Below are 72,089 nucleotides of genomic sequence, written 5' to 3'. Positions count from 1 at the left end.
TTTGACATCCTTCTAACCTATCATAATGGGACTTATAGAGGTCACTTTGTAGCCAAAAGGACAACCTTAAAGGTACTACATGCTGGCTACTATTGGCCCACTCTCCACCAAGATGAAAAAATATATACCAGCCAATGTGACCGGTGCCAAATAATAGGGAGACCTACTCCCAAGGATGAAATTCCTTTGTAACCTGAAGTGACTTTTTGAGCCATTTGATAAGTGGAGCATGGATTTCATTGGGCCCATTGATCCTCCATCACAAATAAAAGTACATCATTGTGTGCACTAACTACTTAACAAAGCGGGCTGAAACCAAAGCTATCAAGGTAGCCACATAAGAGAAAATGGTTGAGTTCTTGTGTGTTTTACAAGTTTGGATACCCAAGAGAGCTAACCACTGATCAGGGCACCCAATTCACCTAACACATGTTTGATAATATGTTAAGCCAACATAAGATCAAGCACGGGAAGTCCACTCCTTACCACCCTCATGCCAATGGACAAGTATAAGTCACCAACAGAGCATTAGAAAGCATTCTGACAAAAGTGGTGAGTAGCAGCAAGACATATTGGGATGACATATTAGTGGAGGCCACTTGGGCCTACAATACAACTTGGAAGACAACCACTGGCTTCACCCCTTATGATTTTTTCTATGGAAAGAAGTCCCTTCTCTCCATTGAGTTTGATTACAACACTTTAAGGATGGCAGCGCAGTTGGATCTAGATGTTACAAGGGCATATCAGGAGAGGTTTCTCCATCTCAATGGGTTACATGAATTTAGGATGTAGGCCCTCATGCACACAAAGGTGACTCAAGTACAAAGAAAATTCTCGCATGACAAAAATATTAGAGACAAATTGTTTCAAGAAGGTGATTGGGCTCTGCTTTATGAATCTAGGTTGAAGTATTTCAAAGGCAAGTTGATGACAAGATGGTTGGGCCCATATGTGATAGAAAATTGCCATGACAATGGGGTTTTTCAGATAAGAACCATTGATGAAGAAATTATCCCCTTTCTTGTCAATGGGTATAGATTGAAAGTCTACAAAAAGCCTTTATCCAAGGAGTTCATCAGTGGTATCAATAAGGAAGTATTGATGATTGAAGGAGTTTTAGCTTCCACCTCAACAACTTCTTGAAGACTATAGAATTTTTTTTTAGAAAAAAAAAAAAAAAAAAGATAAAAATATGAGATGCAGGTGAAAACCTCCATGAGGCACCTGAGGCCCACTCTTGAGTTGAAAACCTCCTTAAGGCAACCCAAGAGTTAAAAAAAGAAAAAGAAAAAGAGAAAAATAAAAGACCCCTATGTGAAAACCTCCTTTGACGCACCTAGGGAAGGAAACCAGGATGAAAAACGTGTTTGAGGCATCCTGGTTGTCTTTCAAAAAAAAGAAAGAGAAAAGGAAGAAAAAAAACACCAAAAATAATGGCAGGTACCTCAAACCTGCCCACTCATAACAGTTCTTGTTTTTGCAGGTTTTCAAGCAATTAATGAACACAAAGTTTAGAGAAAAACAAGCCATGAAAAATCCCTTTTTTATTCATTCATCTCATCTCCTCCATGAACCCCATGTTTCATTCATCAAGACTCATCTTCATCCATAAAAAAACCATTATTCAGACAATTATGTGACTTCTATAGGATTTCCTGTAGTACTACAAGAAGTGTTGGAAATCTACAAGAAAGGAAGTCGGATTGAAAAATCATGATGCAGGCCTATTTTGGATTGAAAAAGAATGCCATTGACTTCACCACATATCAACCAACACTATTTCATTACTATGTCACCCTCTGTGTCCATCAAGAAATTCACTTAGAATAAGAAAAACATATATGAAAAAATATAGAAAACAAACAAAAAGAAAAGAGAGGAGACAAATAAATATCAAAGGGGCATACCCCTAGCAGCCCACCTCACCTACCACTCCATGGCCACACCTTGCACTCCCTTCAATATATATTCACCCTCCAAGCAAGAGGAAGACCACAAAAATTCAAGATGAAGCAGCAACAGTATCCAGGGTTTCTTGTAGCAGCCTATTTTGAAGCAGCAGCAGTCTCCAGGTTCATCATTCAACACACATGCATTGGAAGAATAGCAGCACACCTGCATGTTATATGGCACCTCTCCAAAACTTAGAAACAACAGAAGAAGCCAACACCTGCACATCACAACAAGAAGATAAGCTATTAGCATAATAAAATCAATAAAAAGAGAGCAGAAAAGAAGATCTACTTGAACCATAAGCAACACAACAGAGCCACCCTCCAACATGCCTCAACAAAGAAAATGAAGCCACAGGTATGTCAACTCATCCACATTGTCTCCTAAGTATGAATATGATTAAAAATATAGGAATATGAAAAAGTTAGTTTTATAAGCTGAAGGTGGCCAGTTAACTTGGACACCCTCAGCTCGATAAAAAAGTTAAAGTGCTAGTCAACTGAACACGTGGCAAGGTCACATCAAAGTGAATAAATCAGAAATGTGGTCAAGTTACATTGTATAGGAGTGGGTGATGATTACGAGAAAGGGTTTCAGGATAACTAATAGTGGTCCAACGGTCCAAAACGAGAAACACGTACTTAGCTAGCCATCACATCGCTCAATGAAATCGACCATAAATAGAAATATTCCCTAAGTTTCATGCAAGACATTGTTCATTTTGATATTTTGAGAGCTGGGACCACCTGGAGGAGCCACCGAAGGAAAATCTTGTCTAGTCCATCCTATAATGAGCACCTACAAGAAACACAGGAAAACTATAGGAAACAGTGAGGAAAGCTAGTCTCGGCCATCCTATAGTGGGCACCTACAGGAAAGCTACAGGAAACAACAAAAAATTGTCAAAAATGCTGCGAGGGAGTGCCTAGGGCTCAACTACTCAATAATTATCCTCAAATAAGGTGTTGTAGTAAAAGGTAGGTGTGATATCCTCTGTGCTTTCATTTTGAAAGAGAAAAAAAATGTCATTTCTTTGAGTAATTACAATGTGCATAGAGATAGGCAGAGTTGTGTGGAGGATTTTGTAGAGTAAAGGGAGAATTATAGTCATCACCTTCCTAAAATCTAAACCCTCATCACCTGGGAAAGCTCTTAAGTTATAGCCACCAAAATTCATACAACCAGATTGACAAAGAGAAAATATGACACGGGGTTTCAACAGAAGGGAACCCACCAGAACAACTAGAATACATCAACATCCTCATTTGGTAGAAATATTTACAAGGCATCAATGGTTGGGATTCATCGATCTAATTAGAGGCTATGATGATGGTATATCTAGGGAATTTGCAATGTCACTCATACCTTGAGCTAGAGCCAGTGCCACTACTGTAGTGAGGGCGTTGTTAGTAACAATGACCTCTAAAAGCATTAGTAGGATCACTACACTTCCTCTAGGTTTACAATGGAGAAAAGAGGATAAAGCTATCATCACTCTTGCCAAGAAGAACTTTTTCTTGGAAGATGAGGAACCAATTGAGGACAAAAATGGGATTAGAAGGGAGAGAATTCCATATCCTTGGGATGAAGTAAGTTATCACATTCTCACCTATATTTCTTGTCAGGGAAGGCTTAGTATAGTCTATGGTTACTAGTTTAGACTCCTCCATGAGCTAAGATTTGGATAAGAGTTACCTCCTCATAGAATACTTAGTGTTCCCTACTTTTTTTTACAATCAGTAATATACATGAGCATAAAAGTACAAGAAGGGAAGCATTAGAAGCTGGCACGTCATGGACTGATCAAGCTCATACTAGAGGATGCCCTAAGCCAACTAAGAATCCCTATTATGTGGTCAACATTTGTAGAAATGAACAAAGAAGATGTAATTCAATCCATTGAGTATGAAAGAGACCCTACTTCTAGTGGTGAATAAGAGGAAGAAGAACTAGAAAAATAAGAGCAAGAAGAGCCCGAAGAAGGGGAAGAAGATTCTAAAGAAGAGGAACACAGAGAAGAAGAAGAAGAACCAGAGGAAGAACAAGAGACAGAAACAAATGAATTAGAGGATGAAAAGGACAATAGGGAAGAAGCAAAAAAGGATGGATAAAGTCATAAAATACATGGCAAGGAAGGAGAGGAATCCCCAAGAGTGTCTCTTGAGCCCACAAAGAAGGAGGCGGCTGCTGCCTTGACTTCTTTAAGTACACCTATAAAATTAACAAGAAATAGGTAGAGGAAGACTCCCCTATACTTCAGAACAAGGAGGAGCACCAAGATAAAACAAGGGAGACCTCAAACACCTATTAAGACTCCTATAACCATTGAGGACTCACCAAGAGAACAAGAAAAGCTAGTGCCTCTAGGAATGAGAGGTGAAGAGGGTACATCAAATTAGGCTTCCCCAAGGTCACCAATCATCTATGTTAGGAGGCCTTTCGCTAGTTAAGTCTCATAAAAACAAATTAAAGAATCTTTGACCATTGTTCAAAAAGGGAAAGGCCTCCTACATGAAACACAAACATTCCTACGGGAAACCTTATCAAATCTATAGGAAACACAAAAACAGGAGCAAGAAGGACAACAAGGACAAAGGGAAGGAAAAGAAGTAGCAACACAAGTACAAGGGGAGATAGATACTCCACAGATAGTAAAGGGAGAGTCCCAAGAGCTGAAGGAACCTAGCCCATAGCCAAATTTCATCTCCTATTAAATATTCATTGAGGGAGGCATAATAATACCACAGAAAATTTCCATCCCTCTATTCTTTGAGCTTGAAAAAGAGAGAGCAAGGATACATCGCTAGATGCAAATTTCTTGTAACAACCCTAGTGAAAATTCCATGTAATAAATGTTAAAAACAATAATCTCGAATGATTGGGACACATATTCCATGTATGGTGGGGAAGGCATCCTAAGGGGTGTTCATTTGGTTGTTTATGGCTAAGGAAATTGGGAAAGGCAATGGCTAAGGCATTAAAGAGGCAAAAAGGTATTTTGACACATTTATTTATGAAAATAATGGAAATTAGGAGAAAAGGAAGGTGAAAGGTCACATGTTGCATGCGAGAAGGAAATTGAAGGAAAATAATGGAAAACGAAGAAAATAGAGGCCTCATTAATAAAAGGGACTATGAGGATCAATGAGAAAAACTTGGTCAGTTCAGTTTTGGAGCTCTCTCATTATTCTCTCTCTCTATCTCTCTCATACACTTGGTTACTTATATTTTTCTTGGAGCACTCTTGGAGGGGGTGGAATACTTGGATTCTTGTAGCAAGAAGGCAAAGGAAGAGTAGGAAAGCGCAAGAAGGCATCGACATCAGTACCTACATCATATTTTCTTGTAGGTACCGAGTTGCATGTATGATCTCTTCACTAATTTTGGCATCATGGAACATGCATGGCACATGCATGTGGTTTCTTGGTTATGATCTACCATTGGCATGGAGGATGGCCGAGATCAATAGTAGATTGCCTATCCTTGCCATTTCCTGGATAGCAATGGTGATTGTGGGTTTACTTTCATTGCTTTGTTTTGGTTGGTTCTCATTTTTCCATAGCTTGGGTTGAGTTACTAGTCCTGGAAGCCCTGGTTGGACAAACACTTTGGAATACCTTGGTGGGTTGAGTTACTAGTCCTGGAAGCCTTGGTTGGAAAAATGCTCTAGAAGACCTGTATAAGCTATGGGTTGAGTTACTAGTTCTGGAAGCCTTGGTTGGACAAATGCTCTGAAAGTCCTGGACGAGTTTGGATTGATGTGTTCTATGAGATCCCACATTCATGCTTGGAATATGGCACCGGGGTGATTGGATGAAGAGAGACTTGGCTCGGCCAATCTATGGTTGGGTGGAATGTGGTAGTCCCATCTCCGGTTGGTTCATTGCATTTATTAATGAAAAAAAATCATTCCCTTGATTTTCATGTGAAAGTATACTGATGTATATATGGATTTTGATGGCTGATATGTTTATTGTATTTCTGTTCCTATTATGTAGTTTATATGCACATTTACCCCGGATGGTGTTACATAGTGGTATCAAAGCATGGTTGTGTTAGTGTTAGTCTTTGCAGCCTTCCTCCAGTGATCAAACATGCTCTTGCAAAGTGATTTTAAGGTGTCAAGGTCAAATTTTGTCATTTCAAAGAGTCTTCAAGCAAAATTTGGTCACTAGGCATTAGGTCTAGGGTTTGTTTTCACTCTTTTCAAAGTTGTCCAAATGGTAGTCCATGTCATCATTCAGCTGAGTGTATCATCATTCAGAGGGTTTTCATCATCATGTCAAGTTCCATTGGGTCATTTTACAGCTTATTCATGCTTCAATTGTGCCTTGGTAAGGTCCATTTCCCTCTCCTAGGGTTTTGGACGTAATTTCTCTTGAATGGTCAAATCATCAAAAAAATTTGTATCCTGACGTTCATACACCTTCCCCTATCATTAATGTACCTTATTAAACACTTCCCATCACTGAGATTCCCAAATTCCTCATTTTTCCACAAACCCTAGTTTCTTGCCACAACTTGGCAATTTTCTAGGCTATGCCTGTGTTTTGCCCTTTTGGACCCCTTCCCCTCACTCGATCTCTGAGATTCCACTTTCCCCTACTTCCCAACATCCCTCCCTACTTCCAAAAATTTCCCCAAGAATTTAGAAGCCCCTTATCCCCTTCATTTCGCTTCATTTCGACAAAATCCCTTGTTTCATACATCGGGATAGGTTTCACTCAAATGATGTTTCAGAGCCATAAATGATGAATTTTCGAAAACTGAGAGAGGTTTTTGTTCAAAACATGACAAGGAAGTAAAACCTCCTTCACTTTTTACACAGGTATAATTTTTTTGGAGAAATGTTAAGAATACCACTGCCTCAGGAGAATTGATGCACCTGCTGGAAGTAGTGTTGGGAGATTTAATTTCTAACAAGGAAAATGAACTCCAGATTGAAAAATTCCACTTGGGTTGGAAAGTAGACTCCAAGATATTTCCAACAAGCTATCACACGTGTAATTTGGACACCGGAAAGGCCTCCAAAATCCTCCTTCAAAATGCACTATGTGGCGCGCTACGCATATAGCCCCAAGGCTGGAAAATAACAGTTCATCACCCAAATTCTCATGAAACCACTTCATTTGTCTGCAAGTAAGTTATTTATGCCTGCTCAGTGATTCGTGAATTTGTTATGGTGTTTCGAATGTGAAGAAAACAAGTGTTTGATATGGTGAACATTAAACCCTACCTTATAGCAAATCTGCTCCTAGGGTTATGCATAAAGTTTGAAGATTGTGTTGGTGCTAAATTCTTGCCATTTTTCAACCTTTTCTTTGTATTCCATCACTGCTGTCACTACCACGTGATCATATCATTGTCCCTTCCCCATATTCATTATCCTCATATCCCTTTATACTTTTGGTTCCCATGTGAAATCCCAAACCCTATTACTTACTACTACATTCCTCCATTGATAAAAGCCTAATCTCCATAACATTCAAAGGCTGTTTCTTTGTCCTTGATTCCACTTGACTCACTGATATGTTGCCATTTCATTTCACTCCTGTCCTTAAAAACTACCCCCCATCACCATATCCCATTCCTATCTCACTTATAGGTGTTCTCAATCCCTCATTCCCCTTTGGCACGCATTTGGCGATTGGAGACAAAGACACCAAGGTCTCATTTCTCATTTTCAACAAGCTGAACATACACATTGCAACACCATGACTGACAACAACACATCATACAACCAAGACAGAGATTGCACCACTGAACTACATACACCAAGAGGACACTGAAGCGCCATGAAACACCTGATCCACTCCGGATTTTGGCTGAGGCTTCGTTGGCTAGGCATGATACATGATGGAGGGTCTTCACTCCGAATTTGAGCAAATTCGGAGAAATTTTTGTCATTTTGAAATTTTTTGGTCCCAAAACAGATTTTTCAGCTATATGAGTAGCGCGTCGACGTGCTCGCTTTTGATTGGGACACTTGCTGGAGGGAAACTTTATATTTTTGGGTTTTTCATGGTAATTTATGCATGCTCAAGTATTGCCGAAGCATTTCATCAAGTTCTGGATGATCAAAAGGCCCAAAAACACCATGAAAACCACCTTGCTGCCACCTTTTGCACCAGCAGGAAGTACTTCTGGGAGAATGAATTTTTGGAGGGGCAAATGAGCTTCAAATTGAGAAATTCCATTTGGTTTGGATAGCCAACATCCAGGGCTTTCCAACGAGCTATCATGAGCTCAATTTGGATGTCGGAAAGTGCCCCAAAAACAGGTTGAAAGTCGCGCTACGTATGGCTCAAGGGCGCTACGCATACAGATTTTGGTCAATTTTTCACTTTCCAGCTCAGAATTTCGGCCAGTTATGACCAGTTTCACCTCTTGATGTGATTTTTGACCCAGCTTGATATAATTTGATGTACATGATGTAAACTTGGCACTTATTTACCATATTCTAGATGATTCATTCATAAAATAGCAAAAATTTAATGTAATGAATCAGTTTCCTTCTTTTTAGAGGTAGGTTGTTTTGGTCACCTAGATTCTTGCTCCATGTTTACAATTGGTTCAAACTGCTCCTAGAAGGAGGAGCTCGACCCCTAGAGGTTAGGGAATGGGTTAGATTGGTCTATATGATGTAAATTTTCAGTCAGTAGCAAGGGTTGGACTCTTGGGAAGATTTTGGCACACTATTGTACATATTTTTCATATTTTGGCTAAGGAAAGATCAGAGGTTTTGCAGCACCTGTTGGGATTCTTGTGGCTTTCATTTCTTGATGGTGTTATCTCTTAGTTTATTGTAAGTTCATTCATGTTTAATGTATGCCATTCCCTTCTTATGCTTATGAAACTAAATGAATGAGTAAATGAGGTTGAATCCATTGTTTACAGTGCTCTGCCTTTAAACTTGTTTAGTTTTTGATGTTTTCGCCAGTTTGGAGAGGATCCATGTTCTCCCTTGCCCTCTTCAGCTCCTTGTCGTTCTGATCCATCCATACACCTGATTAAAGGCATCAAGACTACTGCCTACCTCGCCCCAACTCGAATTTTGCAAAGATATGGCCTTATCCCCGGACCCAAAATTGTTTTTTCCCGTTTCTTCAACAAAAACCCAAAAAAAAAATCTAAATCAAACTTTCCTATCTCTTTACTAGCCTAAAATCCGTATTAATTTTGAGTCATCTCAGCCCTTTTGAAGACCTTTTGCCGAGATAGACCCGGAGAGAGCCCTCTCTTGTCCTCGTAGGGCTAGCTACGAGGCTGAGCTTGGTTTGATGTTGCCTTGAGTTTTTCCTTCCTCAGCCTAAGGCAGATTTGAGCGCTAACATAGTGGTGACCATACTGGGGAGAAATTTGCTTATTACTGTCATTTTCTATAGACGGAGTCTGAAGTCACACCAGGTAGCCTTCGAACTGCTCTTGCTCTGCGAGTGCATAGTAGATAAAAGCTGCTTCAGTCAATCTCCGGTTTAGCTTGTGAATGTGCCCCTTGATTTGCGAATTTCCCCAGTACGTGTATCAAGTTCAGATCTGATGGTTGATGGTGAACAACGATCAGACATAAGAAGGCTGAAATCATTCACCTGGTGACTTCATTCACTGAACAAATCCAGAAATTGATGCTTCATGGTGACTTCACTGCAGGGAGATCAGTAGCTGTGAGATTTTCAAGATGGACCGAATCACAAGAAGATATGCTCCCATGAGCCGAGACCACATTCCAGGTTTTCCAAATAAGATGCCCAAGGTAGATTGGTCAAGGAATCTGCCTACGTTTAACGATGATGGTAAGAAGGATGCTGCTTTACATCTAGTTAGATTTCATATGCATATTCGCAAGTTGAAGGTGGATTTTCCTGAAGATTGCTTGATGAAGATATTCCTGGCCACTCTGGAAGGTGAAGCCCAATCTTGGTATGAAAATTTTCCATTGGCCTGTATTTACTGTTTAAAGGATTTTCATGCCTTGTTCATTGAAAGATATCAAGTATCTTACCCATCATTAAAATTAGTTCATGACTGTTGCAAATATGCTTCTACTTTTATTGAAAGCCTTGAGAAATATTATGAAGATGATAATTTCATGGATGATGAGATCATGGAAGCCCTGTATGAAAATCCATTTCAGCAGCATAGAGACGATCATGAAAATTTGCAGCAGGACCAAGATCTTAGTACGGTGGAAAATGAAACAATTTTGCATCTTGACAGTCAACAGGAATTGCATGAAATGGATCAGCAGTATGAGGAAAATCTGTATACTCCTTCACTTGAAATCAATGAAGACAATCACTGTTTGAACAAAAGAAAACAAAAGGTATTATCTCCTTTATCTGAAGATGAGATAGATCTACTTTTGAGAGGTCTTGTTCCAACTCAAGTTAACGCAGATCTGCAGTGTGCACATGGTCAAGAAGGTGATGGTGGACCTTCTTCCTCTTCTGAAAAGGATGACAGTCCTGTAAGCAGCTTTATAGATCAGCAGGTTGAAATTTTCTATATGGATGAAATTGATGAAAGAGAAGAGCTTGTTTCAGATCTGCCCACAGAAGAAGACATCATGAATATTGCAGAATGTGATAATGTTAGGACAGCTACTTCAGTTCTAGATTCAGATTGTGATGACCAAGCATACCTTGTGATGAATCCTGAAAAGGAGAGTTTTTTTGTTGAGATCATAGACAGAGTTTTTGATCCAAATGTTCTCATGCCATAAGAACAGAGCCTGCATGAGGAGGTAATTCAGTCAGTTCATGAAAAGAAAGATGAGATCTTCATTCAAGTAAGTGAAACAGTTCCTTTCGATGAATTTATGGTAGATGATAGAAATGTCATTTTTGCACATCAAGAATCAGCTGAAGTTTCTTTCCTTATGATTGAAGAATGTAATAAGGAACTTGATAATTTGGTTGTGATATCATATGAAAATGACCTACCATATTGTCAGACTACAGAAGATCAGAGCATACAGGATTACCTTTCAGATTCTTCATATGTTTCATGTGTTGAAATGTTTTTACAAGAGGAGATATGCTCATCTACCTATTCAAAGTTTTTTGAAGCCCAGGAGCATACTTTTACCGAAGTACATGATAAAGACAGATCAGAATCAGAAGAGAAAGACACCTTGTTTCTTCAACAGGAGGTAAATCTTCATGTTTTTCAAGATCCAATGGCAGATTTGTTACAGTGAGCAGTGAAAGTGATTATTGTAGTGTTCAGTGATGAAGGAGATCATGGTCAGCTGTGTTTTTGGATGCCCAGTTATCAGTTTGTATTGTTGACTAGTAGATCTGATCAGGGAAATCAATCAAGAAGCCATCTGCTTGATTGGTTACATTGGAAAGCCAATTATACATGATTGTACATATTTCATTAGTATGCAAGTGGTTGTCATCATGATTCCAAATCTTGATGGATTGCTACCATTTTTCCAAAAGCTTTGTAAAGTCTTGTTTTAAGTCAGTCATGAGTCATTTGTGTTTGGTATGTTGAGTCAGTTTTTTCAAGTTATTTCAGTTTGCCATCGAGTCGGTTTGAGTCAATTTTCAGTCATTTTTTAGTCAAGTTTTCATTCAATAAATGTGTCAAAGGTTTTGTGTTATCCGTTCAAAATAATGATTCCATCGCCCAATGGATGAAGGCACTAGTCTGCTCTCCCAAAGATCTGTCGTTCTTGGCACCTCCAAGGAGCTACCATCCCCATTGGAGCCAATGTTAGTGTCAGTCTTTGCAGCCTTCCTCCAGTGATCAAACATGCTCTTACAAAGTGATTTTAAGGTGTCAAGGTCAAATTTTGTCATTTTAAAGAGTCTTCAAACAAATTTTGGTCACTAGGCATTAGGTCTAGGGTTTGTTTTCACTCTTTTCAAAGTTGTACAAATGGCAGTCCATGTCATCATTCAGCTGAGTGTATCATCATTCAGAGGGTTTTCATCATCATGTCAAGTTCCATTGGGTCATTTTACAGCTTATTCATGCTTCAGTTGTGCCTTGGTAAGGTCCATTTCCCTCTCCTAGGGTTTTGGACGTAATTTCTCTTGGATGGTCAAATCATCGAAAAAATTTGTATCCTGACATTCATACACCTTCCCCTATCATTGATGTACCTTATTAAACACTTCCCATCACTGCGATTCCCCAAATTCCTCATTTTTCCACAAACCCTAGTTTCTTGCCACAACTTGGCAATTTTCTAGGCTAGGCCTGAGTTTTGTCCTTTTGGACCCCTTCCCCTCACACAATCTCTGAGATTCCACTTTCCCCTACTTCCTAACATCCCTCCCTACTTCCAAAAATTTCCCCAAGAATTTAGAAGCCCCTTACCCCCTTCATTTCGCTTCATTTCGACAAAATCCCTTGTTTCATACATCGGGATAGGTTTCACTCAAATGATGTTTCAGAGCAATAAAAGATGAATTTTGGAAAAATGAGAGAGGTTTTTGTTCAAAACATGGCAAGAAAGAAAAACCTCCTTCACTTTTTACACAGGTATAATGGTTTTTGAGAAATATCAAGAATACCATTGCCTCAGGAGAATTGATGCACCTGCTGGAAGTAGTGTTGGGAGATTTAATTTATGACATGGTAAATGTACTCCAAATTAAACAATTCCACATGGGTTGGAAATTAGACTCCAATATCGTTCCAACTAGCTATCACACGCCTAATTTGGACACCGGGAAGGCCTCCAAAAGCCTCCTTCAAAATGCACTATGTGGCGCACTACGCATATAAAAGTGCGCGCTACGCATATAGCCCCAAGGCTGGAAAACAACAGTTCATCACCCAAATTCTCATCAAACCACTTCATTTGTCTTCAAGTAAGTTATTTATGCCTACTCAGTGATTCGTGAATTTATTATGGTGTTTCGAATGTGAAGAAAACAAGTGTTTGATATGGTGAACATCAAACCCTACCTTATACCAAATCTGCTCCTAGGGTTATGCATAAAGTTTGAAGATTGTGTTGGTGCTAAATTCTTGCCATTTGTCAACCTTTTCTTTGTATTCCATCACTACTGTCACTACCATGTGATCATATCATTGTCCCTTCCCCATATTCATTATCCTCATATCCCTTTATACTTTTGGTTCCCATGTGAAATCCCAAACCCTATTACTTACTACTACATTCCTCCATTGATAAAAGCCTAATCTCCATAACATTCAAAGGTTGTTTCTTTGTCCTTGATTCCACTTGACTCACTGATATGTTGCCATTTCATTTCACTCCTGTCCTTAAAAACTACCCCCCATCACCATATCCCATTCCTATCTCACTTATAGGTGTTCTCAATCCCTCATTCCCCTTTGGCACGCATTTGGCGATTGGAGACAAAGACACCAAGGTCTCATTTCTCATTTTCAACAAGCTAAACATACACATTGCAACACCATGACTGACAAAAACACATCATACAACCAAGACAGAGATTGCACCACTGAATTGCATACACCAGGAGGACACTGAAGCGCCGTGAAACACCTGATCCACTCCGGATTTTGGCCGAGGCTTTGTTGGTTGGGCATGATCATGATGGAGGGTCTTTGCTCCGAATTTGAGCAAATTCGGAGAAATTTTTTTCATTTTGAAATTTTTTGGTCCCAAAATAGATTTTTCAGCTATACGAGTAGCGCGTCGACGTGCTTGCTTTTGATTGGGACACTTGCTGGAGGGAAACTTTATATTTTTGGGTTTTTCATGGTAAGTTATGCATGCTCAAGTATTGCCGAAGAATTTCATCAAGTTCTGGATGATCAAAAGGCCCAAAAACACCATGAAAACCACCTTGCTGCCACCTTTTGCACCAGCAGGAAGTACTTCTGGGAGAATGAAGTTTTGGAGGGGCAAATGAGCTTCAAATTGAGAAATTCCACTTGGGTTGGATAGCCAACATCCAGGGCTTTCCAACAAGCTATCATGAGCTCAACTTGGATTCTGGGGAAGTGCCCTAAAAACAGGTTGAAATTCGCGCTACGCGTATGGCTCAGGGGCGCTACGCATACAGATTTTGGTCAATTTTTCACTTTCCAGCTCAGAATTTCGGCCAGTTATGACCAGTTTCACCTCTTGATGTGATTTTTGACCCAGCTTGATATAATTTGATGTACATGATGTAAAATTGGCACTTATTTACCATATTCTAGATGATTCATTCATAAAATAGCAAAAATTTAATGTAATGAATCAGTTTCCTTCTTTTTAGAGGCAGGTTGTTTTGGTCACCTAGATTCTTGCTCCATGTTTAGAATTGGTTCAAACTGCTCCTAGAAGGAGGAGCTCGACCCCTAGAGGTTAGGGAATGGGTTAGCTTGGTCTATATGATGTAAATTTTTAGTTAGTAGCAAGGGTTGGACTCTTGGGAAGATTTTGGCACACTATTGTACATATTTTTCATATTTTGGCTAAGGAAAGATCAGAGGTTTTGCAGCACCTGTTGGGATTCTTGTGGCTTTCATTTCTTGATGGTGTTATCTCTTATTTTATTGTAAGTTCATTCATGTTTAATGTATGCCATTCCATTCTTATGCTTCTGAAACTAAATGAATGAGTAAATGAGTTTGAATCCATTGTTTACAGTGCTCTGCCTTTAAATTTGTTTAGTTTTACATGTTTTCGCCAGTTTGGAGAGGATCCATGTTCTCCCTTGACCTCTTCAGCTCCTTGTCGTTCTGATCCATCCATACACCTGATTAAAGGCATCAAGACTACTGCCTACCTTGCCCCAACTCGAATTCTGCAAAGATCTGGCCTTATCCCCAGACCCAAAATTGTTTTTTCCCATTTCTCCAACAAAAACCCAAAAACAAAATCTAAATCAAACTTTCCTATCTCTTTACTAGCCTAAAATCCATATTAATTTTGAGTCATCTCAGCCCTTTTGAAGACCTTTTGCAGCGACAGACCCAGAGAGAGCCCTCTCCTGTCCTCGTAGGGCTAGCTATGAGGCTGAGCTTGGTTTGATGTTGCCTTGAGTTTTGCCTTCCTCAGCCTGAGGCAGATTTGAGCGCTAACATAGTCAGATTTGAAAGCAAATGTTATGAAACCATCTCAAGAAAAGATAGAAAAGATAGATCAACGCCTTAGAATTTAGCCTCTTCGAGGGGGCAACCTCCTTTACATTACATAAATGAACAATTCTTGGATGATACAAATGAAAAATCCTCCTTTCTATATATAGGAGTCTAAGGAGTCACAATATAATCCAGCCAACCTAACAATAATAATATATAGCCACAAAAATAACAATAGAGGGATTCTATGGGGCACAAAAATAACAACATGGGGGTAATAGGGGCACAACAATATAAATAAGGGGTATAACTACAATAGTAGTGGGGTAATCACTAGTATTATAGGGACCCAAATGCCCCTCTCCTTCAAAAAAGTGTTGTTCTCAACGCTTGAGTAGTTCTGGATACTTCTGCATAAAATTCTCATCCTCCGATGTGGAATCTTCAGCGGATAAGTTCTTCCACTTGATAAGATACTCTGAAATTGATCTATTTCGTAGCTGTCGAGTTCTTGTTTCTGTGACTGCTTCCGGTTCCAATATAATTTTTCCTTCCTCATCAGGTTCTGGCAATATTGTTTGAACTGGGAGCTTGTCGCCTATAACCTTCTTTAAACATGAAACATGGAAAACTGGGTGCAATCGAGAAGCTGCAGGAAGCTCCAATCTGTATGCCATAGTACCAATCTTTTGCAACACCTTGTACGGACCATAATACTTTGGTGATAATTTATTATCCTTCTTAGCTTGCTTGACGGACATTTGCTTATATGGTTGTAGCCGTAGGAATACCCAGTCACCTACATCAAAACTTCTTTCACTGTGATGTTGATCTGCCTGTTGTTTCATTCTATTTTGTGCCAACACGAGGTTATCCTTTAAGAGTTGGAGGACTTGTTGTTGATGTTTGATGTGATGTTCCACTGCCTGAACCTTAGAATTTTCTCTTAAATATGATGTGATGGATGGTGGTTGATACCCATAAAGTGCCATAAATGGGGTAATTTTTGTTGCTGTATGGAAGGAAGTGTTATACCACCATTCAGCCAGAGGCAACCATTTGACCCATTGTGCTTGTTTATCAGATACAAAACAACGAAGATATCCTTCCAAACATTTGTTTACTATCTCAGTTTGCCCATCAGATTGAGGATGATAAGATGAGCTATGAGCTAACTGAGTATCAAGACAAGAAAATAATTATGTCCAAAAATTTCCAGTGAAAATGGGATCTCTGTCACTTACAATAATCTTTGGGTTTCCATGTAGCTTTTGAATTGTTTCCATAAATGCAGTAGAAACTGTACTGGCTATAAATGGATGTGATAATGCACAAAAATGTGCATACTTGTAAGTCTGTCAACTACCACCATGATGACACTCTTTCCCTCAAACTTGGGTAAACCTGTGATAAAATACATTGAAACCTCCTCCCAACGTTGGCTTGGAATGGATAAAGGTTGTAATAGACCCGGTGTCTTAATTGTTTCAACTTTATTTTATTGGCAAACCAAACATTCCGCCACAAACTTTTGAATATCTGATTTAAGGCCATCCCAAAAAAATTCCTTCTTAACCCTGTGGTAAGTTTTTAAAAATACCGCGTGCCCTCCTAAGGGAGAAGTGTGCAATTCCATAAGAATCTTTTGTTTTAGCTGGGAATTCTTACAGAGGTAGAAGCAATCTTTGTACCATAATGAATCATTTTTCCAGCTAAATGTATCAGACATACTGGAATCTTGTTGTATCTTTCGAATAAGTGCCCACACTTCTTCATCATTCTTCCATTCCTCCCTTGCTTCGTTTATCCAATCTGGTTGGATAATAGAAATGGCGCACAACAATGCTTCCACATCCTCATCCTTTCTTGAGAGTGCATCTGCCACCACATTTTGCTTCCCTTTTTTGTAGATGATTTCAAAGTCATAACCCAACATCTTTGTGACCCACTTTTGTTGCTCTTCAGAGGATAATCTTTTTTCTAAAAAGTATTTAAGGCTATCATGATCCGTTTTTACCTTGAAGTGTCTTCCCATTAGGTAGGGTCGCCATTTCTTAAGTGCATGGAGTATTTCCAACATTTCCTTCTCATAAATAGCTTTGCTTAAAAACTTTCCCTTGATTGGACGACTTTCAAAAGCAATAGGTCTTCCATCTTGCATTAGAACAACACCAATTCCATTTCCTGAATCATCACATTCCACAATAAAGGTTTTTGTGAAGTCCGGTGTAGCTAAGACTGGTTCTTGGCACATTGCCTCTTTAAGATGTTCAAAGGCCTTTGTTGCTTCCGGAGTCCATGAAAATGCATCTTTCTTCAATAATGTTGTTAAAGGTGTTGCTATTCTCCCATAATTCCTAACAAACTTGCGATAATACCCTGTCAACCCAAGAAATCCTCGCAGATGCTTTATGGATGTGGGGATTTTCCATTCCTTAATGGCTTTAATTTTGCTAGGGTCTACCTTAACTCCTTCATGAGATACAATATGACCCAAATATTCCACCTCCTGGACTCCAAAGAAACATTTGGATCTTTTTGCATATAATTGTTTCTCATCCAATAGTTGTAGCACCCTGTCAACATGTTCAACATGATCCTTCCAAGACTTGCTGTAGATTAGTATATCATCAAAAAATACTAACACAAATTTTATAAGGAAATGTTTCTTGAAAATTAAAAGCTATTGTACCCAAGGATTGTAGCCATTGGATTCCTAGTACAACATCAGCACCTCCCATTGGAATGGAAAGCATTGGGCTAGTCAATACATATTCTCCCATGGATAGCTTGATATTATGGCACCTTCCAGAGCAATTTATTGTTCCTCCATTTGCAATCATCACTTGACACTCTGGTGCTAGATATAGGAAGAAATTCAATTCTTTTGCTACCCTACAATGAATAAAATTGTGGGTGCTTCCTGAATCAATCAACACTATTACCTTTTTCTTCTTGATTTGTCCTTTTATCTTGATGGTTTGAGGAGTGGTAATTCCCGCCAATGCATTACAAGATATGGTCGGATTTATTTTTTCTTCATCTAGGCTTTGTTCCTGGAGTATATCTTCTTCTTTTGACCTTTCTTGCTCCTTTTCTTCTTCCCCTTCATAATCTATGTAGAATAATTTCTTCTCAGGACACTTATGACCTTTAGTGTATTTGCTATCACAACTGTAACAAAGCCCTTTTGCTCTTTTTTCTTCCAATTGTTGTGGTGTCAACCTTATAGGTTGTGGAAGACTAGGGGCAACAACACTTCCGTCTTTATAGTTGTGAGTGGTATGCTTCCTGGTTGCCATAATTTTGCTTTCCATTTTTCTTGCTAACCTGAATGCCTTCTCTAATGACTCAGGTTCCCAAAGGCGAACATCATGTTGGATATTATCCTTTAAAGACCCTATGAACACATCAATCCTATGCTCCTCTGGAATATCTTTTACCCTTATGTTCAATTTTTGGAACTCCTCAATGTGCTCCATTACTGAACCCTTTTGTTTGAGACTTATCAATTGGCTAAAAAAAGTGTTGCTTTTTGTATCTTCATAATGTGCTATCAATTCTTCCGTAAAAATTGCCCAAGTGATAAATTGTTTATGAGAGAAAATCCATTGATACCATACAAACTGATTTGGTTCCAAATATACAGTTGCCATACGTACCTTTTGTGTGTTTTGCACATTATTGAGATCGAAGAACTGCTCCATCTGTAATATCCATGTGGCAGGATCCTTGCCATCAAACTTCCTCATATCGATTTTTGGAATATGGTGGGTCTTCAATCCAACATTAGAATCTATGGAATCATGATTAACATTACTTTTGTTCACATCATGAGTTTCCTTTACAACCTTTTCACCATTAGTAAGTATTTCTTGTAGAAAATTTGTCAAATCTGTCTTCAAATCTGCCATGTCTGTCTTCAAATCTATCTTCAAATCTGCCATGTATCTCTTCAAATCTGTCTTCGAATCATCCATCTTAGCTTCCATGCCCTTTATCTTAGATTCCATGCCATTTATCTTAGATTCCACGCCATTTATCTTAGCTTCTGTTAGCTTTTGTGAGCGTGACATTTGTTGCACTTGTTCTTGTAATTTTGATATATCATGTAGCATTTCTTCCTCTTCTTCATGAGTCATGCTAGAGCTTTCAGGTTCCTTACTAGGTGTTTGCATTTCCTTTCCTCGGGGCATCAGTTACCGATAATAATGCTTTACTATGCCCTTTGAATTCCGTTAAACCAAGCTTACACAAAAATTTAAAAAAAACTACACACCTTTTTTCACTTTATAGAAGCCTGATATTGAATCTGATGTACCTCTGTAATTTCGGATCATCTAGTTCTAAAATTGCGATCTGTAGTAGCCTTCTGCATCCTCTTTCCAATGCCACAAGTCTGACACAAATTGGATTCTCCAAGGAAGCGTTATGTGAAATCTCCCACAGTGACTTGCTTTTAGACTAGTTCAGTAGAGCGAACTTGTACGATGTTCCACGAGTCACTGTTTCAACCTTTGAATCTAAAATATGCATACAAGAAACTACAGTCCGTCCTCTTTCTATAACTTCTTACGAAATTTCAATCCGATCCTCAGAGAGAAAGTTATGACGATTTTCCCCAGGTCACCTGTTTTGAATGTAATTCAGAAGTTTGCAAAAATACCAACTTCCTCAGATCATATCTCCGCACATATCATGCAAAAAGCTCTGAAATTTGGATCCAAGGTTCAGCACGATTTCTTCTCAAATGGGTTTTTTTTGCGACTTCTGAAACGTCACAGAAAATGAGTTATAGCGAAAATGCCACGATGACCTGTTTGGAGCAGCGAAACCCTAGAATCCAAAGCTCTGATACCAAATGTTATGAAACCAGCTCAAGAAAAGATAGATCAACGCCTTAGAATTCAGCCTCTTCGAGGGGGCAACCTCCTTTACATTACATAGATGAACAATTCTTGGATGATACAAATGACAAAACCTCTTTTCTATATATAGGAGTCTAAGGAGTCACAATATAATCCAACCGACCTAACAATAATAATATAAAGCCACAAAAATAACAATAGAAGGATTCTATGGGGCACAAAAATAACAACATGGGGGTAATAGGGGCACAAAAATATAAATAAGTGGTATAAATATAATAGTAGTGGGGTAATCACTAGTATTATAGGGACCCAACAGCTAACAGGTTGAAACACTTGGACTGGATGGACTCTATCATAGGTATGTAGAATAAAGAACAAAGGATAAATTTTAGACTGTTCTGTCATATCTTCTATAACTTTTCTTCTGTGGAATATTAGAAGTCGAAAATTTGTCCATATTGAAGGAAAATCCCACTGATAATGTTGTAAAAATTTCAGATGTTGGTTCACAATAATTTAGGAATTATGATCCAAGGCAGATGTCCTTCCTGAATACACCTTTAAATAGGTCATGTTGGAATTTCTGAAATAGCTTTTCTTTTGTAGCCTTTCAGAAGCTAAAAAATCATCCATATTTAGGGGAAATACCAATTATTATGTGGTAGAAATTTCAGATATTAGGTCGCAATATTTTAGGAGATATGAGCAAAGGGAGTCGAGCCTTCTGAATGCTCCTAAACTCAGGTCTCAAACAGGTCACGTTGACATTTTTCTTATAACTTTTATTCTGGGCACTCTCAGGAGCTGAAATTTTTTCCACAATGAGAGGAAATCCAACTTATGTTGTGATACAAATTTCAGACATTTATTTTCTATATTGTAGGAGATATGACCAGTGTAAATTGCACTTTCTGGATACTCCTAGAATTGTGCACCAAATATGATTGTGTTGGTATTTTTGTTATAACTTTTCATCTATGAAATCTCAGAAGTTGAAGCTCGAGCCATAGTGAGGGAAAATATGACTAATCATATGGTTTAGTTTCCATAACTTTTACTATTACAGTTTAGGATATATGCATTGAATCATTCACTATATTAGTTTGCATGCAAAGTGTTTGATGAAATGTTTAAATTGTTCAATGATTACTTGCATATAAACTATTTGATAAAATTCCCCAATGAGTATGTTGTTTGTGGTTGGGGATAGTCTTGATGTGTAATAGTATTGCTATAGTTTATATATGCTTACTTTTATGCAAATACTTTGCTATATTAGTTTGCATGTAAAGTGTTTGAAGAAATGCTTACATGCAAATGCAATAGTATAGTGGTTGTTTGAAGAAAATGTAAAAGTATGGTACTTGTTTGAAGAAAATGTTATTTTTAGATGGGATAGTATTGTAGTATGATAATATGGATGTAGCTAATATATGCCTATTTGCATGCAAAGAAATTGAAGAATTGCATGTAGGGAATTTGAAAGGTTGCATGCAAGGGATTTGAAAAGTTGCATGTAAGGAAATGGAAAAGTGGCATGTTTTTAGTTATTATGTTACAAGTGGAATAAATGCAATGTTTTGAATTAATTTCATATAAATGTGTGAGAAAGAAAAATCAATTTCTTTTCAAGTATGGTTAAATTTAGTAGAGCTTTGGAGATCGCATTTCCATAATTAGACATTGGAGATCAGGCCATTATAGTAGCTTCCTCCTTCTACCTTAGTATGGACCATGGATAGTAAGGGGGTATGCTTATAGGTTGTTAGTATTGGAGAATGATGATTTCAAATTAATAGACATTATGTCTTGATTTTTGGAAAATGTGACTGAATGTGTATGAATTATATGTCGCTTACATGTTGATTTCATGATATCTACTTCCATCCTTGTATGTTAGGTTGCATTTTTGAATATTTTGATTACATGCACCAGTATTGTAGGATGATTGCAAGAACTGATCACTTATGTTCAACTACATGTGGTTATGTGTATTGGCAGTTGGTTTGGCATTGCTTATGGATATTGTTGGTTGCATGTGGCAATGTGTACAATGGAGTAATGGTTGTTGTCATGCATGAGGTCATGGTTTGTGTACTTGATATGGTCATGCATTGATGATTGGACTCTAGCTAGAATGATGTGTGTATGGTTTCGTACTCATTTGTTATATGTCTATATACAATTTCTATAGGATAAAATGCACGGTGTATGGAGAATGAAGATACCCTCAAAGGTCTTCCCGGGAACTTCGACAGACTGTAAGATTATCTGCAACCATCACAAAGTTACATGCATGTTCATAAACAATAACTAACTATCAAAGTGGGATAAATAGATTACCTCAAGCCTCTGTGTAGATTTGCTGGAGAGCACAATGCAGCTAGTTGGAAGTCCCCTGAGCCGGCTCCAGATCAAGTCCTACACATAGAAGAGACAAGCATAATCATAGCATGCAGCTGTGATAACTAATACATGAATACATAAAAGAACATCTAGTTACACATAACTAAGCTACTCATGCTAAAAGGTATTGGACAAACAACTAAATGAATGATAGTGCCAACACCACAGAGTAGACAGTACAACTGCAGTTCTATATTAATGTTGGAAGAGTGATTACAACCATCTGTTGCATCAGCCTTCCCTTACCCCTATAGCTTCTCTCTCTCTCTCCCTTCTTGCCAAATTCTTATGATTTGAGACAATGCTCAACAATCAAGTATGCTATCCTTTCAAATGCTCTGACCTCTATCACCATAGCCATAACTTTGCTTATGTAGCAATTGAGTTAGGGTTGCCAAGTTCCTCCTTGAGTTCCCTAGGGTAAAAGCAATGAAGTTTCCATGCTTTTCAGCTCTTTCCCATTTGACTCCTTCTTAAGGATTAGAAATCCTCCATATAGGTCAAATTTGGATGTTTCCTTGCTTTTCTTGAGTAATTTTAGGAACAAATATCTAGATATTTATGAGTCAATTCATTCCTTCGACCCTTAGAACTTCACTAGGATTCACTAACGTTGTTCGCATACTAGTAACTTGAGTTAGTAGGGTCACTAACGCACCCTTAAGCTTGCAGAGAAGCTTTATAAAGTAGGTTGTTAGTGCATAGCCAACATTAGTGTGGAAACAAGGCATGTGATCTTGGTCTTTGCTTCAGCTATCATGTCTTTCCCCTCTGAGTTGACGAGGAGGTCAATTTGTTGTATAACAGATGCCCCCTAAAGTATGAGATTATAGGTTGTGGCGATGGCCGAAATACTTTACTTAACTGTAATTTTCCTTCAAAAAGAGAGAGAGGATTGGAGCTTCGAGTGGTACAGGAAACCTAATACAACACATATATATAAAACTATTAAAATCATCTCTTGAGTTAGGCATTCCCATGCTCAGTAGCTATGTTAGAGTGATTTTCTCCAAAGATATATGAAGATGCTGGTCATTGATAAGCACAATGTAGATCTGGTGTCATAATAGAATCATCCTGATAAGTTGTCTCCAAAAAATAATATACACAACTTGGGAGAGGTAACAAGGCTGAGTGATGCAAGCCTCTACCCAAGGTCTTGATTTCCACTTCACCGTACATCATAGATTGATACATGTGAATATATGCATTAATGTCGAACATGCATGAAATCATCTGATTACCAGTCAATAATGGAGACCGTTAACAGATGCGAGGAAGGCCGCCAATATTGGTGATGGTCTCCAAGATGCACAGTACATTCTAACGAGTGTGAAATATGTTTTGTCATCAAACAACCATAGAATTGCTTAACCAGGAGCCAATAATGAGAACCCCTGATCAAACACAAGACAACCTGCCACTAATGTCTACAAGTACCAAGGCACTGAATGTGTCTTTGGGTTGTATTCCTAGATAAAGTGTTGAAGTCGATAGGAAGATACCTATCAAAAGGTAGGAAATAATGTGTCCTACATCAATCGACACGAAACAAGACAAGAATGATTTGTTTTTTGAGGAATATTTGAGCATTGGGTCTAAACAACGGAGGGCATGATGAAAGGATGTGCTTGATGGGTTGATGGAGGAAACAAAAGGTTAATCCTTGAACAATAGAAGGCATGAAAACAGTTTTAACCATGTAGCACTAGACTCATGAACACCAAAGAGTGTTAGGATACATAGATGAAAGAACATCAGGGTATATAGGCTAAACTCATAGGATGGTAGGATTCATATTGAGAGGCCATCACAAGGAAGGTTTATCTGAGGGAGTTCCATGGTCAAGGGAACGACTACTTCCAAACCATGCTTTCTAATACTAAATGCAGTTGTATTGTCCACTTTCCCCGTCTGATTAGTTTAGCGAGTCCAGACAGGTAAACTCATCGATCTTTTCATATTTTAAGAGTCTGAAAAGGACCACAAAAAGAGCGACTTTGTGCCCTATCTGATTAGTTTAATGAGTCCAAACAGGCAAACTCATCAATGTTTTCATGTTTTGAGAGTCTAAAAAGGATTGTAAAAAGAGCGACTCTGTCATTCATCTATGTCATTTCATGAGTCCAGATGAGATAACTCATCAATATTTTCATTTTTTAAGAGTCTGAAAAGGACCGCAAAAAGATCGACTCTATATCTTGTCTGTTTAATCTAATGAGTCCAGACAATACAACTCGGTGGTCTTTTTATATTTAGAGAGTTTGGAAATATCGTAAAGAACGACTCCATGGTGGTCCCTTTGTCATAGTTGTTAACCAAGTGCGACAAAAGGTTAATAGTATACCTGGATCGGTTAATTTTCCGTGAGTTAATCTATTGAAACCGGATAAAGAGAAACCTATGTTCAATAGATGTCGACCTCATTTTGTTACGAGTACGAGGAGATAGAATAAACTCATTTTTCGTCATGAAATTTTAATGAGTCGCACGACGACAAACTCTAATACCTTCATCAAATTTTAACCGGTCAAATGAAGAAAACTCAAGGTATCTTTTTCAGTTTAGTGAGCAAGGAAAAAGAGATAAAAGAACTGCTCATTCCTCATTCGTAGATTTAACGAGCCCAAAGGAGAGGAAAAAATCAAGGATTTTTCGATTTTAAGAGCGAGAAATGGTCACAAAAAAGCAAGTGCTCTTGTTGCTGCCGTATATTTTTAACGAGCCCAGTGGAGAAAACTCGGGATTTTTCAGTTTAACGAGCGAGAAAATTACCTAAAAGAATGCTCGGGTCATCTTTATAAATGTTTAACGAGCCTAAAGACAAAATTCGGGATTTTTTCAATTTAACGCACGAGAAAAAAGCACCTAAAAAGAATGCTCTAATGGTCTTTTTTAGTTTAATGAGCTAGAAAAAGAGTAAAAAAGAGTTTCTTAGACCATCGTCGTATATGTTTAACGAGCTTAACGATGACAAACTCAGGGATTTTCGGATTAACAACCAAGAAAAATACCATAAAAAGAACGCTCGATCTTCTTCGTGGTAGTTTAACGAGCTCGAAGAAGGAGACTCAAGGATTTTTCGGATTAACGAGCAAGAAAAATACCATAAAAAGAATGCTCGATCTTCCTTGATCTCATGCTTGACAATAGAAGGGTCTATGCCATGCATTTCCTCATAAGACCAAGGAAAAACATCGTGGAAGTCCTTAAAAGGGTAGGTGAAGCTCACAATTTCCTTAGGATTGTGATTGGATCCAATCTGTATGTTTTCCACGATGTCTATCATGACAGAAATATCGATGAGCAATGTTTTTGAAATACTGCCCCTATTTCCATCCGAGTCCAAAGTGTGGATAGTTGTATATGGTGAGGAAACGATTTCATGTGTATCAAGTGATAGGATTTGAAGAGGCATCATGTCTGAATCAGATATCAAAACACGATGGTGTGAGTCCTTCCAAGGTCGCTCTTCTAAACTCATGATTTCTATAATAGCTTCGTCCATAGGTAGGACTTGATTGAGTGGATCGAAAGAAGGAGCGATTATGTTTCTAGCAAAACTAATGTCTATTCAGATCTGCTAGTCCCACTAAGACGGGTAGCTATCTTAGAAACAAACAATTCAAAGTAACTTGTGTTTTCCTTTATGAGAGATAGATAAGAGAGAAGCAGAGAGCACCAACCTTAGTCTTTCACTTGGCTCCTTGCTTGTTTCCTCTCTCCTTTCTCACTTGTCCCGCTTCAAAGAACACCTGTAGAGTCAAAGCAGAAAAATACCATCAAAGCATAGAGATATATAACCATAAACAATGTAGCATCAGATGTACATTAACCATATAAATGCATACACAAATACAAGATTCAGAAATATACAAGTATATAGAGGAAAACGTGAATAGCTTTATTGATAGAAGTAGTAGAAGAGAGGATTACAACCCAGCTGTTTAATCTGGCGCCATCCTCCCAGCATGAAAGCCCTCTTCACCTCATGAAAAGATAGATCACCCAACAATACAATGTCTCAAAGAGAAACCAACAACGCTTCTTTACAAATTACAAAATTCCAGCCTCTGGATCTCTAGGATGAAGGATCCATATATAGATATTTGCAGGGGGTGAGTTAGCTTCTGCGATTTTGATTAGTGTCATTTCACTGATAGTTCTTGGTTCCACTTGGATATTTGATGATCTCATATTCATCCATAGGCGAATTCAGAGAGGCAAGTGTCATATGAGCAGTTTCTAGAAGATTCTCTAAGTTTCCACCTAGCGAACTGCCTCTGCCATTTGTCTGCTCTCGCTCATCACACCCTACAGAAGGTATTTTCAGTATGCATCGCACCCTTTGTGTGTAACAGGTGAGATGCATCACACCCTCAACATGGAGCAGTTTGTATGGTCTAGTTTTGACCAGTTATGAGCAGTTTTTCAGGGAGAACTTCTGGGAAATGATGTAATCAATTGACCTTGATCTTTTAGGATATGAAACAACACCTTAAGGGGTTTAGGATCCCTTGGTTTATGGACATATGTGATTGGGGTTGTAGTTCCCAAATATGTCTATAACAGTTGCCCCATAAAGCATGAGGTCATAAATCTTCTGATGTCGGGTGAAATGCTTTATCATGAGGATCCGAGGTTTTTCGAATTGGAAGGTGACCTATAATAAGATACAATAAAATACATTATCTTCATAATATTTTCATGATCTAGCTGAGGCGGGCATTCCCATACTCAGCTCTATAAATTCATTTTCATCTACATAGGACAGACAATCGTCTGTGTGGCAAACTAATGATTCTGGTAGAGCCATCATCCCTTAGCTTGGATGATTATCTGTGCAGCTATGGAGTACATTTGATGTCTTTATTTTCCTAAATATATTGTAGCCCAAATGGGTGAAATTAGATCCGGGGTCTTCAAACTTGTTCAATCTTCGCCCAATGTACAAGTCGATCCATGTGAAAAGATGTTCTGATGTCAAACATGGAAAGACATCGCCTAATTACCAACCAATGATGTAAGTTGTTAACAGGCACGAGAGGAATCATCGATAATGATAATGACCCTCAAGGTACTGCTGTACAATTCACGTGGTGCGAACACATGAGTCGATGTCGAACACCACGCAAATCTTTCGGTCAAAGGCCATTGATGTAAAGATGTCACCGGAAGTGAGAAACTTGCCATTGAGGCATGGAAGCTTCAAAGTACTAAAAGGGTTATTCCTAAGTCAAATTCTTGGATAATGAGCTGATGTCGACAAGAAGTGACCCATCGTAGGAGGGCCTTAATGAATCCCACATCTACGATACGGAACGGAGCAAATGATTTGGTGGAGGTGAAAATGATATAATGATACAAGGTTCAGGGTGGCGATCATGAAAAAATGGAGCGTGAAGGTATTGCAGTGGATGAGGCATTATCTAGGTTGGTGAATTCTTTGAGCGACTTCTCTTGAACATATCAATGACACTGAAATGGATTGGTAGCGTTAACCCACAAAATGGATGGTACGGAGGGCCAATGGTGATATGACCGGTGAATGGAATAACCCAACCTGACTCAATCATGGTGACAGAGTGAAAGTGTCATGTTCAAGAGCGACCTGCTACCAATGAAGTTCCTCAAGTTTTATTCCCTTTTTCTCCAGTCATTGCTAACTAGTACCTCTTTACTTTTGTCAAGCTTGAGGAGGATAACATATGCTTCTTCTATAATTTTCCCTTCGGGAAAACCTGTCACTATGTTTTAGCGAGCCTAGCGACAGTGAAACTCGCTCTTGTCCGTATGGACAAGTTTGTCGTTATTGTTTTAACGAGTTTAATGACAAATATAACCTAGTCCTTTTCAGTTTTAGAGAGTCTAAAAAGAGATGGAAAGGAAACTCCAGTAGTCCATTTTTGTAGTATAATCCCTTAAGTCTGAAAACGTATAAAATAATACGAAAGGGATGACTTTTCTGATCACTTTAGCAAGCCGAAAAAGACAAGCACTCAATAATTTTGTGTAATGATCCCTCAGGTCCAAAAAGATTAAAATATAGAGGAGGGATGGCACTTCCAATCACTTTAATGAGCAGGAGAGGCCAATTGCTCGGCAATCTTTCATATTTTATGAGTTTAAAAAGAGCTTAAAAGAGACTCTTTTTTAACGAACGAGTGATGTTTTTGGGTAGCAACTGGTTCCAGGTAAGTTTGGAACTTTTCAAGCATGACAGTGTAAAGGCGATGGCTAACAGAATCACTCATCACAGATGTTTCTCAAAAGGGTAAACAATCAAGTGGAGGCATATGATCGGCTAAAATAGTGGAGGTGAAGTAGGAACACGACCAAGGCTCAAAAAGCTGATAGCGATGTGATCACAGAGGTTATTTACCGAGGGTGGATTCAGTTTTTAATGAGCTTGAATCTTTTGGAAACTATGCTCTGACCTAGGTTTATTTTTTAACAAGCTTGAACTTTGCGGAAACATTGCTCGTGATAATAGTCAAAGATGTTCAATTCACCATTAGCACTATGTTCTCTTGATGGTCATACTGCCTGTTTAATTGCTCCATCAAATTGATTACATGCTTGAAAAATGAGTTAAAAACCAACATCTTACTTGAATTACGTGAATAGTAACATAAAAGTAGTTTTACCTCTCATTTTTACCATTTCATTCAAATTTGGGATTGTTGGAGCTCTATAGGTGTTTTCCCCCTCGATTGTCATTAGCTGATTCCAGGAGATTCGGTGGACTATTTTCAGTGCCATCTGGACCAGGTAAGAGCTAACCCTGAGCTCTTCAATCGCATTCTTTCCTTTTCTGATTCTGAGCATCTTTTCCTATTCTTCTGGGCCTCAAGGGTCTGAACAATTCATTCTCTCCCCATCGCACCTAGTATACATCAAAAGGTTCGATGCATACTGAGCTGGCCATTAGCCAGTTAGTATGAATCCCACCCTGTACACAGCTAGGGTGCGATGGGTGCAAGGAGGAAAGTTTGTGCACTGTTTTTTCATGGAAATTTTGCCTATTTTTACCCAGATCAGGATCCTAATTCTTCCCTTGTTTATTTTTCAGAGATTCATCGGATCAAGATGGTCATTACATGGCATGAATGCGAGCTTGAAGAAGAGGATATGATTGCCTTACATGACCTGGGTATGGTTACTGCATTGCGAAACTGTGGCTTGCTCAAATTTTTCTGCATATCCAGCATGAGGCAACAAATCAGTTTGTTGTAATATCTTCTCGATGCATGGGATCCTACCAACCAAGTGTTCCAGATAAGAGGTAAATCCATCCCTTTAAGAGTTGAGGATATCTATTTCTTGACCAGGTTGTCGAGGCGTGGTGCCCCTCTCTCACTATCAGGATCCGCCCGTGGGGGTGAATCCGTGAGGGATTACATTTACCGCTTCTGTAGAGATGGATCTCAGCCGAGCAGGGATGACAAGATCAGTATTCGAGATGTCATTGACCAGTCCTTGAGGACTATTTTATTCACCTTTGCTAGATTGGCTAGTAGCGCAGCTCTTCACTTGGCCAACAGGTCCTATATGCAGTATGCCTTGGAATGCCTTGAACCAAAGGTATTCAACTGGTGTGATGCAGTACTTCCGGTTATAAAAGAACAACTTTCCAAGGTGAATAATGGAAGATCCAAGAACTTTGGTTATGGTTCTATGTTGACTGCTTTCACCTTGGAGAGGATCCCACTGATGCAGCCACAGTACATTTCACTCGGACTTCCAGCACCAAGGGAACCACGGATGTAGAGATGGGTTGATCTTATGGCAAGACATGTTGATCAGTCACAGATTTCATTCTATGATGCCTTCTTTGAGTGGTTCAACCGTCAACACATGGTCTTTGCCGAGTATCCTTATGTTGGGATGGATTTCCGAGGTGACCCAGATTTGGTGCTTCCGTCTAGCGAGCAATGGGGTGTTATAGGTAAAAAGATCTGACCATAGCCATGTTTATTTCTTTTATAATGTTCTTGTGTTTTTTAAATGTTATCAAGACTAATCAAACCCATATATTTGTGCAGATATTGGACCGGTGTGACCAACAGTGTGCTCGAGGGTAGCAGTTTCCATTCCAACAGGAGAGGCTATAGGGAGGGCTGTCCTTCACGATTTGGACATAGCAGATACCCTTGCAGTATTGAAGGATCAAATCGAGGGTCTCACCCTTGGTATTCAGGATGTGAGGACTGATGAGTTACCTCTGAGATTACAACACCATACCACTAGCGTGCCAAGTCGATGGACTAGGCTTTTACGTATGATCGCACAGGCGGTGACTTGTTATCACCAACACCATTAGTCTAGGGTGCTTTTCTGCATTTTTGAGTTTTTGGGTCATATGACCAATTTTGTCGTGGACACAGAACATTTTGTAAAAACTATAAACAATTATAGATATTTTTTATTTTTGAAGTTTTATTTTGGTTAAGTTATATGATCCTAATGCAAATGTTGATTGAAATGCTTTTTTCTTTTTATAAATGCTGCAAATGTCTATCTAACACATAATTTTCTAATGAATTAGTTAGTGTTTAAGTTTCTGGAAATGTGTTGATATTGAATAGAATCAAACTGCCTTTCCAAAATCCTGACCCTTAGGAACATACAATAGATAGTTGGATTCCAAATTGAATAGATGCCAGTAAGCTGTAGGATGTTGAGTTGTGAGTCTAGCCTGACAACAAGTTGGCGTATGCCATATAAGATGGCATCAGAGAGAAGCTCTATCAATGCATTGCACTCAGCGATGTTGTTCGTTGACCGACCAATGCATACCCCTTTGAAACTCACTAACTCGCTACTTGGATAAAAAATGGCCCAGGCTGCAGAAGATAGGTTCCACATACTATGAATAGCCCTGTAGGCGTATCCAACAAATGATTCCACCAGGTCTGACATCTGCAACAAATGAAAAATTGGATTACCTAACCAAAATGATCACTCTTGATGAAAAAAAAACGTAACAAAAGCATATAAATAGATTACTACACTTAGTCAAGCATAGTAATGCTTAAGGTACAACCCATTTCGGGGTTTCAACAGTGGAATCCAATCATAATCTACTAGCTCATAGGCTCCTTTTTCTAATACTCACTTAACAATGTAGGGACCCATCCACAACGATTGGAACTTACCTGCTCCCGATTTATCAGATTCCTGATTGTAAAGTAAGACCAGGTCGCCTTCTAAAAAGGCACGGGGTTTGACATTCTTGTCAAATTGCACCTTGACTCATTTCTTAGGAGCTTTGTTAGCCAAGGCAGCATCACAATGGGTTTCATCCAATTGGATAAGTTCCAAGATATGAGCCTCTTCCTCTAAAGTTCCGGGGAGAAGGTCGACTGCAAGCTTGAGAGACGAGATTTCACACTGAATTAGTAAGACTGCTTCCATACCATAAACCAGCTGAAAGGGTGTAAATCCAATTTCATTTCTCACTGATGTCCTATATGCCAACAAGGCTGAGTACAGGATTAGGTGCCAACTCCATTTGTAGACTCCAATCATCCTTTGTAGCATGCGCTTCAGGACTTCGTTGATGGCCTTAACTTGTCTGTTAGCTTGCGGATAATATTGAGTAGAACTATCGTGGGATAGTCCTAATTTGGCAACCAATTCAACCATCATGTGATTGCGGAAATGTGATCCATGATCTGTGACTATAGCTTGTGGAACACCAAATCTAGAGACTACATGATTGAAAAGAAAAGAGCAGTCGTTTCATAGCTATTGTTTAATGTAGGCATCGCCTCGACCCATTTTGTAAAATAGTCAACTGCGACTATGATATACCCATGCCCCCTGGACGAGGTGGGGTTACATGTCATGAAATCTATGCCCCATTTGGCAAATGGCCCAACAGCAACTACTGGATGCAGAGGTGTGGGTGGTAGTCTAGTTTTACGGACGAAGATTTGACAAGCATGGCAACTTCTGACTACGATTATGCAATCTTTGAACATAGTAGGCCAGAAGTATCTTGCTCATAAGATCTTTTGTGTTGTGGCGTAACTAGATTGATGCCCCCCACACGCACCTAAATGGAAATCATTCAGGACTTTTTCGGCCTCCTCATGCATGAGGCACCTTCGTAGAAATGTATCGATACCTCGACAGTAAAGTGTATCACTGATGATCATGTAGTCTTTTGCTTGGTATCGAGTACATTTTTGTTCTGAGCGAGAGGTATTAGGCCTGTATGTTTGGGTTTGGAGATAAATTAGTATATCTCCATACCACGGATTTCTTGACGATATCAGAAACAAAGATTCATTCATGATTGATGCTTTGGATGTTAAATCGTTGGACGACAATGGGAGGTCGCATAGTAACTCTGTGAAAACTAGAGATTTCTTTGATTTGGATTCTATGAATTCCAGATCAAACTATTGCAAAGTGGCTATCCATTTCGAATATTTTTCCCCTAGTAACTGACGTGACAGAATGTAAGTCATAGGGTTGCAATCTGACAAAATGGTAGTTTTGTGAAAGAGGATATAGTGTCGAAATCTCTGTACTGCTTGAACAGATGCAAGAGCCAGCTTTTCAACGTGGGAGTACTTGCTTTCTGTATCATTTAAGTTTCAACTTAAATAATAGACAGGATGTTAGATTCCATTGTCTTCTTGAACTAAAACCATTGCAATGGTCGTATCTACTGCAGCTAGATACAAGTTAAAGTATTTTTGATAGTCAGGAGCATACATTAATGATGCTTTTATTAGGGATTCCTTTAGAGCATCAAAGGAAGCTTGCACAACCTGATCCCAGTTAAAGGGTACTTATTTTTTCAAAAGACGCGTATAACCTTTAGCAAGTTTAGCATAATTTGGAATGAACCTCCTCAAAAAGTTTGCTTTCCCTTGGAGTTTCTGAATCTGAAGAAAAATTGAAGGTGGAGGCATATCGATGATTGCCTGAACCTTACATGGGTCAAGCCGAATCCCATCCTTAGAAACTACGAAACCAAGTAAACGACCAGAACCGACACAAAACACACACTTTTGCGGATTGAGTCATATCTTATAGTGTCGGCAACGTAGAAATATAGCTCTCAAATGTTGCAGATGGTCAGTCCGCTTTCGCGAACGAGCTAGTAGATTGTCGAGATACAGTTGAATGATGTTCTTGATGTCATGGAAGTCGTAGTTCATAGCCCTCTGAAAAGTTTCCCCTACGTTATTTAAACTGAAAGGTAGTTTGTGGTATGAGAATGTGCCCCATAGACATATAAATGTAGTCTTCGACTGGTCCTATGGGTGGATATTTATTTGATTGTACCCAGAAAATCCATCCATGAATGAAAAGATTTCACATCTGCCGCATTCATCAATTATCTGGTCGATGAAGGGTGTAGGGTAGTTATCCTTTGGAAAAGCTTGATTTACATCCCTGTAATCAATGCACACTCTGATTGTTCCTTGATTTTTCATCACACGAACAATCTTCGATACCCAATCAGTTAGAGGAACTGGGTAAATGAAACCAGCATGTAAAAGTTTTTCAACTTCTGCCTTGATGGCAGCGGCTTTCTTCAGGTGTACCTGCTGAAGCCATTGTCATACCGTTTTGACATCTGGATACATCTTGATTTCGTGTTCAACTATGCTCAAGTCTATGCCTAGAATTTATCCATAAGACCATACAAATACATCTCTGAATTTGCGAAAGAGAGCGTAATATATTTCTAGTTCTGAAGAAGAGCAAGTTTTGTCGACATGAATATTCTCTACAACGTTAGGTTTGGTCGAGATATTTATGGCGATAGTTTCTTCAACATTGGACAAATTTCACTTGGAATCCACCGTATTTACAGTATTTGATAGAAAATCAAAAACTGAAGGATGATTAAGGTTGTTGGAATAATATTTGTTGTAATCCGGAAGATGGGAACGATGGTGGTAATCTTCCCATGGTGCCTCTCCTATCATCATTGACTGAATGATTCCTTTGTCTGTAGAATGTACATGCGACCAAGGATCTGAAGAGGTGCCATATTCCTTAGACCTATCTATCCAAACACTCGATGAGCGCTGATTTGGGTTTGCTGCCCAGGCCAAGAAAATTGATTGCTACAATATTTCTATTAGGCTTGGAGGCAATACCTTGCTATGATCCATGCTAACAAAATTCTCGGAAATCTTTTGAATCCTTGTAGATATAGAAGATACCATATTGCAAGTTTCCACCGTGGCCACTTTTACCAGATTACTCGAAGGCAGTAGGGAAAAATTACCCATTAAGGCAGGGTCTTTTAGGAGGACTAATCCGATATTTTGAAGCGACTGAGAGATTCCACAGATCATTGGAATGCTACCCGTAACTTGTGAACTGTTGGGGAGAAAGGTTTGTTGGTCAACGATTGCAATTCCTCCTTGGAAGGGAAATGAAATCTTTCTAAAATATGTTGACACAACAGCAGCCATAGCATAAATTTAGGGCCTTCCCAGTAGGATATTGTAATCAAGGTTTCCATCGATAACTTCGAGGTCAATTTCTACTGTCTTGACCCACAGTTCAACTTGAAAGTTACTTAAAATCTTGTATGGGGTGTATGTTCATCCATCAAATGCTTTTAATGTCATTGATGATCTTGACAAGGGTGATAAGCCTAAAGTTTTCTAGAAACTCATTGACATAATGCAAGTAGATGCCCCCTCATTAATGATTGTTCGATGAACAGTTTTGTTGAGGGCTTTCGTACATACGAGGAAAGCGAGTTGAGCCGGTAACTGAGGTTCGTATCCTTTATGATTAAAGGCCACAAGATTAGAATCCGTTGGGTCAATCCCACCTATTGCTGATAATAGAGCCGACTTTTGGGAGGGGAAATTTTGCGGTACTTCAAGTGTCGACATAGCAGACAGCGATTGGACCAGATCCTCTACTATATTATAATTCTGTGATGCTCAAGCACGAGGATTAAATGTTGATTTGTGTACTACTCCCTTTGGTGGTTTTATCGTTAGCTCAGGAATGATGGGTGGCACAACTTCGATTGAAGTTGTTGTCGAACTACTAGGTTTATCTGTAGTCGTGTTGTTCGACGTCTGTGGATTCCCATAATCTTTATTCCTTGTCAATATCAAAGCATCATTTTGATGTTTCGAAATGGACAACATAAGCACTTAAGATGGGGAAGCATTGTCGCTAGCAACCAGATTGGTTTCTGGGTATGGAAATGGGTCAGTAAATACCACTGAGGTATTTGAATTCTTAAAGAATTTATTTACCACAACTCAATGCGGACAATCTTTTGTCCAATGGTCTTCATCACATATGAGACATGGCCGACTAGATTTCTTTTTCCTAGAAGGGTTTCCAAATCATTTTTCAGGAGTCGAATCTTCCTGTTTCTTCTTTTTATTTTTCCCTTTCTTCTTGCCCGCTGGTTGCTTTGGTTCTTTGCATTTGTCGGTCGACATGGCATTAACCTCTGAGGCAGGAAGTTTGTCATTTGCCTTTTTACTGGAAACTGCAAGGGCTTTACCAGATGGGGCCTTTGCGGTTTGCATACTTGAGGTGCCAATCACATCGTCATCGGCATGAGAGTCCCTGTTCGATTTAGGAGGAGGAGGAACATAAAACTCTGGTCTAGGAGCATCAGGAATTTTGTCATAGAACATGCCAGACTGAGTATAGATCAAGTCTAGATATTGTGCACGAGTAATGACTTGCTCTTCAGTGACAACTCCTCCCTTGGCCACATCTTCTGTAATAGAAGGTAACAATGACTTAATAAACCATTCAACTAGAAGCTGATCAGGAACATATGTCTTTACCATTCGACGATGACGTCGCCACTCATGAATATGATTAGATATGTGAGTGGTTGTTGTCTGTTTAAAATTGGTAAGGAGCTCCATTCCTATTTCGTACCTTATGGGTAGCTGAAAATGGGTTAAAAAAGTGGTGGCGAGGGCATTGAAGTTATTGAATGAAGCTATAGGCAATTCGATGTACCATTTTTCTACCAGACCAATTAGCGTTCACTGAAAAAGGCGAAGCCCAATCAAATCATCATTGAGGGTATTGGATGAACACCACAAATGAAAGGTCATTACATGGTTCGATGGATCTTCACCCAGATTTCCATTAAATTTAGGAACATCTGATGGAAGTTTATGAGGAATTGCTAGCCACCAAGGGGCGTAAGCAATTGGATCATTTGTTAGCCGATTTAGGCCTGGTAATTCTAAAGTTGCTACAAAGGGCAACTACTAGTTCAAGTTTCGCGAAGCATACCCAGGATAAGATGAGATTGCCTAAGTAGTGGGTCTTTGCATACCAGCATAATGTATTTGATGCTAATAACTTTGATAAGGTTGATAGGGATAACCATTATAATATGATTGTTGGTAACCGTTTTGAATATACGGCTACCCATTACCTGCAAAGCTTTGTTGCTTAGGTCCTCGGTAACCTTGCTAGAATTGCGGTTGTTGATATTGTACCAGCCATGGCTGTGAGACCATTTTCTGTTGTCCAATATTGGATGTTTGACCAAGATGAGGGGTGATAGTACCCGTTTGAGCCTGAGTCGCTTCCGTTAAGGAGCCACTAATCGGCGGTTGTGATTGAGTCATGGAGACAAGAGGTTGTTGTATTATGACCTAAGAGACTTGAGGTTGACATACAACAGGCAGAGCTTGTACTTGCGACACCATCACAATAGCCGGTGTAGTAGGAATGTTCAACACAGGTTGATTTTGTTGCATTGAATATACAACTCTTGGTTGTTGAGGTATTATTGGTATCCAACCACTGGATGCAATTCCAACTTGACTCGAATTTTGTTGTGAACTCTGATATGGTTTCTCTCCTGGAGGGAACAATGAAAAGGCATACTACCCCCCATATGGCGGCAATCTAGTGTTGAAAGGGTAAATTGGTCTTTGGAGACTGGACTGCCCAAATTGATACTAATGTGACAGATCAATTTGTTGAGTCTCAACATAAGAAACTCCAAATAAGATTCTGGATGAACGAATAGGAACAGACCATGTTGTTGAAACAGTCCCTGGGTGGACTCCATCTAGTGGTTGAGAACTAGTTGGGATAGATGGTATACCATCGAACATTGTTGGAGTAGCAGCTGGAAGTTCTGCTACTGTTGTGTCAGATGACACAGTCCTAGATGTCGATGGTTGTTCAGACATATTGAGTCTATCCAAAATATTTCCTAGCGATTTGACAGGAACTTGCGATGAAGGGTGATCAAAGGAACTAAATTCTGTAGTAGAAGGATATAGGTGGATCCTAGTTCCAAAATTAAATGGGGTACTGGATGGAAGATCCTCCAAAATCTCTTCTATAGCAATCAGTCTAGGTGGAAGAGGTAGACCGTCAGGTCCGTAAAATATTTCCAGTGCCAAAGAAGGTATAGACTCTGCAGCGACAGATGCTGGAGGGATGACACCTTCCGAATCAGCCCTAAATGGAGCTGGTTTAGGAATAGAAGTGTTTACTGTTACACTGGGATCAGTTCTAATGTCCTCTTATAACTGCGGTACCAGAAATAATTGGAGTAACTGGAGTCTCTAATGATGTTGAAACACAAGTTTCAAATAAACCAAGAGATTTCGACCCAGTTAAACGAGATTTCTTGGCCCGGAATGGTTTCGCTTCCGGAGTCAAAGACGGTTGGCTCGTTAGTCTCCACAAACAATGGGATTTTGATTGACTTTCTTCCACAATTGTGGATTACTTGATCAACTCAAAATTAAAAGGGGAAAATTTTATTCCAAATTAAATGAATTTTATGATGCTTTGACACAAATTGCTTTTTCAATTTTTAAGAGTCGAGAAAAAGCTAAAGGTGACTCTAGTTGCCTTCAACTTTTAATGAGCCTGAAGTGACAAGTGCTCAGATGGACCTTTACTTTTAAGGAGTCGAAAAGGAACGAAAGTGACTACTCTGGAAATCTAGACAAAGGGATTACCAAACCAGTCGCAAAACTGCAATATAGACCTCGGTGGTAAATTATAGAGAAATTACCGAGGACTTTACATACGGCAGTCAATCTTCCCAAATGCTATGTTTAGTGCATTGGGATCGATAGGGCGGTAGACATGGCTTCCTAAGGATAAAGGATATCAACCTATTGTGGTCTCCCAATATATACTCAATGGTATGTGGGAGCACAAGTCTATACTGGCACTTGTCGTATCAAAGAGGAGGAATCACCCAACCTACGATGAAAACGATAGTTACCAGGCTTTACGATGCCGGAATACGTCTCTAGCCTAGACTTCTAGATGTTGTGCGTTAGGTTCCAAAGTGTTTTTATGTTCATTGAGGTTTATTTTATAGTTGATCTTTCTTAATAATTTTTGCTTTCAAGGTTCACCATGTGATGTAGATGTACAATTCCTAAATATGCAATCTAGAATGATAAACAATCATTTATTTTCTCTTAGCAATGAAAATCCTAGGTATTAAGGAAAGAAGAGTAAAATTCTTTCAACATAGAGTAGAGAGCACACACTAAATGCACTTTTCCTAAATCAATTTCTGCATGCAGTCTAAATGCAAATCGCATGCATATATTTGTTTTCTATTGCCTTAATGTGAGAATGGAAAAAAGAAAACTAAGTACAGATCTGAACTACTTTTCCTCGAAGCAACACCTTAGCAATTTCTTTTCAAAAACGAAAGGAAGACTAAGATGAAACTTTCAATTTCAAATGGAAAACTTCTTTCAACATTTCAAAGAATTGACAATTCAAATCAAATGCAATGGAAAAAGTACAATCGACTATCTAAAAGAGGAAGACTTTACGTCACTCTTTTGCTTGACTGAAAATGACAATTCTGACACTTTCGAATCAAAAGACGACAGTTCGATTAAGCTACTTTTGCAAAGGAGGAGTGTAAATGATGAAAAATACATAAAAAACATTCACAATTCCTTATCAATGGAGGTTGAATAATGTAAAGGAAGAAGGTTTCAACAATGATATACTGATCATAGGCAGCAAAAACACTGAATAGCGCTGAAAGCAATGAAGAAAAAACCAAAATTTGGAGAGAGAAACAGTCTCATTCAATCATTGCACCTGTCCTTAAGGGAAACATGGATGCATCTCACCTGTAGCACACGGGAGGTGCAATGCATCCAGACTACCAATGAGAGATAGTGCAATGGTCTAGGGACAAGACTGAGATTGGTTTTCACCCAAAGTTTGCAGCTAAGTTCAGGGATTTAGGCTGAGCTTATGATAGGCAGTAAACACAAAGTATAGAGGTATGATCTAACGAGGATATTGAGATACCACCAGGGCACTTAGGATGTTTGCAAGTTAGATGTTCAGTTCATAAACCAAACTAGAGATTGACTGAAGCAGTGTTGATCTACTTTGCAGTTGCATAGCGAAAGCAGTTCGAAGGCTAGCTGGCTTAACTTCAGGCTCCGTCTGTAGTTTATAAAGGAAACAACAATAACAAACAAACAAACTATTCGTTCCCGAGCGGAGTCGCCATTTTGTTTCCAAGAAAACTAGTGTCTATTCAGATCTTCTAGTCCCACTAAGATAGGTAGCTATCTTAGAAACAAACAATTCAAAGTAACTTGCGTTTTCCTTTATGAGAGATAAATAGGAAAGAAGTAGAGAGCACCAATCTTAGTCTTTCGCTTGGCTCATAGCTTGCTTCCTCTCTCCTTTGATAGAGCTTTCGCCACTCCTTTCTCACTTGTCCTGCTTCAAAGAACACCTGTAGAGTCAAAGCAGCAAAATACCATTAAAGCATAGAGATCTATAACCATAAACAATGTAGAATCAGATGTACACTAACCATACAAATGCATACACAAATACAAGATTCATAAATTTACAAGTATATGGAGGAAAACTCAAATAACTTTATTGATAGAAGTAGTAGAAGAGAGGATTACAACCCAGTTGTCTGATCCAACACCATCCTCCCATCATTAAAGCCCTCTTCACCTCATGAAAAGCTAGATCACCCAACAATACAATGTCTCAAAGAGAAACCAACAACACTTCCTTACAAATTACAAAATTCCAGCCTCTGGATCTCTAGGATGAGGGATCCATATAGATATTTGCAGGGAGGTGAGTTAGTTTCTAGGATTTTGATTAGTGTCATTTCACTAATAGTTCTTGGTTCCACTTGGAGATTTCATGATCTCTTACTCATCCCTGGGCGAATTCAGAGAGGCAAGTGTCATATGAGCAGTTTCTAGAAGATTCTCTGAGTTTCCACCTAGCGAACTGCCTCTGCCATTTGTCTTCTCTCGCTCATCGCACCCTATAGAAGGGCTTATTAGTATGCATCTCACCCTTTGTGTGTAATAGGTGAGATGCATCGCACCCTCAGCATGGAGCAGTCTGTATGGTCTAGTTTTGACCAATTCTGAGCAGTTTTTCAGGGAGAACTTCTGGTAAATGATGTAATCAGTTGACCTTGATCTTTTAGGGTATGAAATAACACTTTTAGGGGTTTAGAAGCCCTTGGTTTATGGAAATATGTGATTGGGGTTGCAGTGCCCAAATATGTCTATAACAGGTTATGGGAGGGGCAGTGGGATCGTTGGCCATAACCAAAGTGACCGGAGGTTCAGATGCAGATTGAATGGCTTGGTAGCCAATTCAGCTGGCGACAACAACATTTTTTCTCTGTATGTGTCAATGTCTGAAGGAGCCAGTAGGATCCATGGATCAGTCTATTCATGAGGAATAGATGAAAGCATGTTGACCATTTGTGAAGCCTTGGGCAGCTGAAGAGGAAAACAACCCATGAGGGAAGAACCCTTCAATAAACTGGTACCGAGACTAACGTAAGAGTCAAGCACACCACCTACTAGGCATACAGAGCTACTTGGTAATGGTGAATAATCAGGGGTGCAGAAAGACAACTGATCTACTGTAACTACTTTTCCATCCCATGGAAATAGGATGATGTGAAATACAGTAGATACAATGGCCATCATGGCATATGTCGAACTGCTACCCAGCAAGAGATTATAGTCGAGTTTTTTATCTACGACTTCTATGTCCACCGTTACCATTTTCCCGTACAAAGTGAGGGGATAGCTAGCTAGATAACCTTTTGGGATGAAATTGTGGCCGTCGAAAGCTTTAAGGGAGTTTGATAGTGGGGATAGTGTTGAAGAACCTAGGGCGAGCCAGCATGGAGCCAACATGACACAGGTAGAAGCACCTTCGTCAATGAAAATTCTGTGTATACTTTTACGTTTCAAAAAAAATTGCACTTTAAATGCAAGCTGGTGAGAAAGGGGAGGTTTACACCTTTCCATGTCGAAAATTGCAAGCATGGAATCCTGTGGGTTGACACCACCAATAGCCGAAAGCAAATCTTTTCTTTGTGTTGGGCATGTTTGTAATACTTCGAGCGCCGACATATCCGACGGTGCTTGTGCAAAGTCTTCTACAATGTTGTAGTTTTGGGCGGCACGTGTAGACGTGTTATGTGTTGTGCGTCGAAGTGCCCCTTTGGGGGGGAAAATTACAAGGTCAGCAATCGGCCTTTCAATATACAAATCATTGGGTGGTGGTCAATGTGGACTTGAGGAAGGTTCCTCTACATGAGAAAAAAGAGCTTCATAAGATTTGGCTCGTGTTTGTAGATCTACTGTTTCAAATGTGTAAATGGTAGAAGATCCTTCACTAGCTGAAGGATGTTGCGAACCATCGTTGCCCCCTTCCAGGGGTTGAGGTTGGTTCGCAATAAGGTTTTGCTATTGCTGAGCGGAAAAAGGATTTTTGAGGACAGCGGGGGTCTAGACAGTATCCTTTTTAGCAATGTATTCCATGCATTCCTGAAGACACAGACGGTAATAGGTCATGTGGTCTGCAGCATAGATTTTGCAGGGAAATATGGTGGGTTTATCCTATTCATCATCAGGAGGCGCAGCGGCCTTCTGTTTTTGGTTTGGCTTCTTTGTTCACTACTCCTTAGAAGGAGTGGTCTCTCTCTTATTCTTCTTGTTCTTACCACCAGTCTTTTTCGTAGACTGCACCGAGTTTATTGCAGTGGTAGGAAGAGTAGTCAATTTGGTAGAGGGGTCCACTGTCATCTGGGCAATGTGACCATTGAGTTGTTTTACAACAACCCCAAAGGTTGTGCCGACAATCCCATTGGCGTGTGCTCTAAGGTGCTGAGTAGCAGAGACATTGGAGCTACGAGGGGCATTGGGGATTACGTCGTAAAGAGTGCCAGACTGAAAATATATCAGATCTAAGTGCTAGGCATGACGTATGGATTGGTCTTCTGTGACTACACCACCTAAAGCGACATCTTTAGTGATTTGCGGGAGTAAGGACTTGCAAAACCAGTCCATTAAGAGATAGTTTGGGAGAGGATATTTGAATAACCTCCGCCTACGTCTCCATTCATGTATATGATCGAAGATATGGGTGGCAGTATCCTGACATAATGAAGTGAGGAGCTCTGTCCCAGTCTCATAGCAGATGGGTAGTTGGAAGTGCTTTAGGAATTCCATCGGTAAAGTGTCGAAGGTGTTTACTAACGCATGTGGTAGCTCAATGTACCATTTAGTTGTGTTTCCAGTGAGGGTGCAGGGAAAAAGACGTAACCTGAAACTATCATCTACCATAAAGTTTGAAACACACCAAATATGGTAGGTGGTGATATGGGTGCCTGAATCCTCCCCTTGCTTTCCTTTGAACTTGGGGATGTCATTGGTATTTTATGCGGGATCGGCGGCCAAAGTAAGTTGTGGTAGATGGGATCGTTTGTGAGTTTGTACAAGTCGGGTATATCCAACGTTGCAAAGAAAGGCAGAGAGTTTGGTACCCCTGACTCGGACCAAGGCGATGACAATTGACTTGAGGAGGCATGCGCTCCTCACATCGTTTGAGTCCCAATATTATACATGGGCTGCGTGGTATAGTAGTTGCCTTGAGTTATGGCATTGTAGTGTGGATTTCCTTGGGGATTTTGATACTGGGGTATAGAATTGTCCCCAGGATAAGTGGTGCCCCCTTAACTCATTTGAATTTGTGAGTAGGGTGCCCCCATGGATTGGTTGGGACCTCCTTGAGGATTCCCGAACATCACAGAACTAATCATTTGTCCTTGATTGACATACCGAATGCTCATGTCAATTAGCGACTGACCATGCATGCCTGAGAACGGAGGGGGAACTGTTATGTTCCCTACCGACATGTGCATATTGGGAATGCCCCCAGATATTTGAATCTGGGGAATTGAACTGTACAATGGTGGTCGACCATATTGTTGGTGGATGGGAACCACGCCCATATTGCTATATTGAGCATTATAGGGAGCGTTGTATGTAGCATTTGTCGAAGGTATGCAGTTTGACACTAAAGGGGTGGAACTTGGCATCGACTGGGTTCCACTCGTAGAGGGTGTCATGTGAGTGGTTATGCCTGGGACAAATAGGATAGTAGGGTTCGCCATCAACGGTGTTGTGGTGATTGTCTACTGGGGAAGTGGTGGAGGACCAAAAGTGTCCCTAAAGTCCCACGAGCGTTAGTCGTCGACAAGATAGATGGAAATGTTCCAACTGCTGAAGCAGGAAGTACAGGTACCGCGGGAGCCAATATTGGGTCCAATGGATTCATAAGTGGAGGGTTTAAGGGAGGAAGGAATCCTTCAGTATAGAAATTCTCTGGCAAATTTGAATCGTAGGTTGTCCAAATAGATTTTGTGTGAGATCTGGGAGACTGATTCCCCAAAGATGAGGAATCTAGTTCACTGGAGCTCGGCGTATCTTCCATAATGAGTGGAGGAAGTCCTAACAATTGTCAATATTGACGATGAGGGCTAGATGTAGCCACGGTGACCGTTAATTTTTATCAATAAATTTTATCGTGATATTTGTTAAAGTCTCAAAATGATAACACTCGGGTGCCTAAAAAATATAAAAAATACACTAAGATGATCAATTAGAAAACAGAGGGAAATTACCCTGTCTGATAAGCACCGATCGCTGGAGATGAAACATAGTATCTCAGTGAATAACAGAGAAGGTTGGCCAGATGTACAGTTATGGTTACTCTAGAGCTTCGCCCAAACCTCAGATTGAGGGGTCAAACACTCTTGTGAAGATGAGAACCCTCCCAAAAACTGAAGACAGAGTAAGTCTGTCTGTGTTAGGTACCACGGCATCCCGTCCTAGTCACCTTGTATAAGTCCCTAAAAGTTTGGCTGCTAAGGATACCTCAGATCACAGACACTGTCGGGGGGGTACATAGTCGCAGATAGTATGCTATGTGGGCAGGATACCTAAGTCCCTGACCTAACTCCGAAATCCCTGAAGGGATCCCCAATACATAGAATACCCAAAGGAGTTGTAAGAGAAGGCGGGCTACCTTCACTTACAGTCCGATGTTGTCTAGTATTTTGCTCCGCTTTTACTGGAGGGGTCCTAGTAGTATGAGTGCAGAAGGAATTTTCTCTCTTTTCATGACACTAGTTTGGAGTTCGATCTTGGCCAGTTTACTCACACTGCCTATCCCAAGATCCTAGCCTGAACTAATGCTTGTTTGCTCAATAAAGAGTTACTTATTGATTTTAGGTAAAGTTTATGTGTACTTTTTTATTGTCTTCGGTAGGGGAGTTGACATATGAAATGTGATGAGACTCTAACTCAAAAATCATGCACAAGATAATGCTTTAAAAAAAATTCAATTCGATGAAAACAAGCTGTATTCAACAGGTGAGAGTTTTTCACATATTCATATTCTTTCCATGCATCTGACAGGATCATGATTGTTTTATGCTAACATTTATATATGTATGTATGTATCCATGTATCTATGTTACTATCTGAAAGGGTTTTCAAGGATCATTCTTGTGGAGAAATGATTGCTTATGTAGGAGAATGACATGAAGAGGTTCCTAGTCATACGAGGAATCAATTGGGAAGAGTAGTGATGAAAAATATACGAGGTCAGTATCATGTGGATATGATTTGATACTGTATACTTGTATTATGCCTATGCTTATGTTATGACAGGTAATGTTGAAGGACACATCAACAAAGTGAAAGCAGTGTGATCTGCGACATGCTAGGATAAGCATGGATGAGATACTTGAAGCAACGTTTCTTGGTAAGGACAATATGGTTTTGGATGTGTGGTACTATTGTTGTGCATATGTTGTATATGTTGCATCTATGATGTGTGCACTTGTGATGTTGTGTATACATAGCATGTGTACATGTTATTTATGCAATGTTATGCACATGAAAGCACAAGTAGGGTTGTCTGAATATTGCATATGGGGTGTTGTATACATATTGTACTGTCTTCATGATGTATATGTGGCGTGTGTGCATATGATGCTCTGTGCATGTTGGATATGTAGTGTTGTGTATGGATGATGTTATGTACTTGTTGGATATGCAGTGCTATGTACTTGTGGTGTTGTGTGCATGTTGTACATATGGTGCTATGTACATATGGTGTTCTATGCATGATTGTACAAGTGGTGTTGTGAGCATGTGGTGCCATGTACATGTTGTACATAAGGTGTTATGAGCATGAGGTGCTGTGTACATGCCGTGCATGTGATGCTATGTACATATGGTGTCACGTACACATCGTGTGTGTGGTACTGTGTACATGTGGTATTGTGCACACATTGTATAGTGGTGTAGTGTACATTTGGTGTTGTGTACACGTTGTCAAGGTGCCACCATGTACATGTGATTTTGTGCACACGGTGTGTAGGTGGTGTAGTGTACAGGTGGTACTTTGTACATGTGGTACATATGGTATTAGTGCACGTGTGGTATTGCGTGTATGTCATACATGTTGTGTCGAGGGCATGTGGTATTATGTATGTGCATCATGTAGTCATGGTATTGCGACATGTGTACTCGTTGTGTGGTACTCTGTGTAGGTACATGAATTGGGTGGTATTTCACATAGGGTATAGATGGATGCATTGTATTGTATACATTGGGTGTAGGTGTATGTGTTGTATGTCAAGTGTAGATGCATGTATTGCATGGTGTGGTATGTCGCGTGGTTGTATGAGTTTGATGCACACTATGTGTCTATGCACATGGTTAAGGAGAAGGCACGGGGTGTTTGTTGGGTGTAGAAACAGAGCCAGAGTGCGTATGGAAGAAAGACGAAGGTAGAAGCTAAGGATTGATGAAAGGATAAGTATCAACATTTTATTTTAGTTTTATTATGCATGTGATTTATGATTATGGTATATGATGATTATATATGATCTATGATTCTTGTTTATGATGATTACATGTGATTTATGATTTTGGTTATGATGGTTACATGTAATTTATGATTTTTATGGTTATGTTTTGAGCTAACTTGATGTGATATTTTTATACATGTTGATTTGGTCAAATATGCTAGTTTGACTTGTTGTGATAGGAAGTGAACATGATTGCAAATGTACCTTATTGACGAGCTACCAATGAGGTATGATGTGAATTTATTTTAATTTATTTTAAAACTGATGGAAGCTATGTGCATAGTACAAGAATCATGAACATGACCTATTGGGTAGTTGAAATCAACTACAAGAATTAGCAGCTTCATACGGTGGTTTGGTGGTTTCTTATGGTGGTTTGGTAGTTTCTTTATGATGGTTTAGTATTTTTTTTATGTTGGTTTAGTATATGCTTTATGGTGATTGATATATGCTTTATGACGGTTAATATATTCTTTATGATGATTTGATATATGATTTATGTTGGTTGATACATGCTATATGATTTTTTGATATATGCCTTATGATGTTTTGATATATGCTATATGATGTTAGTATATGTTTGATATATGTTTGGTATATGATTTGGCATATGTTTTGGTGTGTGTATATATATATATATATATATATATATATATATATATATATATATATATATATATATATATATATATGATGTTGTTATATGTACACTCATGTATGGATGTAAATACCGTAACGAGCTGTGTTATAAATCTCCATTATGTGGTATGTTGTCATGGTGTCATGATGTTTTGATTTTGAGCAGAACTTTCATTGTAAATACTACAACGAGTTGTGTTATAAAGCTCCATGGATAGTATGTTTTGATTTTAGCAGTCATGTGGTTATAGGTGTCATTGAACATCGAGGATGGTTTTCCCCCAAGGGGGAGGGCTCTGTAACATCCCTAGTGAAAATTCCATGTAATAAATGTTAAAAACAATAACGACGGATGACTAGGTCATGTATTCCAAGCTGAATGGTGGGGAAGACATCCTAGGGTGTGTTCATTTGGTTGTTTATGGCTAAGGAAATTGGCAAAGGCAATGGCTAAGGCATTAAAGAGGCAAAAAAGTATTTTGGCACTTTTATTTATGAAAATAATGGAAATTAGGAGAAAAGGAAGGTGAAAGGTTACATGTTGCATGTGAGGAGGAAATTGAAGGAAAACCATGGAAAATGAAGAAAATAGAGGCCTCATTAATAAAAAGGCTTATGAGGATCAGTGGGTAAGACTTGGTTCGTTCAGTTTTGGAGCTCTCTCATTATTCTCTCTCTCTCATACTCTTGGTTACTTAGAGTTTTCTTGGACCACCCTAGGAGGGGGTGGAATACTTGGATTCTTGGAGCAAGAAGGAAAAGGAAGAGCAGGAAAGTGCAAGAAGGCATCGACATCAACAGCTACATTAGATTTTCTTGCACGTACCGAGTGGCATGTATGATCTCTTCACTAGTTTTTGCATGCATGGCACATGCATTTGGTTTCTTGGTTATGATCTGTCATTAGCATGGAGGATGGCCAGGATTGACAGTGGATTGCCTAGCCTTTCATTTCCTAGATAGCCATTCATTTCCTAGATAGCCATGGTGATTGTGGGTTTACTTTCATTTCTTTGTTTTGGTTGGTTCTAATTTTTCCATACCTTTGGTTGAGTTACTAGTTCTGGAAGCCCTCGTTGAACAAATTCTCTAGAAGCCCTGTAACAACTTGGGTTGAGTTACTAGTCCTGGAAGCCCTGGTTAGACAAATGCTCTAAAAGCCCTTTGCAGATTGAGTTACTAGTCATGGAATCCTTGGTTGGACAAACACTCTGGAAGACCTGTATAATCTATGGGTTGAGTTACTAGTTCTGGAAGCCTTCGTTAGACAAACACTCTGGAAGCCCTGGACGACTTGGATGGAGACCAATCTGATGATGGTTTTTGGTGATGTCCGACTGTGAGGTGGAACCACTGTTTGATCGGTTGAGGTGGGTGGCCTTTAGAATCCCTGGATGTGTATGTATTGATGTGTTCTATGAGATCCCACATTCATGCTTGGAATATGGCAAGGGGGTGATTGGATGAAGAGATAATTGACTTAGCCAATCTATGGTCGAGTGGAATGTGGTAGTCACATCTCCAGTTGGTTCATTGCATTTACTAATGACAAATATTTCATTCCCTTGATTTTCATGTGAAAATATATTAATGTATATATGGATTTTGACGGCTGATATGTTTATTGTATTTATGTTCCTATTATGTTGTTTATATGCACATTTACCCCGAAGGGTGTTACATTACTAAATCAAAAAATGTAGAGGATGAGGGCCATATGGAAGAGAAGTTGCTAGAGATGGGAAAAGAATTGAGTGAGATAAGACACGGGAAAAGAGTGATGAGATATCAACTAGAGGGTGAGAACACATGCTAAGGAAGAAAGTACAAGATAAAAGAGATCCAATTGGCATCTATGGAAAGTATCTCCATGGAGGCACTCTAGTGCAGGATGCCAGCAAAATCATATCCCTTGTACCTCAAAGAACAATGGATGCAATTTGAGGTTAAAAACCTAGCACAACGAGGGACTATGCCTTTCCAAGACTATAGGTAGTTCATTGAGCTCTGTGACCAAAGCACTCTGGAGGACAGGGCAAAGATATCTGAATTCTACTTACATAACTTGGCCTTAACAAACTTAAACGTGTGGGACCCCAATCAGATGCTTGGGGACTTACAACTGATGGCCTTGGCATCATGGATGATTCATGAGGGGGCCAAGGCTAAGGAAGTAAAAAGAGTATTGGAAAGAGAAGATATATATCCCCTTTACATGAGAGCAAAAGATATCAATTCTATGGTTTTCATTAGCACAAACAACCTCATCATCTATGATCCCCAACTTGCACCAAGATACCTAGCTACACAAGAGCAAGAAGTCACTCATTTTGAGGACACTTTGAGATTATTAGGGGATGAAAACCAACAATCCTGGAAAAGGAGATGGAACACCTTACCCTAAAACCTAAAGATCAAGGAGTATCATTCCCCTTAAAGAATGTGAAATGCACTAGAAAGGAGGAGACTCAAAGTCAACTGGATTGGCTTGAAACTCAGTCCACCATTTCTCTTGGGTATGTTAGAAGGGAGAAAGGAAGAAGAAGAAATAAAAAAATGGCAGGAAATAAAGAAGTATGCAGGATTTTATCCATAAAAAGAGGATATAACAACAAAATCTTGGAATGTCAGGGACGCCACTAAAGCAATGAAAGACATGGACATAGATTGAGTTTCTCAGAGGATGAGAAACACTTTCAGTAGAGTGGTGATGATGAGGATCATCAATGGGTAAATTATATGGACCTTAATGCCACTCTCCAACTTATTAAAATCAACTTTTCTCACATTTCTTTACATGTTTTGTTATATTTTGTTATATGTCATGTCTTGTGGTCTAATGTGCATTGATTGTAGGTTTTGGAGAAAATTTTGGCTAATTAAAGTGAAGGAAATTTAAGTTGATCGACAAGAGGGCTTTTAGGAGATTGAATCTCCCTTCTTAACTCCTCACTCACTCGAAGATTCTGCCACCAAATCTCATCAGCTCAGAGTTACAAGCAGCCAAGCCATTAAGGTCATTGGCAACAAAGACAATGATAGTTGTGTAGAATTTCTCACTGTAGATCAACAGATTATGCAGTATACTAAAGAAAAATACAAGATCTACATCTACAACAAACTTTGCGGAAGCTTAATTGAATATGAGAAAGATCAAATAGAACACATATAACTAAGAATGAGAAAGCAATCACACGTGAACACAGAAGAATACTCTGGGGAAAGCCTCAGCCTAGAACCTCGATCTCTGTAATATCATATAGGTGAAAATATGTTTAGATTACACAAAGCTTCAGATCACAAGCCATCTAGCTCTTAGCACAGTCGAACAATACAACTCATAGACTAAATAGACACAACATATGTCTTCCTCCAACCCTCCAAGCCTCCTATTTCCTTATGCAGTTTCTCTTGGGGTCCAATGCTGCCACCTGTGTGAATTCACCTCTCACACAACACATTAAACTCAAAAGTAGCTATGCAGTCCTGAAGGAGATAATTCCTTCTTCATGGATGAGTTTCCTATATAGGAAAAATAGTCCAACTGATAGTACATTGTCCCATCATCTGATCTCAACTGGGTCTCTGACTGAACTGAAATGCATGAGTTATTTATGAGATAATATTCAGTTATTTGAAGTGCAACAGTTACATGCATGCATGCATTAACTAACTAAACTCACAATTAATTCCACAAACTATTGGAACTAATCTAATTGGACTTAACTCAGTTAACTGAGCTAACTAATTACAACTCAAAGTACAACTCATCCTGATCTCCTTTAATCAAGGGATAACTTCCTCAATTAATGGAGAAACTGTTGCATGTCTTCACATAGACTTCATGTTTGATTTCCTACAACTAATTAACTCAAGAATTAATTAATTATTTTACAAATAGTTGCTAAGATCAAATTCGAATTTTACTTCTCAATTTTAGTTCAGGGACTAACTAAAATTGGAATCTATCCCGAAATGCTATCTATAGCAATTTTATTTTTAGCATTTCCATTTTTCATTCCTTGTTGCTATGTCCAACACTAGTACCTGAAATGCTCTTTATAACATATCTATTTTTAGCATTTCTTGTTGCCATTTTCAACACTCCCTCTAAACAAGAAAGGCATTCAACTCGAACCTGATCCTGAACCTTTGGAATGTTCTGCATGCAACACTTCTCCCTAGTGTTGTTGCTCCAACAACTATAGAAACAAAAAAAAATCCAACCTGAAACAAAAATGATGCCTCTATCATCAAAGTCTTTGACTGCTATTGCCTCTATCGACTGAAAGCTCTGCACCTCTGTGCTCTTCAGTATCTGACTACTCTATCCTCTGTTACTTTGACCTCTGACTGCATCAATCACACTAATTCCTATTGTTGCATCCTTGCTACTGCTGGTCCTATCTCCCAACACCGCATCCACACTACACCTCCTCTCATCATGTTTCAACGTGTTACCCTCTGCTGCGCTGCAACTCAATTACTAAGAAGTAAGTAAGTGATCTCCCAACTAACCCCCCTATTGGGCTAGAAACATCCTCTGATGTTGAAGATTCCACTACCGCTCCATCTACATCTATCTCTACCCACTCATCCATCCTGCTACTCCTCGTCAGGGCTCCCGTAGCAAGGTCTAATTAAAGAGGTTGGGTACCTCAATGATCCTGCCCCTATTCCAGCCTTCTTGGGACTGTCACTCCACATTTCCCCACCTCCTACCTAGATGCATGTGATCCCTCTGCCCACTTGGCTCGAAATTTTCCCCTACTGGAGGTCTTTGCATGAGTAGATGCCTCCACTCGATCTCCTCTCGGCGTCTCTAGTTGTGGCTGCTCCACAACCTCCTGAAGCTGCATTACCAATTATGGCTCATCCACAATTGTCTGAGACTTCTTCTGGCATTGCATGTTGAGAGGTAATTTACTCTCCCTCTCAACCACCAAGTCTCCATTAGTTACCTTGCTCCTCAAGGCTTTGCATGCATCTTGAACCTCAAGAGCATACTGGTTCTTGACTTGTGAACCGATCTGCTTCACCTGACTCGTGGTGACGTGTCTAAGAAAAATATTTCCCTTATTGAAGACTACATCATAGCCTTTGTCTTCCAACATTGTGATCGATACCAAGTTTTTCCTCAGTCCTGGCACATACTTCACATCCGTCAAGGTAATGCGAGCTCCATGCTCCCTTAGAAAAACAACTATGCCTACTCCTAATACACTATACTTTCAATCATTACCCATCGCTATGAGTATCTAGAGATCTTTCTCCTCCAAGGTACTGAACAAACTCTTATCGCTAGTCATGTGGAATGAAGATCCACTGTCAAGAAACAAACCACATCCCACCATGGATGAAACCATGCATACGAAGAGGGTGAAATCCAACTCAAACTGTTAGGCCAATGCATCACCTTCAGATCCTTCCTTGGATCCCATCTTGGATTTCTTCAGTGGAAAATTTGTATCAAAATGGCCCACCTCATAACAATGAATGAATCACACTTTCGATTTGTCAAAATTCTGTTTAGTCAATTTAGTTTCCTAAATTGCTTTGCATAAATTATCAACCGAGGCTTGTAAACTGATGAAGTGTAGTTCACTGTATGTGCTAGTTAACCCTTCTTACCTCGTTGTGTTGTATTTTTATATTGTTTTGTTTTGGGGTTTTCCTTAATTCCTAATGATGTATAGTCTAAATTATGAGAAACTGAGTCTAAATTTCCTAAAGGTGAACTAATAAAAATCTAAGTTAAAGGAAGGAAAAATAGAGCATCTATCCTTGTCATTAAATTAAAAGGTGAAGTTGTAAGGAAAATTGAAATAATTACAAAGAATGAAACTGACTAAAGCACTTTTAGTTGTCCAAGCCTTCAATTTTGAAAGATAAATTTCTTGAGATGGCAAACAAGCAACTTATTGTACTTTATAGTTCATATAACTAAATCAAATATGCAGAGAGTAACTAATTGATTTCAATCCTCGTGTGAAGTGAATGTTTAACCATTTAGTTTAGGATGGATATCAACTTTAAATTGTGACCAAAAACATTTATTCACACAGCACTTTGGCAATCTAAACTAGGAAATAAATAACAGAGGAAACAAACAGTAAGTAAACTAATCAACAATGCATCCTTGTTACTTTTCCACCTTACCCCGTTAAAACAAAACAAGTTTCATATAATAGATAGGAGAAACAAGATTTCACCATTGAATTCTAACATTAGGCTACTGAATAGAATTGAAAGAAAACAAACTACAGGGAATCAACCTAAACTACAAATGCTGCTACAAGTAAATAATGAAACTAAACTGAACAGTACACAAAATAATAAAAAAATAAACCTCCTTTAGTGCAGGGGCCCTCTGCAACTGGCTAAGTTGAACTGCTAACTAGCTAAAGATACTCTTTCAAATGATCACTTGGTCAAACACGGCTTCATATTATTAACAGGAAAATAAGTTCCAAAATTATAGAGCTATAAGTTTGAGCTTAATACATACAAAGATTCAAACCCTTTCTCAGTTCTGTACAACTGATATTTAAAGAAACATTCCTAACTGTCTTTAGCTACAAGTGGTCTCCACGTATTACGACAGATCTGCGTAAATGGTTGATCAGCTACAGGTTTATTTAAGTCAGCAAGATGGTTATGAAACTATTATCACCGGTGGTTGGTTCGAGTTAATGCTACAACAAAACTGTTGGATTTATTAATTAGCCACGAAGAGTGGACACATAATCCTATTGCTCCGAGGTTTCTTCATTTGACTCCACCTTTGACTATGGTCTTGAGCTAGCTTTTTTGTCGATCTGGGCTGGGTGACTAGGATAGGATCCATGTCGAGAAAATTTCAAAGATGCCCATGTGGCTGGTTTCCTAGTTTAACATATGTAACCTGTTCAACCATGGAAGTAGCTACAGAACACACGGTTAGCTACAGAATGGGCTACGTTCTATAGCTAGTTTGCAAAAGCTTATTTCAAATAGAAAAAACATAAAAGTATAACATGTCAACCATTTAATGTCTTCCTTGAGACAAAATCTATCATTCATCAGTGATGGGGATCTGTCTTTTATGGAAAAGCAAGAGAAAGAAGTGAGAAAAGTTGTCAAAGAGAGAGTAATTCTGAGGTCCAACATACCCACACTGCAAAATCATTGCATGTCCCCATGCAATGTTGCCAAAAATGTGAACTATTCTTTCCTATTGCATCTGCTTAGATACCTCTGCTAGTACATCTAACTTTCTTCTCTTGCTCCTCTTTGAGGTGACTGCCATCCTGGGTTTCTTCATGAGAAGTCTGTAATTAAGGTTGATGATTGTTTTGTTCAAGTTTCTATTCTTCCTCTTCTACGTCCTATTCTTATTGTACCATAGCCCAAAGTGCAGTATTGTATTATCATGAATGGCTTTATCCAATTTGCTTTGTTCCTTCAGGGTTTCTTTTTCTTTCTTGATATGCATGTTCAATATCTATAACTCATAGATTTCCTATTTGAGAGAGTCAGTCAGAGGTTCTTGTGGATTGACAAGTTGTTCTGGATTGGTTGAGGATCCTGGATCCATTGAGGCACTTTTCTTTTCAAGTGATTCTATGTAATCATAAATTTGTTGCTGCACTGGGTCTATGCCTAGCGATCCTCTATTGGGGTTGCCTTTAAAATAATGTTTAGGAGAGTTTTGAGGACTGTATGTAAATGGAACATTTTCAGGAGATGGTACTGGGGTTTCTTCTTCTAGATTTATGAACTCTGTTTCCTTTGATGATACCTTCTTTACCATACCTCAGAGTCTAGAGCTCCTTCTAAGTTGTAGGGGGTTTATGTTCTCCTCCTTTCTACCCTTTTTCTCCTTTCCTATCTTTTCCTTCCTCTTGATTTGTTTCCTAATATTTGTCAATTTTTCAGAGATTAGTTGTTCATCATCTTGTTGTAATGGAGATTTAGGTTTGTTCTCGGTAATTCCAACAGTTTCCTTTTTTATCTTCTTCTTCTGCTTGATTTGCTCCCTGATCTCTGTTAATTTTTCAGAGATTGGTCTTCATAATTTTTCTATACTGAGGGCTTAGGGTTGCTTTTAATGGTTAGATTAGTCTTATTTCTCCTACTCTTTTTGATATTATCTTCTTCAGGAGATTCTGGTGCCTCTTGGAAATGGTTTCTTATCAGAAAATTTTTCCAGGTATCTCCTATTCTTTTCAGATGATACTCAATCAGTATTTTGACCAACCCACGATGGTACCTGGTTATCTCCAGGGATTCTATTTTCTTCTATACATTTGAAGCCATCCTCCTTACACTGTTTAGAGGGAAGAAAGGGAGGTTGATGTTTCCATTTTCTAGAAAGTTCATCAATAAACGTATATGATAAACATACATACATCTGAATCTTCCCTCACAGGTAATAATTTTTTGTAATATCAAAAGCATGCTTCTCCATTTATTTTTGAGTGCTGAAATAGGAATTCCTTTTCTAAACACAGTGACATCCATACCTAGGTTCCTGAGGATTACCTTCCATGATTCACTATGAAATTCTTTGTTTTTGAACCATCTCTCACCAAGTCTTGGCAGTTCTGTAGCCTCTGCTATGTAAGATTCTGTTACTGCAAACTTAATGTCTCCAATCTCTACTTCTGTACCATCGAATGATCTAGCAAAATATTTTGTGATCTCCTTGTGATATCCATCAAATTTTTCAATGAATTTGAGCCATCTAGTCTTCTGCAGCATCTCCTTGAGTTGTGGGTACCCTTCCATAAACTTTGCCCCTACGGGCTTTGCCCTGACAATGAGTCCCATGGTCTCTATTTCGTAGAATTTTCTAACCTTGAAAATTACTCTCCTGGGCTATGAAATTGATTGTCTGCGGGTATGGTGAAAAAGAAGTATGAATTTGTGTGGAATAAGTAGACGATGAGGGTTTGGAGAGACATGAATACGTTGGTCACATCGTAGTTTTGACCGTTAACAGATGGAGTAATTAGAGACGATTTAAGTACAGGGTATGGAGAACGTAGCGGAGGTGTGGTATGATGAAATCATTATAGACCGTTTGGTATCGAATGTGAAACATGTGGCAGAGAAGTGGTATCATGAAGCGGCAGTCAAATCAAATGATGACTTGTTAAGGAGACATATGATGATTCATATTATACATGACTTATGTTCATGACTTGCTGTGTGAAATAAATTTGCATTTTACCTTTAGAACTTAACATTTTTCTTGATAGTTCTTTTGGTGTTGATCCGTAGGTACTTTGAGCATGGTTGATCTCCAAAACTTGATTCCTCAATTTATTTGTAAGTTGTACAATAGTTCCATAGCTGATAAGTAAGTTGTAGTTGTGAATTATATTAGCTACGTAATGGAATCGGCTGTAGAATGTGAAAAGAAGGAAAAGTGAAATATGGCTTATTAAATATGGGTGTAAAAATAAAATGGAAATGAGTTATGACAGTGAGATGGAATGAGATGTAAGATAAAATGAAAAATAGGGTGAAATTGAGTAAAACTGTAAAAATAAAATGTAAATGAAATATGACAGTGAGATGAAGTGGAACTGTAAAACAGAATGAAAACAAAATGAGATGGAATGAGACTATAAAATTGTAGACTCTATACTGCAAATAAATGCAGCTTTTTGTCATTACTTATTACAGAAAGGAAATGGAAAATATAGGATGTCAGAAATCTCTAATTTTCACCCTGTGTTTTCTGGATAAGTATGCCAATCAATGATTGATTTTCAACCTTATACATTTTTTCTTTATTAGTCATTTCTTGGGAAAAATAAAGACTAAGTTAGTGGAAAAGAAGGATTCTTCTTCACTAGCTTCATTTCAAATTTATCCTGGGAAATCTTAATGAACTCCTCTCTTGAAATTGGTTTTTGATATATCTTCAAGCGATGACCATTCAAAAGAAGAGGCATTTTGCTTCCATCCATTGTTCTTATTCTCACCGCTCCATTGTTAAAGACTTCTTCAATCTCATATGGCCCAAGCCAATGAGTTTGAAACTTCCATTGAAAATCTTTGAACTTTGAATCGAACAACAATGCCCAATCTCCTGCTTAAAATTTCTTCACCTTAATATATTTAACATGCCATTTAGCCCTATGCTATTGGACTATACTAGTACTTTGGACTGCATCTTGCCTAATTTCATCAAGTTCATTGAGTTTCTCCAATCTATGTTTCTGTGCCTCTGATAAATCCAATCCCAATTGGACTACCATCTTGAATGTTTTGATTTGAAAATCTATAGGGAACAGGGCTTGTTTCCCATAAACAAGTTCATAGGGCATATGTCCCGTTGTGTTCCTCCGTGTAGTTCTATAGGCCCATAAGGCTTCAAGAAGCCTTTCTACCAAATCTCTTCTATGTAGATGCATAGTCTTAGTAAGAATTCCTTCAATCACCTTATTTTTAGATTCAACTTGACCATTTGCTTGTGGATGATATGGAGTAGATTTCCTATGTTTGATCTTGTAATTTTCCACAAAACGCTTCACCATTTTAGATGTAAATTGAGATCCCTGGTCTCTTACAATTTCTCTTGGAACACTAAAATGAGTGAAGATGTCCTCAAAAAGAAAATTAACTACTGATTTTTCATTAAAAAAAAGTTAATGCCTTGGCCTCTACCCATTTGTGACATAATCAATGCATACCAATATATACTTCTTTTGCTTAGATGAAGGATTAATTGGCCCAACAAAATCTAAGGCGCTTTTTTCAAAAGGTTCAATGAGTACCCGAATTTGTAGTGGAATTTCATTTGAAGGAGCAGGTTTCCCTACCCTCTAGCAGTTGTCACACCTCCTAACATATTCTTTGGCATATTTGAAGATGGATGGCCAATAATATCCTAAAGAAAGGATTTTATAGGTTGTCCTCTTGTCAGCAAAGTGTCCACCACACTGCTCGTCATGACATACCTTAAGAATCTCAGGCATTTCATCTTCCCTAACACATCTTCTGATCATAAGCTCTGGGCCTGTTTTATACAATTCATTAGTGATCCATGAGTATATTTTACTTATCTGAATGATTTTTCTTTTTTCTCTAGGGAACAAATGTGAAGGAAATTTCCCTGTGATTAAGTAATTAGCAATATCTACAAACCAATGAGTTTGAGTAGTCACTCAAAAAAAATATACATCAGGAAACTTATCTTCAACTGGAGTGTCATCTTTAATATTCTGAATTCTAGACAAGAAATCAGCAATTGTGTTTTGTTTTCCAGGTCTATCTAGCACAGTAATATTGAATTCTTATAAGAGTAAAAACCATCTTGTAACTATGCCATTAGTAATAGGTTTATTCATTAAATATCTAATTGCAGAGTGATCTATATGAACAAAGGTTTCATAGCCTATTATATAATGTCTGAATTTGTTGATTGCAAGAACAACATCTAAAAATTCATTTTCAGTTACAGTATAGTTCAACTCAGTGGGAGTCAAATTCTTACTTGTATAGTAGATGGCATAGGGAATCAAGTGTTGGAAATAATACTGAGAGGGGGGGGTGAATCAGTATTATCAAGTTCTTTTAACAAATCTTCCTTATTTATACTTTGAATTATTTTTGCATATCAGTACCATAAAATAATGAGCATGAACAAGAAAGACAGATAGTCACACCAAAGAACACAAGATGTAAGGTGGAAACCCAATGTGGGTGAAAACCACCTGCTGCAATATGTCTCTATCTTCTTTCAAATTAGAAACTCCTTTTACAATGGTTTTGTACTGGTGCAGTCCTTTACCAGTACACAGGCTGCAACCTGCAGAGAGCTACAACTCTCTCTTGTTTTCCAGTCTTTCCTGGAAGGGAGCTACAACCCCCTACTTCTTTTCTTACAAGGATCTCTTTTCATAAATTTTCAAACTGGATCCATAAACATCAAGTACATGAAAAATACATAGTCAACTGTAGTAACCAGATCAACAATAACAGAACTAAACCCAGAACACCTTATCAACAGAAAAATTCAGTCAACAGAAGATCTTAAGACAGATACGCAGTTTTTCTTTCTCTGGCCTGCGTCGCTACGCACTTCACCTTCTGCTTCCCTGCGTATACCCGCAGAGAGCCTTCTGCTGCACCGCGTGCCCACGCACTGCTTCTTCAATCACGCTGCGTACTGTTACAGAAGGTACGCACCCAGATACACTATCGCGCCGCGTACTGTTACAGTAGGTACGCACCCAGATACACTATCGCGCCGCGTATTTTTACTGTGCGTACGCACCTGAACCTCTGTCGCACTGCGTACCCACGCAGTTCTCCTTCTTCTGATCTGCGTACCCACGCAGTTCCCCTTCTTCTGCTCTGCGTACACACGCAGCTCTCCTGTTTCTGCTCTGCGTACCCACGCAGTTGCACCGTTAAATACCTGCGTACTTTTGATTAGGGCCGAATTGACAGTTCATCAGTGTGCTACAGTTAGTCGGATGCCCAGATCTGATCATGCGCTCGAGAGATCACCCTTCACAGATTCGCTTTTAACTTCACTTTCATATAGATCAAGCTTTTAAAACAATAACCCAATATTTCAGATCTTAAGATGTTCAATATGCAAAAGATACTTAGCCAAGTGATCTCCTTTGCTTTATATAGGCAAGCTACTCCCAAAATCATGGATCAATACCATAGATAACCAATACCAGGGGCCCAAAAACATGGGGCTCAATAATAATAATAATATAAATCAATACCACGGGCCAAAACCATAGAATCAAGAGCGGCGGGCTAAATACCACGGGCCAAACATAGGAAACCCCATGTGAGCGTGCTTCTCTGCCTTGAAGTAAGTGAAACTGGGGGTACGCACTTTCTGAACGGGTGACCTGCGTGTCTGGCCGCGGTCCCTTCACGGTGTCCCTGCGTGTACGCATCTGCTGAACTGTTCTCCTGCGTACTTCTTGATTTTCAACATTTTGAGAGCCTGATCAGAGCAATGCCACTTGAGGGTGTTGCCATCAAGTACAACATCTGTAACATAGAGCCATACTAGAATCATAATGCCAACATCAAGTATTTTTATCCTAATACAACTCCCAGAGTTGTATCTAAAGCATCTGTTGAAATGTGAAAAGGTAGTTTCCAATTTGGACCTCTCAAGATGGGTGCTTCAGAAATTTTTGTTTTTAAAGTCTCAAATGCTAATTGGCAGTCAGGATTCCAATTGAATTCACAATCCTTGGTGAGTAATTTGAAGAGTGGGGATGCTATTTTAGTGAAATTTTCTATAAATCATCTATAGTATCTTGTGAATCCTAGAAAACTTCAAACATCCTTTTGGAAATTCGGAATTGATAATTTAGAGATGACTTCAACCTTAGATTTGTCAACTTTAATCCCATCTCCTGAAATGCGATGCCATAAAACAATACCTTCTGTAAACATCATAAAACATTTTTCATGGATTAGTGAAAGGTTTGCTTCCTTACATCTTTTAAGAACTCTTTCCAAATTTTCCAAAGCTTCTTCAAATGTATTCCCATAGACTGTAAAATCATCCATATATACCTCTACACAATCATGTATTAGATCAGAAAAAATTCCTAGTACTGCTCTTTGGAATGTTGCAAGTGCATTACATAACCCAAAAGGAAGTACTCAGTAGGCATAAGTTCCCCATGGACAAGTAAATCTGGTTTTGCCTTGATCTTCAGGTGCCACCTGAATCTGATTATAACCACTAAAACCATCCAAGAATGAGAAATACTTCTTACCTGCTAATGTATCTAACACTTGATCTATAAAGGGCAAAGGAAAATGATCTTTAAGAGTAGTTGTATTCAATTCTCAGTAATCTATGCACACCCTCCATTTACCATTCTTTTTAGGCACAATTACTAAAGGGGAAACCCATTGGCCATTTGAAATTGGGTAAATGAAGTTTACATTCAACAGTTTTTGCAGCTCTTCTTTTACAATTTTCCGAAGATTTGGATTAATTCTTCTCAAAGGTTGTCTGATAGGTCTACAATTTTCCTCAATGTAGATGTGATGTATACAAGTCTTAGGACTAATTCCTTTCATGTCAGTATATTCCCGTGCATATGCAGCAGAATGTTGTTGTAATGTCTTGATTAGCTTTTCCTATTGTAATTTCTCCAAGTTATTGTTTATGTTCAATGTTCTCCCTATAAAGATTTCAATTGTAGAGCTACCATATTCTTCCATAGAATAAAGAAACATCTGCCTAGATGACATATATTCAATATTGGATTTTTCTTGAAATTGATCATGTTCATGTTCTGGAGATGATTCAAAATTTTCCATTGTATTTAAGATTTGACTATCTTCACTAATATCTAAAATAGTAAAGAGAGGCTGAATATCATTTTCATCATCAATCCATTCTTTTTCATCTATTTCTGTTATTGTTCTTACTGGAGGATATAAAGTGAATTTCTTTGTTGAATTGCCATCAAAAATATACATATCACCAGATCTACAGCTAATGAATGCATCAGCGGTGGCTAGCCAAGGTCTTCCTAATATGAGTGGATGTCCTCCTAGATTTTTCTTGGTGGTTAAGATCATAAAATCAATAGGATATTCCCAAGAATCTAAGGATACTGAAATATCTTCTAACATTCCATCTGGTTTGATTACAAATCTATCCGCTAATTGCAGTAATGTAGGTGTGTAAAGAAGATTAGGAAGCTTGAGTTGCTCCATGGTATGTTTACTCATGATGTTTATTGTTGCCCCTCAATCAATCAATGTATTTGGAATATCAACTCCATTGATATGTGTTTTCACAATTGGACTTCCTGGATCTACATATTTTTGTATGGCAATTTTTCCCATCACTATATCTGCTATTTTTCCTACCAGGTGAATTATTTTTGTTTCTTTTTCTTTTCTTCCTGGTTTCTTTATGCTCAACTCCTTTATTGTTTTAGCTAGGATTTGAATCTCCTTAATGGCTTGTAACAAAGGAATTTTGATACACACATTTTTCAATTCATCTAGAAAATCATAATTGGGCAACATGTTTTGTTTTTCTACTCCTCTATCAACTTGTAGTCTTTCAAGAAAAGGAGGTGCAGAAGTAGATACTGGCTGCTCAATGATAGGAGTTGAGTTCACTAGTTCTTTCTATTTTTTGTTTTCATTATTTTGGTTTTGGAGAGATGTTCCCTTAAAACTTTTACTGGGTTGTAGAGAATCTTCCTCAGAATTGTCTTGTTCCTAAATAACTACAGAAGGTCTTTCCTTTTCTAATATCCTACCAGATCTTAGTTGAACATCATTGAGATCTAGAGGAGTGATCATATAAGTTGGAAATTGTTGTCCTTCCACCGTGTAAGTATTCTGAGGATTTTTATTGTTGGGGTTTGGTAACAGTTGGGTAGGTAGCTGATTTAGTCTATGCTGAAATGGTAGTAAGAGTTGAGGACTTTGGTTTTGTTGTGGAATTTGTTGTGGATTTTGTTGTGGAAATGTTAATGAAAGTTGAGGTTTTTGATTTTGAAGTTGTGGTTGCTAATTTTGTTGTGGAATATGTGGGGGAGGATAATTCTGATATGATGGAGGATATTGATAATATTGAGAAAATATCCCATAAGGATTTTGTACTCCTTGTGCCCACGGTTGAGGTTGAGATTGAGGTTGAGGTCAGGGTTGCTGCCAATAATTGAAATTTGGTGGGGGCTGAAGATACATTTGATTGTTAAATCCCTGATTTTGTGGCCCCTGCCAAGGTTTTCTAGAGACAAAGCAAAGAGGTTCTGCTGAAGTTGGAACTGTTTCTTCTTGAAAAATAGCCTTAAGACCTAGAATCGAAGGACAACCCTTGGTTTCATGATTCTCTGAGCAAATCATACAAGTTTCTATAATTTTTGCATCTAAAGGGCATTCTCTTAGAGCATTTTTTTCTGCATTTCATACAGAAAATAGATAAAGCATCAGCCTTGGTTTTCTGCTTGTTTTGCAACTTAAGGGTGTCTATTTGCTCACTAAGGCTCCCTAGGATATCTGTTTTGAATTCGTCAAGCATATTACCAATTTCTGCCCTACTCATTGATCCAATTGCAGACTTATTTACTCTAAAAAGAGAAGGATCTCTTGGACCTTTCCCAATTTTTTATTTCCCTCTTGAGAGATGAACACATAATTCTCCTATATCATTTAATGGGAGTTGAGAGATATCTCCCTTCCCCATCATGTTAAGGATATCTATCCACTCATCTCTAATGGCTTTTAATAAAAGATCTTTTAAGGTATCTTCATCTAAATTGTCCATCTTTGCTCTTTTCAAATTATAGTTGAATCTCTCAATCAAATCCTCTAAATTTTCATCCTCTCTTTGCATCATTTTGAACACTTCATCTTTGTGATTGGTAGGCATGCAATAATCCAAATACCTATCCAAAAACACTTTTTTCATGTCATTCCATGTTCTAATGGACTGAGTGACTAACCCCATGAACCACTTCAAAGCAGCTCCTTTCAGTGTTGAAGGGAACAACTTAAGTTTTTGAGAGTCTTCTAGATAATCATAGGTTTTGCACAAGACTTCAAACTCAAATAAAAATGTTTCAGGATTCTCACTTTTTGACCCATGGAATTTTGGGAGGAAAAAAGGTGAGATATTTTTCATTGTTGCATTTGTTTCTTCATCCACTATAGGGAATCCAAAAGAATTATTTATTTCCCTATTTCCTCTGCCTCCTCCATTATTTCCTCTACCTATTCCTCTAACCCCTCCTCCAAACAGTGTGAATTCTCCATCCACTCCTTCTTTTTCCATTATAGTGTCTTCAGGGTCAGTATAGGGTTCAACCTACAAGGTTACTTTCTCCTCCTCTGGTTCTTCTATTAATGGGATATGGGAGAGAGTTTTTACTTCTTCTTCCTCACCAGGTATTCCTAATTCTTCAATTAAAATGTGCTCCCCTGTGGAGGTGAAAAAGGCTACTCCTACTGTTTGAGATTCAATATTTTTCTCCTCTAGGACTGACTTGGTAGATGAAGTACGAGATTCCTTTGTTTGGATTTCTGCCCCTGGAATTTTAGGAGTTTTATGGCTGGGAGTATGAGTTTGGGATGGAGGTGTATCTTTTCTTGTTCTCGGTGGAGTAGGTGGTGTTGTAGGGATTGAACTCCTGCCTCTAGCTATAAATCTACACCTAGAGTCTCTTTCTCTATGCATATCATTTTTTTTTTGAATGTAAGAGATAAAGTTACCTAGTTATAGTTCCCCAGCAGCAACGCCAAAATGTTTAGTCAATTTAGTTTCCTAAATTTCTTTGCATAAATTATCAATCGAGGCTCGTAAGCTGATGAAGTGTAGTGCACTAAATGTGCTAGTTAACCCTTCTTACATCGTTGTGTTGTATTTTTATATTGTTTTGTTTTGGGGGTTTCCTTGATTCCTAATGATGTACAGTCTAAATTACAAGAAACTGAGTCTAAATTTCCTAAAGGTGAACTAATCAAAATCTAAGTTAAAGGAAGGAAAAGCAGAGCATCTATCCTTGTCATGTAATCCTAAGTCAAAAATTAAAAGGTGAAGTTGTAAGGCAAATTGAAATAATTACAAAGAATGAAATTGACTAAAGCACTTTCAGTTTTCCAAGCCTTCAATTTTGAAAGATAACTTTCTTGAGATGGAAAACAAGCAACTTACTGTACTTTATAGTTCAGAGAACTAAATCAAATATGCATAGAGTAACTAATTGATTTCAATCCTTGTGTGAAGTGAATGTTTAACCATTTAGTTTAGGATGGATATCAGCTTGAAATGGTGACCAAAAACATTTATTCACACAGTGCATGTTCAATCTGAACTAGGAAATAAATAACAGAGGAAACAAACAGTAAGTAAACTAATCAACAATGCATCCTTGTTACTTTTCCACCTTACCCTATTAAAACAAAACAAGTTTCATTTATGAAATAGATAGGAGAAACAAGACTGCACCATTGAATTCTAACATTATGCTACTGAACAGAATTAAAAGAAAACAAACTACAGGGAATCAACCTAAACTACAAATACTGCTAAAAGTAAATAATGAAACTAAACTGAACAATAAACAAAATAAAAAAAGAAACCTCCTTTAGTGCAGGGGCCCTCTATAACTGACTGAGTTGAGATGCTAACTAGTTGAAGATACTCTTTCAAATGATCACTTGGTCAAACACGGCTTCATATTATTAACAGGAAAATAAGTTCCAAAATTATAAAGCTGTAAGTCTGAGCTTAATACATACAAAGATTCGAACCCTTTCTCAGTTCTGTACAGCTGATATTTAAAGAAACATTCCTAACTTTCTTTTGAGAGAATTTAGCTACAGGTGGTCTCCACGTATTACAATAGATCTACATAAATGGTTGATCAGCTACAAGTGACTTTAAGTTAGCAAGATGGTTGCATGAAACTGTTATCGTCGGTGGCTAGTTTCAGTTAATGCTACAACAAAACTATAAGATTTATTAATTAGCCACGAAGAGTGGACACAGAGTCCTATTGCTCCCAAGTTTCTTCGTTTCACTCCACCTTTGACTGTGGTCTTGAGCTGGATTTTTTGTTGATCTGGGCAGGGTGACTAGGATAGGATCCATGTTGAGGCAATTCCAAAGATGCCCATGTGGCCGATTTCCTCATTTGACACCTGTAACTTGTTCAACCATGGAAGTAGCTATAGAATGGGCTACGTTCCGTAGCTAATTTGCAAAAACTTATTTCAAATTGAAAAAACATAAAAGTATAACATGTCAATCATTTGATGTCTTCCTTGAGACAAAATCTATCATTTATCAGTGATGGGGATCTGTCTTTTATGGAAAAACAAGAGAAAGAAGTGAGAAAAGTTGTGAAAGAGATAGTAATTCTGAGGTCCAACAACTTCTTCCCACCATGGGAAGAACTCGATTTTGGATGAGAATCCTTCTCCTTCCCTTTCTTCACCTTACTCACTAAGGCGCAATTTTCTTCATCCTTGTTGGATGGAGAACCATCTCTGGTGCTTCTTCTTATCTCCTCCTGCATCAGATCCGACCAAAGTCGTTCCCATTCTGGCAGTTTCTCTCTTCCATTTATTGAGTCTTGGTAGCTATGCTAGCTCTTAGGAAGACCAAGGAGAGCAAGAGTCACCATGTCATCATCAGTTGTCATGATTCCTACACTTCCAAGCTCATCCCTGCAGCTGGTGAGCTTGTTCAGATACGTAGAGATCGTGTCGCCCTTTTCGCACTTGATTTTCCAAAGCTTATCTTTCAGCGCCAGCTTCCTCTGATCATTTCTGTTCTAATATAGATCTTTCACTATTTTCCACATTGAAAAGGGTGTCTCCTTCCCATGGAGAATCAAGACTATGTGGTCTCGAACTCCCTCTAGAAGGATTCTCCTTGCTCTAGCCACACATTTCTTCCATTCCGCCAATTTTGTAGCATTAGCCACTGCCGGCTTGGGGACTTCTTGATCAATGAATTCCTTTAGAAATTATCCTCTAATACTGCTTCCATGCGATCCTTCCAGGCTATATAGTTTTAGCTTCCATTAAGGGAATACTCAAGTCTTAAACCGTTGAACACCATTGGTGAAATTGAGATGTGATAAGAACTCGATTTCTATGTCCAGGAACTTCAAACTTCGAATTTCTCCCTTCTTTGTATACTATTCCTCACTTTGATCACTTTTGCTCTGATACCATGTATAATTTTTCACTGTAGGTCAACAAATTATGCAATATACTAAAGAAAAATACAAGATCTACTTCTACAACAAACTTTGCATAAGCTTAATCGAATATGAGGAAGATCAAATAGAACACATATAACTGAGAATGAGAAAGCAATCACACATGAACATAGAAGAATACTCTGGGGAAAGCCTCATCCTAAAACCCTGATCTCTATAATATCATACAAGTGGAAATATGTTCAAATTACACAAAGCTTCAGCTGACAAGCCATCCAACTCTCAGCACAATCGAACAATACAACTCACAGACTAAATAGACACAACATATGTCTTCCTCCGGCCCTCCAAGCCTCCTATTTCCTTATGCAGTTTCTCTTGGGGTCCAATGTTGCCACCTGTGTGAATTCACCTCTCACACAACACATTAAACTCAAAAGAAACTATGCAGTCATGAAGGAGATAATTCCTTCTACATGGACGAGTTTCCTATATAGGAAAAATCCTCCAACTGATAGAACATTGTCCCATCATCTTATCTCAACTGGGTCTCTGACTGAACTAACATGCATGAGTTATTTATGAGAGAATATTCAGTTATCTGAAGTGCAGCAGTTACATGCATGCATGAATTAACTAACTGAACTCACAATTAATCCCACAAATTGTTGGAACTAATCTAACTGGACTTAACTCAGTTAACTGAGCTAAATAACTACAACTCATCCTGATGTCCTTTAATCAGGGGATAACTTCCTTAATCAATGGAGAAATTGTTGCATGTCTTCACATAGACTTCATGTTTGATTTCCTACAACTAATTAACTTAAGATGAATTAATTAATTATTTTACAAACAACTGCTAAGATCAAATTCGAATTTTACTTCTCAATTTTAGTTTAGGGACTAGCTAAAATTGGAATCTATCCCAAAATGCTATTTATAGCAATGCTATTTTTAGCATTTCCATTTTCCATTCCTTGTTGCTATGTCCAACATTGGTACCTAAAATGATATTTATAGCATTTCTATTTTTAGCATTTCTTGTTTCCATTTTCAACAAGTTGAAGACCAATTGATCTCGAGTTTGGAGCCAAGCCTCCCTAAATTGAAGGAAGTTTGTTATTGGGAAATCTAGTGTCCATTCAGAGCTGCTAGTCCCACTAAGACGGGTAGCTATCTTAGAAACAAACAAACTAAAGTTACTTTCATTTTCCTTTATGAGAAATAGATGGGAGAGAAGCAGAGAGTACCAACCTCAGTCTTTCGCTTGGCTCCTTGCTTGTTTCCTCCCCCCTCTGACAAATCTTTGTCGCTTCTTCCTTGCTTACCCCGCTTCAAAGAGCACCTGTAAAGTCAAAGCAACATAATACCTTCAAAGTAAAGAGATCTACAATCATAAACAATATAGGACCAGATATATATTGACCACACAAATGCATATATCATCAAACATACAAGAATGTGGAGGAAAACTTAAATAGCTTTATTGATAGAAAGAGTAGAAGAGAGGATTACAACCCATTGATCTGACCCAGCGTCATCCTCCCAGCATGAAAGCCCTTCTTCACCTCATGAAAAGCTTAGATCACCCAACACTATGATGCTCCACAAAGAAACCAACAACACTTCCTTACAAAATACAAGATTCCAACCTCCTGGATCTCTGGGATGAGGGATCCATATATAGATGTTTGCAGGGGGGTGAGTCAACTTCTGGGATTTTGATTAGTGTCCTCTCTCTGATAGTTCTTGGTTCCACTTGGAGATTCATGATCTATTACTCATCCCTGGGCGAATTCAGAGAGGCAAGTGTCACAGGAGAAGTTTCTGGAAGATTCCATGATCATCCACCTTGCAAATTGTCTATGCAATTTGTCTACTCTCGCCCATCGCACCATACAGAAGGGATTTTCAATATGCATGGCATGTTTTGCATGTAGCAGGTGAGATGCATCACACCCTTAGCACTGAGCAGTCTGTATGGTCCAGTTTTGACCAGTTCTGAGCAGTTTTCCATGGAGAACTTCTAGGAGATGATGTAATCAGCTTACCTTGTTCCTTTAGGGGGTGAAACAACACTTTTAGGGACTCAGAAGCCCTTGGTTTATGGACATATATGATTGGGGTTGCAGTGCCCAACTATGTCTATAACAAAGTTGTTGGTAGCTTTAGTCGTGTAAATAAGAAGGCCTAGATCCTCATTAGAGTTCAATTTATTTTTATTGTAGCCAAGAGGCATTTATTCGCTAAGACATTGTGATTGATGACTCTTAAGTATTTTTTATATTTTAATGAAAATGAGAAAAGTTTCCTTGATCCAGCACTGAGTTGACTCAGAGAGCTGAAGCTCTTAGGTTAAGGCCCAACCCTAGCTGCAGAGGTTCCTCTTTTTGTACATGTATTCTTAGGTTACATTCATAGTTAGCTTCTAAAGTGATTTTAGTTTTGTTAATCTATAAGTATTTGGGTGATTAATTAGTTTGCTTCCATTTGTGGATAGTTAGATCAATGGTATCATAGTGGAAGCATAAATACTTCATAAAATCTTATGGGAATGGATTTTAACGCATCTTCCTTATAGGATCATGACTTGAGGGTTCCATTCACACAGCCCCAAAAATAGAATTCTTGTTTGATTACTGCATAATCTAGGGTTTCTTGATGAATAGATCATTGTCTTTGAGTTTATTAGGATTATTTGAAATTGTCATGTTGATCTCTTAATTTTTGCTTTGGGTTCAAAGCACTTCCATTCATGAACTTAGTCATTAGCTAATAATAACTCTATTTTCCTCCATTCAATAAATCTTTTCCATGTATAGATGAATTTGTACATCAATGAAGACAAGATATATGTTGTTGCAGGAGATTCTAAGTTGTAGGGGGCCTCATCTCATTCGCCTCATCCAAGTCCTATCCATCCATGCTTCCAAAGTCCACTAAGCCCTAAATCTGGATTCTTGTTTTATAAGCAACATTTCCATTTCCATTGAGAAAATACAACCATGTTGAAGCATCTAATTGAGCCTTAGATAATTTTCACCTCCTCCATGCCTTATTTCTCCATCAGATACCTTTACCACACTTCATTCTGCCTTTCCTACCATCTCCTAATCTTTCATCTTGTTTCCTGTAATAAAACAGGGCATCCTGTAGTAGAACTAGGACATCCGTAGTAGGACTACAGGAAACCCTATAGCAGCCTGTTTTAAGCCCAAAATTAGAAAAAATTGTCATCTAATCTTAGATTAGGCCTCCACTTGGCTTCCATACCCTTGAGACTAGTCCATACCTTTTCCTCCATACCTATCTCCCCTACCAAAGAACAAGTGAAAATTAGCATTTTCATTCATAAAATTAAAACACAAAAAAAGGCTTTTTCTACAATTCCTAAATTAGAAAATTCATTCAGTGGTCATAATACTTCTTAGATCAGATTCCATGCTCAGTTAGTCTAGATCATCCCATGTTATAAACAAGGTTAAGCTAAGTTTCTTTTGCAAGCAAAATGTCTAGCTAGGTGATTTCATATCCCTTTACAACATCTTCCAATTCAATCTTTTATTCCTTAAAGTAGGAAACATTCCTTTTCTTTCATTAAGGTTAATTTTCCCTTCTCCATTTGGTAGTCAGACTTCTTCTAGTCCATAGAAGACTAGTTTGAAAACCCTAGTGGTATATCACCCTAGTTGAAAAGTGACAAATAATATACCATTGCATGTTCTATGTAGACAACACTGTTACCTCCAACTGTGCAAACCCCAGGTTGATGAAGTAAATTTTGTATCCCCAAGAGTTGCATCATTCTTTCTACAATACTGGCGCTCATCAGGTTGTCCTCCTTGAGGAGTATATGAAATTTTCTCCCCAGGCAGGCAATAATCGCATGTTGGGCTTGTTTAAGGATTACCTACATTTCTGGAAATCATGTTTATATGTTGCTCATATGTCAAACCCTGAAGCATAGGTTCAATTAAACCAATTGACATAGTTAAAGGTTGATTTGAGGGAGAAGCTCCTAAATATGTCCTAGAAAGAGATTGATATCTAGGAGGCACAGATGGTCCACCATATAAAGTTGATTCTAGAGGAGCAAAAAAAAAGAAGTATTTGGTGGCATGGCTCCAGAAATCATTCTAGAAAAATCAAAACATGGTATGGTAGAATAAGGAGTAGTGTATCGTGGAATTCCTTGGCCTAAAAATTTTAAAGGGGTAAAATACCAAGGGTCGATCGAAAAGAGGAAAATATAAGTTCATGAAAATCAGTCTTGTCATTGGTAAAAGCTGGCGTATTAAGCAATTCTTCCTCTTCGTCAAAAGAAAGTTCTTCGATGCTAATAAGACCAGGAGGTAGACTATCAGTAATAAGTAGTTTTATTGATGGTGATCATGGAGGAGTAGGGGCTAAAGCATCTAAATGTGATTTAGTTCCATAAACGTTAGACTCAGGTTCTTCAATATCTAGTTTGGTCAATTGAGAGCCCTAGTTTCACCAGTATCTGATTCTGATTGAATAAGTTCAGTAACTATTGGATCAATTACTTTTCAATGTGATTCTAGTGTTTGAGGTTGACCAAATTCAGATTATGTTACTTCAGGTCCTAGGATAGTATATGTTTCTGGTTGATTTACTTTAGTTCCTATTACACCAGATTCTATAATAGTAGAAGTTTCAAGTTCATTTGTAGTCTTGAATCCTTTTGATTTTGATTTTTTAGTTTTAATATTTTCTAGATGACTCAGTGTATATTCAAGGGGTTGACCCAACATTCTACATGATTGTCTTGATAATTCAGCCACAATGAATTTTTTGAGATAAAAATTCACACAATATCAAAATTACACCTAAAGTATTTAGAAAGTGAAAAACAAACAAAGTAACACACGCTAATAAATCTAAGAATTCAAACTGCACAAACTCACATTTCACGGAGATCAATATTTACTAGTTGTGGATGAAATCCAACGTCATAGAGATCAATGTGAAAATATTTATAGATGTGAGCATTTGGAACCAGTTACCCTGACAACCTACTTAATGAGACAACCTGGTGCAAGTAACTTCACTTATGCCATCTTGATCAAAGATTACCCTCCAAAAATTCCAAGTGAGTCTAGTCAATGTCTGTTCCAGGTACAATAAGACCTTCTCTCCTTCATCACCTTAGGTAGAGACCTACGATTATGGTCACTAAGTTTACCAACTACAACAATTTCACTTGGGGGGAAATTGTAAATCAAACATACATGCAAGGGAAGAGTAACAAAGCTCAATCGCCTT

Source organism: Pinus tabuliformis, chromosome 2_2 (genome assembly GCF_031772625.1).
Source record: "Pinus tabuliformis cultivar Carrire ecotype Pingquan chromosome 2_2, CPIR1, whole genome shotgun sequence".
Classification (NCBI taxonomy): domain Eukaryota; kingdom Viridiplantae; phylum Streptophyta; class Pinopsida; order Pinales; family Pinaceae; genus Pinus; species Pinus tabuliformis.
Note: the sequence above shows the minus strand (reverse complement) of the source record.